This window comes from Hemitrygon akajei, unplaced genomic scaffold (assembly GCF_048418815.1).
Source record: "Hemitrygon akajei unplaced genomic scaffold, sHemAka1.3 Scf000043, whole genome shotgun sequence".
Lineage (NCBI taxonomy): Eukaryota > Metazoa > Chordata > Chondrichthyes > Myliobatiformes > Dasyatidae > Hemitrygon > Hemitrygon akajei.
In genome coordinates this window covers 3,994,092-4,066,180 of record NW_027331929.1, presented here as the reverse complement: position 1 = coordinate 4,066,180, position 72,089 = coordinate 3,994,092, and the positions used below count along the sequence as shown (strand labels likewise).

General features: G+C 46.9%; 1 protein-coding gene across 1 annotated transcript; it reads right to left on the bottom strand.

The window, feature by feature from the left end:
• Positions 1-35,454: 35,454 nt before the first annotated feature.
• On the bottom strand, positions 35,455-68,471 carry LOC140720477 (uncharacterized). Its single transcript, XM_073035328.1, has 9 exons — positions 68,389-68,471; positions 55,730-55,859; positions 54,762-54,833; positions 53,400-53,519; positions 50,138-50,254; positions 46,965-47,063; positions 40,786-40,850; positions 39,775-39,831; positions 35,455-35,679 (listed from the first exon to the last, which is right to left on the bottom strand). Exons 2-9 carry the CDS (start codon positions 55,794-55,796, stop codon positions 35,455-35,457), a joined length of 822 nt encoding a protein of 273 aa, XP_072891429.1. The 5' UTR covers positions 55,797-55,859; positions 68,389-68,471.
• Between the last annotated feature and the right edge of the window lie 3,618 nt (positions 68,472-72,089).

Here is a 72,089-nt window from a genome sequence, read left to right as displayed (position 1 = left end):
AAGGTGTTATGAGAAGTCCTTGGCGAGCAGGGTAAAATAATCCCCAAGGCATTCTTCAATTATGTAAAGAACAAAAGGATACCAGGAGTGAAGGTAGGACCGATTAGAGATAAAAGTGGGAAGATGTGCTTGGAGGCGGTGGAAATGTGCGAGGTCTTCAATGATACTTCTCTTCGGTATTCACCAGTGCGAGGGAACTTGGTGACGGTGAGGACAATATGAGTGAGGTTGATGTTCTGGAGCATGTTGATATTAAGGGAGAGGAGGTGTTGGAGTTGTTAAAATACATTAGGACAAAATAGGTCCCAGGGGCCAGACGGAATATTTCCCAGGCTGCTCCACGAGGACATTTGATAAGATACCAAACGGTAGGCTTATTCAGAATATCAGAAGGCCTGGGATCCAGGGAAGTTTGGCAAGGTGGATTCAGAATTGGTTTCCCTGCAGAAAGCAGAGTATCGTAGTGGAGGGAGTATATTCGGATTAGACATTTGTGGCTCGTGCCGTCCCCCCCAGGATCAGTTCTGGGACTCCTACTTTTCGTGATTTTTATTAACGACATGGATGTGGGGTAGAAGAATTGTTTTTCAAGTTTGCAGACGACACCAAGTTTGGTGGTGTTCTAGATAGTATAGAGGATTGTCGAAGATTGCAGAGACATTGATGAGATGCAAAACTGGGATGAAAATAGACAATAGGTGCAGGAGTAGACCGTTCGGCCTCTCGAGGCAGCACCGCTATTCAATATGATCTTGGTTGATCATTCGCAATCAATAACCTGTTCCTCCCGTCTTCCCATATCCATTGAGTCCGTTATCATTAAAAGCACCATCTAACTCTTTCTTGAAAGCATCCAGAGAATTGGCCTCCACTGCCTTTTGAGGCAAAGCATTCCGTAGAACCACAACTCGCTGGGTGTAAAACTTTTTTTTTCCTGAACTCCGTTCTAAATGGCCTACTCCTTATTCTTAAACTGTGGCCTCTGGTTCTGGAGACTCCCAACGTCGCTAATATGTTTCCTGCCTCGAATGTGTACAATCCCTTAATAATCATATATGTTTCAATCAGATCCCCTCTCATCCTTCTGAATTCCAGTGTATACAAGCCCAGTCGCTCCAATCGTTCAACACCTGACAGTCCCGCAAACCCGGGAATCAACCTCGTGAACCTGCGCTGCACTCCCACAATTGCAAGAATGTCCTTCCTCAAAGTTAGAGACCAAAACTGAAAACAATACTCTAGGTGTGGTCTCCCCAGGGGCCTGTGCAACTGCAGAAGGATCACTTTGCTCCTATACTCAACTCACTTGTTATGATGGCCACCATGCCGTTAGCTCTCTTCACTGCCTGTTGTACCTGCATGGCTACTTTCAGTGACTGACGAACAAGAACAGCTATATCTCGTATATTTCCCCGTTTCCCACCTTGACGCCATTCAGGTAGTAATCTGCCTTCCTGTTCTTGGCACCAAAGTGGATAACCTCATATTTATCCGTAATAAATTGCACCTGCCATGCAACTGCCCACTCATCCAACCTGTCAAAATCACCCTACAATCTGCTAACATCCTCCTCATATTTCACACTGCCACCTAGCTTTGTGTCTTCTGCAAATTTCCTAATGTTGCTTTTAATCCCTTCATCTAAATTATTAATATATATTGTAAATAGCTGCGATCCCAGGAACGTGCCTTGCTGTACCCCACTAGTCACTGTTTGCCATTCTGAAAAGTCCTTACTCTTTGTTTCCTTTCTGCCAAACAATTTTCTATCCATGTAAGTACCCTACCCCCAATACCATGGGTTCTCATTTTGCGCACTAATCTCATATGTAGGACCTTATCAAAAACTTTCCAATAGTCAAGGTACACTACATCCACAGGCTCTCCCTTGTCTAGTTTGTGAGTTACATCCTCAAAAAATTCCAGAACATCAGTCAAGCATGATTTCCCCTTCGTAAATCCATGCTGATCCAGACCTATGCTCTTACAGATATCCAAATGTGCCGCTATTTCATCTTTTATAAGTGATTCCAGCATTATCCCTACCACTGCCGTCAGGCTAACTGGTCTATAATTCCTTGTTTTCTCTCTCCCCTCCCGTCTTTGAAATGGGATAAACACTAGCTACCCTCCAATCCACAGGAACTAACCCTGAATCTATAGAACATTGGAAAATGATTGGCAATGCGTCCATGATTTCTAGAGCCACCTCCTTAACCCTGCAACCCTGGGATGCAGACCGTCAGGTCCTGGAATTTTTCAGCCTTCAGTCCCATCAGACTACACACCACCATTTTCTGCCTAATGTGAATGTCCTTCAGCTCCTCTGTTACCCTAGTTTCCTCTGGCCACTATTGCATCTGGGAGATTGATTGTGTCTTCCCTAGTGAAGACAGATCCAAAGTACCTGCTCAACTCGTCTGCCATTTCCTTGCTCCCCATAATAAATTCACTCGTTTCTGTCTTCAAGGGTCCAACTTTGGTCTTAACTATTTTTTTATCTTTCCTCCTCACATACCTAAAGAGGTTTTTACTATCCTCCTTTATATTCTTGGCTAGCTTACCTTCGTACCCCTTCTCTTCTCTCCGTAATCTTCTGTTGCTCTTTAACATTTTTCCAATCCTCTGGTTTCCCGCTCATATTTGCAACGTTTAAACTTCACTTTTATTTTTATACTGTCCTTGACTTCCCTTGTTAGCCACTGTCACCCCCTACTCCCCTTAGAATTATTCTTCCTGTTTGGAATGATCTGACACTGCAGCTTCTGTAATATTCCAAGAAATACCTGCCATTGTTGTACCACTGTCATCCCTGCTACGGTATCCTTCCAGTCAACTTTGGCGAGTTCCTCCCTCATGGCTACATAGTCCCCTTTGTTCAACTGTAATACTGACAACTTTCGATTTTCCCTTCTCCCTCTCAAATTGCAGATTAAAACATCATATTATCGTCACTACCTCCTAATGGCTCTTTTACCTAGAGTTCACTTATCAAATCTGGTTCATTACACAACATTAACTCCAGAATTGCTTTCTCCCCTGGTAGGCCCCAGTACAAAACTGCTCTAAAAATCCCTCTCGGAGGGCCTCCCCAAATTTCCTTCCTTCAGGTCCAGTAGCAACCTGATTTTCCCAGTCTACTGTTACGAAGGATGAACAACGCCGATGGGCAGAAGGGTACAGGGTTGCCCATATTTTTTTTCCCTCCCCTGGGATAATTACAAACCGTTACTGTTGCCATGCTGCTAATGAAGAAAAAGAGATGGAACAAAAACATACTGGGACTGGAACATTTGCTTCAGATAAGGGAGAGATAACACCGGGAGAGAGAGACTTGTTGTTTCACCATATTATGACTCTTGTAAGACTTATGGCTCCGGAGAGGGCTGTTTACTTGGGACCATTATGTTCATTAAAATTCCTCAGTGGAGAGCCGGCGTGGGCTGGTTTGATGGGCTAAGCCATTCAAAACTGATTGACACCTGAGACCACGTGAGTAGGGTTAAAAATGAGGTCTCGGAAGACACCCTTCAGGTACATCAAGGGACTCACTAGTGAGCACTGCTTAAGTGTTGGAACCTACGAGGAAGGTGTGGGGCATCGGAGATCGAACTACGGATCGGTCAATTTTAGCTCACAGTGTTTATAGCGAGGCCGGTGTGGGCTTCTATGTGTGTCCATCCTAGCCTGGGTGACGAGTCCACCATAGAAGAACGGTCTAGCTAAAGGCGAGAGGGGTCATACCTTGAATGGCCGCAACAACATATCGACGGATCAAGAACGTAAAGGAAGGTTTGACTGACAGCAGCTGTCACTGTTTGCTCGCCCTCTCTCTCTCTCTCTCTCTCTCTCTCTCTCTCTCCTCTCCTCTCTCTCTCCTCTCTCTCTCTCTCTCTCATCTCCTCTCTCTCTCTCTCTCTCTCTCTCTCTCTCTCTCTCATCTCTCTCTCTCTCTCTCCCTCCCTCCCTCCAACGGTTACAACAAAAGAACCAACAACTACCTCAGCCTACATGAACTGAACTGAACTTCATACTTTCCCATGATAATTTATTATCCCTTAGACAACGATAGAGCTTGTTTATTATTGATTATTATTATACCCACACTTTTAGGTTCGTATTGCTAACGTGTATTATCTGTATATTTGCATTGTTGATATTGATTTGTATATTTTACTAATAAACACAGTTTTGAAAATAGTACCAGACTCTACGGATACTTCTATCTTTGCTGGTAAGACACCCAGTTACTACCAACATATTGAAATCCCCCATCACAACCGTAGCATTACCTTTGCAACATGCTAATTTTGGCTCTCAATTCAACTTGCAAACCTATATCCAGGCTACTATTTGGGAGCCTGTAGATAACTCCCATTAGGGTCTTTTTTGCCCTTACAATTTCTCAGTGCTCTCCATATAGACTCTACATCTCCTGATTCTATGTCAGCCCTCGCAAGGACAGAATTTCATTTTCTCACCAGCAGAGCCACCACACCACTCTGCACACCTGTCTGTCCTTTCGATAGGACGTATACCCTTGTGAATTGATTTCCCAGTGAAAGTGGCAGATGCGTTCAACTCGGAAGTGTGAGGTGATACACTTTGGAGGACAACTGCAAGGCAGAGGAGAAAGTAAATGGAAGGTTACTTGGTAGTGTGGGAAGAGCAGAGGAATCTGGGTAATGTCCACAGATCTCTGACAGATGCTTCACAGATTGATAGGGCAGTTAAGAAAGCTTATGGAGTGCCAGCATTCATAAGTCGAGGGTCCGAGGTTTAGTATCGCGATGTAATGATGCAGCTCTATAAAACCCTGGTTCGGCCACACTTGGGAGTACTGTTTCCAGTTCTGGTGCCCTCACCAGAGGAAGGATGTGAGCATTGGAAAGGGTACAGAGTAGATTTACAGGATGCAGCCTGGTTTAGAGAGTATGCATTCTGATCATAGATTAAGGGAGATCGGGCTTTACTCTTTGCAGAGAAGCAGGATGAGAGCAGACATGATAGAGGTATACAAGATATTAAGAGGAGTACACAGAGTGGACAGCCAGCGCCTCTTCCCCCAGGGCACCACTGCTCCGTACAAGAGGACATGGCTTTAAGGTAAAGGGAGGGAAGTTCAGGGGGATAGTAGACGAAGGTTTTTCATTCAGAGAGTGGTTGGTGCATGGACTGCTCTGCTCTGAGTCACTGGTAGAGGCAGATACACTTGTGAAATTTAACAGACTACTAGACAGGTATTTGGAAGAATTTAAGGTGGGAGTTTATATGTGGGGCAGGGTTTAGGAGTCGGCTCAACATTGTGGCCGAAGGGCCTATACTGTGCTGTACCATTCAATGTTCTTGTTGTAAATTGCCATACATTTCTTATTCGTTATTTCCACCCAGAAAGCCTCACTTAGAGGAATTTTAATGCCGGTCCTGCTGTCCACTGTGGTAACATTTTTCTCAGCCTAGTAATGTCACCCCTCCTCTTCAATTCCTTCCGCTTTCTCGTGACTAAAAATAGAGAAACCCGAAATATAGTGTTCTCCTGCTTGCTCCTCCTACACCCAATTCTCAGAAATGGCTGCAATGTCATAATTCACGTATTGAATCATTCCCTGATCTCAGCCACCCGCCGTTCTTTAAAATTTCCTGCAGTGAAACATACGGAGCTGAGGACATCAGTCGCATTATGCATAAACTCTTGCTATCTGCCTTTTTATGAGGTCTTACCAATATCTGTCTCCATATCGACTCGCTATTTGCTCAGAGCTCTGAATCACATTCCCCTTCACCTCGAGTTCAACAACTCTCCAAAAAACTCTCATGCGCAGTGCTGACAAACCTTCCCGCTGGGATATCAGTTCCCTCCAGTTGAAATGTAATAGTTTTCCATCTCATCTATACAGATCCCACCTTCCTTGGAAAAAATACAATGTTTCAAATTTTGGAGCCCTCCCATCTACACGACGTGCTAAACTGTATGGTCTTCCTATGTCTGGACACACTGTGACGGGTAGTGGTCCCTGTCTTTTAATTAATAGCTAAATCCCTGACAGCACTTTGCAAAACCACCTCCCCAAACATACCCATTACATTTGTACCTATATGCTGCTCACTCACTCACTTAAGAATCATAGAGAAGGATGGTGTGTGGAGAAAGGGGAAGGAAGTCGAGGGGAGTGGGGCCACAGAAAGGGTGTTCAGATTGCAGCCGTTTGAGGCAGAAGATGTGATTTACAATTTTCTTGCTCCCTACCTCTGATCGGAGTCTGGTTAAACACCGAAATCCACTGACCCGTGACCAGAGTCACAGACAGAGCAAGAACACTCCATCAAATCCCATCGCACACTCCTGGAAATATATACTGAGTAACGCTCCCTCCGGAACGTCCCATAAAAACACTGCCGGGGTCAGCACAGAGTGCAGCCACCCTCCACATTGTCCCAACACAGACTCGGAGGTCCTTACAAGGAGTGAAGCTCCGTCCACACCGTCCCAGCACACTCTACCCAGGGTCAGAATACCCGCGAAGCTCTCTAAATATCATCCCATCTCAATCTCGGGGTCAGACATGAAAGTACCTCCCGCACCATCGCAGCACATTCTACGAGAATCAGAAGAAGTACGAAACCCCTCCTCCATTCTCCCCACTCACCAATACCCAGCTTTTCGGCTTTCCAGTAGTCTTGAATCGTGTGTGTCTCTCGGAGATGGTGTGTGTGTGTGGGTGCGGATTGTGTGCCTGCCGTTAGAGGAAGGAAGGGGAAGAGAGAGGAGGCCAGGGAAAGGGTGGTGAGACTGCAAACACTGACGCAAGTGGTGTGGAATCATATGACCGGCCTGTGCATGCAGAGTTGTGGAGAGATTCAGAACCTGGCGATCGGTAGCCATGGTCCGGGGGGAGGTGAAACACCAGCCATCATCTCTCCCTCATACTCCGCACAATTGCCTGTGTCACAGAGTGGGAGGAGAGTGGAGTGACGACCGTAGATGGGGAGCGGTTAGCACATGGAGTGTATCACCGAGACGGGGGAGGGGCGTATGGGTACGTACGGGATGTTGGAGATGGCGAACTGTGCAGGAGGGGGTTTGGGTCACGGAGACGGGGTTGCTTGTAAGCGAGCGATGGGTGACGGAGGCGGGAGTGATGTACTGGAGACAGTGTGTGACGGTGACGGGAAGTAGTGTAGGAGAGGGAGAGTTTGACAGATTTTGTGGAGGATTTTGCAGAAGGAGGGTGTTATATATTCGGAGTGAAGTGTTTTTCGATTGTTTTCGAATTACAGTGCAGGTTAACTTTCTCCAAATATGACCTCCGTATCACACCCTCGGCTTCCCGAATGACCATGAGTTCATCCAGTTACATTTCCAACTCCTCAACGAAGCTGCAACTAGAGGCACTTCAGACCGTAAGACCAATAGGACAAAGTAGCTGAAGTCTGCCATTCGGCCCATCGAACCTGCTCCGCCATTTATCATGAGCTTGATCCAATCACTCTTTTAGTCCCCCTCCCTCGCCTTCTCACTATAACCTTTGATGCCCTGGCTACTCAGATACCTATCAATCTCTGCCTTAAATACACTCAATAACTTGGCCTCCTCTGCCGCAGGTGGCAACAAATTCCATTGATTCACCACCCTGTGGCTAAAAAAAATATTCGCATCTCTGTTCTGAATGGGCGCCCTTCAATCCTTAAATCATTCCTCTAGTAATAGTCTCCCCCACCATGGGAAACAACTTTGCCACATCCACTCTGTCCATGCCTTTCAACATTCGAAATGTTTCTATGACGTCCCCCTCATTCTTCTTAATTCCAATGAGTACAGTCCAAGAGCGGTCAACCGTTCGTCATACGTTAACCCTCTCATTCCCGGAATCATTCTAGTGAATGTTCTCTGAACTCTCTCCTATGTCAGCACATCCTTTCTTAAATAAGGAGCCTAAAAATGCACACAGTACGCCAAGTGACTACTTACCAGTGCCTTGGTAGAGCTCAAAATCACATCCCTGCTCCTATACTCTGTTCCTCTAGAAACAGACAATAGTCAATAGACAACGGGTGCAGGAGTAGGCCATTCGTCCCCTTTCAAGCCAGCATCGCCATTCAATGTGATCAAGGCTGATCATCCACAATCAATAACATAAATACATAAATGATCTGGATGATGTGGTGGTAAATTGAATTAGTAAGTATGCTGATGATACTAAGGTAGGAGGTGTTGTGGATAATGAGGTGGGTTTTCAAAGCTTGCAGGGAGATTTATGCCGGTTAGAAGAATGGGCTGAACGTTGGCAGATGGAGTTTCATGCTGAGAAGGTGTGAGGTTCTACATTTTGGCAGGAATAATCAAATAGAACATACAGGGTAAATGGTAGGGCATTGAGGAATGCAGTGGAACTGAGAGATCTAGGAATAACAGTGCATAGTTCCCTGAATGTGGAGTCTCATGTAGATCGGGAGGTGAAGAAGGCTTTTGGAACGCTGGTCTTTATAAATCAGAGCATTGAGTACAGAAGTTGGGATGTAATGTTAAAATTGTACAAGGCATTGGTAAGGCCAAATTCGAATATTGTGTACGTTCTGATCACCGGAATTATAGGAAAGATATCAATAAATTAGAGAGAGTGCAGAGACGATTTACTAGGATGTTACCTGGGTTTCAGCACTTAAGTTACAGAGAAAGTTGAACAAGTTAGGTCTCTATTCATTGGAGCGTAGAAGGTTGAGGGGGGATTGATCGAGGTAATTAAAATGTTGAGAGGGATAGATAGAGTTGACGTGAATAGGCTGTTTCCATTGAGAGTAGGGGAGATTCAAACGAGAGGACATGATTTGAGAGTTAGGGGGCAAACGTTTAAGGGAAACACGAGGGGTATTTCTTTACTCAGAGAGTGATAGCTATGTGGAATGAGCTTCCTGTAGAAGTAGTAGAGGCCAGTTCAGTTGAGTCAATTAAGGTAAAATTGGATAGGTATATGACAGGAAATGGGTGGAGGGTTATGGGCTGAGTGCGGGTAGGTGGGACTAGGTGAGATTAAGAGTTCGGCACGGACTAGGAGGGCCGAATGGCCTGTTCCGTGCTGTGATTGTTATATGGTTATATTATAACCTGTTCCTCCCTTCTCCCCATATCCCATGACTCCGCTATCTTAAGAACTCTATCTAACTCTTTCTTGATAGCATCCAGAGAATTTGCCTCCACTGCCTTCTGAGCAGAACATTTTATAGATCCCCAACACTCTGGTGAAAAGGTTTTCTCCTGAACTCCATTCTAAAGGGTCTACACCTTATTCTTAAACTGTGGCCTCTGTTTCTGGACTCTACCAATATCAGGAGCATGTTTCCTGCCTCTAGCGTGTCCAATACCTTAATAATCAGATATGTTTCAATCAGATCCCCTCTCATCCTTCTAAATTCCGGTGTATACAAGCCCAGTCCCTCCATCTTTCAACATATGACTGTCCCGAAAACCCGGGTCTCAACTTCGTGAAATGGTGCTGCACTCCCTCAATAACAAGAATGAACCTTCCCCAAATTTGGAGGACCAAAACTGAACACAATACTGTAGGTGTGGTCTCACCAGCGCCCTGTGCAACTGCAGAAGATCCTCTTTGCTCCTGTACTCAACTCCCCTAGTTATGAAGGCCAACATGCCATTAGCTTTCTTCACAGCCTGCTGTACCTGCATTATTATTTTCAGTGTTTGATAAATAAGGACACCTAGATTTCGTTGTTCTTTCCTTTTTTCTAACTTGACAGCAGTCAGATAATAATCTGTCTTGCTGATCTTGCCACCAAAGTGGATAATCTCACATTTATCCACATTAAACTGCATCCGCCATGCAACTGCCCACACACCCAATCTGTCAAAGTCACCCTGCATTTTCTAACACCCTCCTCATATTCACACTGCCACCCAACTTTGTGTCATCTGCAAATACTTTTAATCCCTTCATCTGAATCGTTAATGTATATTGTAAATAGCTGCGGTCCCAGCACCGAGCCTTGCAGTACCTCTCTAGTCACTGCTTGCCATTCTGAAAATAACCCGTTAATCCCTACTCTTTGCTTCCTGTCAGCCAACCAATTTTATATCTATGTTAGTACTCTACCCCCAATACCATGTGCTCTATTTTTGGCCACTAATCTCCTATGTGGGCCTTATCAAAGGCTTTTTGAAAGTCCATGTACACTACATCCACCTTGTCCATTTCATAGTTACATGAAAAAAAAAATCCAGAAGATTTGTTTTGCGTGGTCAGACAATAGGTGCGACGCCCACCACACCACCCAACACACATACCACAGATCACAGACTCAGTAAACCGATCTCTCTCTCTCTCTCTCTCTATCTCTCTCTCTCTCCTCTCTCTCTCTCTCTCTCTCTCATCTCTCTCTCTCTCCTCTCTCTCTCTCTCTCTCTCTCGCTCTTTCTCTGTGTCTCTGACTCTATGTTTCTCTTTCTCAGTTGAGACTAGGAGCGGGGGATGGGGATTTACCTCACCATTCCTGCTGTTCAACAGTTGGCAGAAGAATTTGCTTTCGGGGATAGAGTTGTTGTGGCAAGTATTCCTGAGACAGGTGTCTGGCAAAGGTCCAGAAGGGAATTTACGACTGTCCTGAATTCAAGTGTCGAATACAACTCAAGGACATTTGGTCAATATTGGTACCGGTCCTGTTCATCTCCTGATATTGTTCCCAAAGAGTCTGCTAGACTCGATCAGAAATGATCGGAGAGTGACGAACCTCTGTCAAGAAGAAAAGAAAAGCTTATGAAAGGTTAATAGTGCTAGGTAACGTTGGAGTTCCAGAAGATTAAAAGGCTAATAGGAAGGAGCTTAAGAGGGAAATTAGGAGAACCAGAAGGGGCCATGTGAAGTCTAGGCGGGCAGGATAAGGAAAACCCCGAAGGCATTCTACAAGTGCATGAGGAGCAGGAGGATAAGACGTGAAAGAATAGGACGTATCATGTGAGGCAGTGGAAAGGTGTGACTGGAACCGGATGAAAGGCGGAGGTTCTTAATGAATACGTAGCTTCAGCATTCACTATGAAAAAGGATCTTGGTGATAGTAGTAATGACTTGCCAATAGACTGAAAAGCTTGAGCATGCAGATATTAAGAAAGAGGATGTGCTGGCGCTTTTGAAAGTTCAATTTGGATCAGTCGCCGGTACCGGGATGAGATTGTACCCCAGACTACCATGGGAAGCAAGGAGCCTCTGGCGATTATCTTTGAATCATCAGTGGGGACGGAGAGGTTCTGGATTATTGCTGTGTTGCGGATGTTTTTTCCTTTATTCAAGAAAGTGATTAGATTTTGCCCAGGAAAATATTGACCAGTGAGACTTACCTCACTTGTTAGTTAAGTTGATTTGAAGATATGAGATGCTGTATTTATGAACTTTTGAGAGGTATAATATGATTAGGAATAGTCTGAATGGTTTTGTCAAGGCAATTTGTGCCGTACGAGCCTGACTGAATTTTTTGAGGATGTGACTAATCACGTTGTAAAGGAAGAATTGTCAGTGATAGTGTATGTGACTTCCAGCAAGGCATTTGGTAAGCTACCACATGCATGGCTTATTGAGGAAGTAAAGAGGCATGGGATAACAAGGCGACATTGCCTTGTGGATCCAGAACTGCTTGCCCACAGGAGGCAAAGAGTGGGTGTGGACGTGTCATATTCTGCATGGAAGTCGGTGACAAGTGGCGTGCCTCAGGGATCTGTTCTGGGACACTTACTGTTCACGATTTTTAAAACTGACCTGGATGAGGAAGTGGAGAGCTGTGTTAGTAAGTGTGATGATGACACAAAGGTTGGAGGTGTTGTGGATAGTGTAGAGGGCTGTCAGAGGTTACAGAGGGACATTGATTGGATGCAGAACTGTTCTGAGAAGTAGCAGATGGAGTTCAACACAGATACGTGTGAAGTGATCCGTATGCAAATATATATTATTAATTGTAAGAATCTTGGCACTGTGGAGGATTAGAGTGATCTTGGGGTCCGACTGCAGAGAACGCTCAAAGCAGCTGCGAATTTTGTCTCTGTGTTAAGAAGACGTATGGTGTATTTGCCTTCATCAAAACCGGAATTCAAATTAGAGCAGAGAGGTAATGTTGCAGCTATATATTCTGGACAATCTGGAGTGGGAGGGTGAACGGGCCAGTGGTCGTGGTGCACATAGGTACCAACGATATAGGTAAAAAAACGGGATGAGGTCCTACAAGGTGAATTTTGGGAGTTAGGAGATAAACTAAAAAGTAAGACCACAAAGGTAACAATTACTGGATTACTACCAGTGCCACGTGCTAGTCAGAGTAGAAATAGGAGGATATTTCAGATGAATACGTGGCTTGAAAAATGGTGCAAGGGGGAGGGATTCAAATTTCTGGAGCATTGGAATCAGTTCTGGTGGAGGTGGGACCGGTATAAACAGGACGGTCTGCACCTGGGCTGTACTGGAACCAATGTCCTTGGGGGAGCGTTTGCTACTGCTGTTCAGGAGGATTTAAACTGTTGTGGCAGGGCAATGGGAATAAGTGCAGAGAGACAGAGTGGTGTAAAATGTGGGTAGTAGCAAAAAGTAGTAGTTGAAAAGTAAAAAGTGGCAGGCTGACAAATCCAGGGCAAATAGCAAAAAGAGCCACTTTTCAACATAATTGTATAAGGGCTAAGAGGTTTTTAAAAACAAGCTTGAAGGCTTTGTGTGTCAATGCGAGGAGCATTCGTAACAAGGTGGAAGAATTGAATATGCAGATAGTTATTAATGAATATGATATAGTTGGGATTACAGAGACATGGTTCCAGGATGACCAAGGATGGGAGCTCAACATCCAGGGATATTCAATATTCAGGAGGGAAGAACAGGAAGGAAAGGGAGGTGGGGGTAGCATTGCTGGTTAGAGAGAAGAGTAAAGCAATAGAAAGGAAGGACATTAGCCTGGAGGATGTGGAATCGATGTGGGTAGAACTGCATAACACTAAGGGGCAGAAAACGCTGGTGGGAGTTGTGTACAGGCCACTTAACAGTAGTAGTGAGGTTGCGGATGACATTAAACAGGAAATTAGAAATACGTGTAATAAAGGAGCAATCTAGTCGTGCGAGGCCCCTTGGGTAAGAGTGACCAAAATATGGTGGAATTCTTCATTAAGATGGAGAGTGACATCGTTAATTCAGAAACAAAGTTTCTGAACTTAAAGAAGGGTAACTTTGAACGTATGATACGTGAATTAGCTAAGATAGACTGGCAAATGATACTTAAAGGGTTGACGGTGGATATGCAATGGCAAGCATTTAAAGATCGCATGGATGAACTACAACAATTGTTCATCCCAGTTTGGCAAAAGAATAAACCAGGGAATTTGTGCAACCGTCGCTGACAAGGGAAATTAGGGATAGTATCAAGTCCAAAGAAGAAACATATAAATTAGCAAAAAAAAAAAAAAATGGCACACCTGAAGACTGGGAAAAATTCAGAGAGCAGCAGAGGAGGACAAAGGGCTTAATTGAATAACTAGACCAATTGAATAACTACTTTGGCTCTGACTTTACCAAGGACGACATAAATAATCTTCCGGAAATAGTAAGCGACCGAGGGTCTAGTGAGATAGAGGAAATGAGGGAAATACATGTTAGTAGGGAAGTGGTGTTAGGTAAATTGAAGGGATTAAAGGGAGCTAAATCCCCAGGCCCAGATGGTCTGCATCCCAGAGTGCTTAAGGAAGGAGCCCAAGAAATAGAGGATTCATTAGTGATAAATTTTCAAAACACCTTAGATTCTGGATTCGTTCCTGTGGATTGGAGAGTGGCAAATGTAACCCCACTTTTTAAAAAAGGAGGGAGAGAGAAACCGGGGAATTATAGACCGGTTAGTCTGACATTGGTGGTGGGGAAAATGCTAGAGTCGGTTATCCAAGATGAGATAACAGCACATTTGGAAAGAGGTGAAATCATCGGACTAAGTCAGCATGGACTTGTGAAAGGAAAATCACGTCTGACGAATCTTATAGAATTTTTTGAAGATGTAACTAGTAGAGTGGATAGGGGATAGGGGAAGTGGTATATTTAGATTTTCAAAAGGCTTTTGACAACGTCCAACACGGGAGACCAGTGTGCAAACTTAAAACACACGGTATTGGGGGTATGGTATTGATGTGGATAGAGAGTTGGTTGTGAGACAGGAAGCAAAGAGTGGGAGTAAACGGGACCTTTTCAGAATGGCAGGCAGTGACTAGTGTGGTACCGCCAGGCTCAGTGCTGGGACCCCAGTTGTTTTCAATATATATTAGTGATTTAGACGAGGGAATTAAATGCAGCATCTCCAAGTTTTCGGATGACACGAAGCTGGGCGGCGGTGTTAGCTGTGAGGAGGATGCTAAGAGGATGCAGGGTGACTTGAAAAGATTAGGTGAGTGGGCAAATTCATGGCAGATGCAATTTAACGTGGATAAATGTGAGGTTATGCACTTTGGTTGCAAATACAGGAAAACAGATTATTATCTGTTTGGTTGCCGATTAGGAAAAGGTGAGGTGCAACGAGACCTGGGTGTCATTGTACACTAGTCATTGAAGGTGGGCATGCAGGTACAGCAGGCGGTGAGAAAGGAAAATGGTATGTTGGCATTCATAGCAAAAGGATTTGAGTACAGGAGCAGGGAGGTCCTACTGCAGTTGTACAAGGCCTTGGTGAGACGGCGCCTAGAATATTGTGTGCAGTTTTGGTCCCCTAATCTGAGGAAAGACATTCTGGCCATAGAGGGAATACAGAGAAGGTTCACCAGATTGATTCCTGGGATGGCCGGACTTTCATATGAAGAAACACTGGATCGACTAGGCTTATACTCACTAGAATTTAGAAGATTGAGGGGGATCTTATTGAAACGTATAAAATTCTAAAGGGATTGGACAGGTTAGATGCAGGAAGATTGTTTCCGATGTTGGAGAAGTCCAGAACGAGGGGTCACAGTTTAAGGATAAAGTGGAAGCCTTTTAGGACCGAGATGAGGAAAAACTTCTTCACACAGAGAGTGCTGAATCTGTGGAATTCTCTGCCACAGGAAACAGTTGAGGCCGGATTATTGGTTATATTTAAGAGGAAGTTAGATATGGCCCTTGTGGCTAAAGGGATCAGGGGGTATGGAGAGAAAGCAGGTACAGGGTTCTGATTTGGATGATCAGCCAAGATCATACTGAATGCCGGATGCAGTTACGAAGGGCCAAATGGCCTACTCCTGCACCTATGTTTCTATGTTTCTATGTCCCATCACACATATTCCCGGGGTCGGATACAGATTGTATCTCCCTCCACACCGTCCCGTCACGCACATTCGCGGTGTCAGACACAGAGTGAATCTCCCTCCACACCGTTCCATCACACACTCTTGGGTTCAGACACTGAGTGAAGCTTCCTCGTCACCCATCCGATCTTTCACGTTGTTTGCCAATGATAAGCCATCTTTTCTGCGGGTGTAGAATCATAGTTTTAAGGTGCTTGGATGATGGTAGAAGGGGTTGTCGGAGAAATTTTTTTTTCACCCAGAGAGTGGTGGGTTGCTACAGAGCGAGAATGCACTTCCAGTGGTGGTGGTCGAGGCGGATTCAATTGGGTCTTTTAAGAGACCCTTAGATAGGAGTTTTGTTCTATGATGTTGTTAACGGGATTGCCCCTACGCCTATGCTCGTTCCATCGGCAAACTTTGACAAAAACCCATGTACTCCACTCAGTCATTTACAAATAGGTGCTCCTGCACTATCAGACATTCCTCTCTGCATGCCAGCGTTTGTTTGTTTTTTTTGTAACGCCATAGGATTTTATCTTGTTAAGCAAACTCATTCATGGCTCTTGACCTAAACGCCTTCTGAAAGTCCATTAAATGACATCAACTGCCTGTCCTTTCTCCAGCTGCTGGTTACTTCCTCAAATAACTCAAACAGATTCTGCCAACTGGACAGAAACCAATCTGACTGACATATTTAATTATGAGTCAACAAGTGTTTCGCAACCTCAAACTTAACCTTATTGATAGACTCCAAAACTTTTCCAATCACTGACGTTAGTCTAACTGGCTTATAAGCTCCTATAGAAAACCTACAGCAAAATACAGGCCCTTCAGCTCAGAAAGTTGTGCCAGCATGTCCCTACATCAGAAACTACTATGTTTACATACATCCATCTATCACCATGAAAGGGGATAGATAAGATAGAGGCAGGAAAGTTGTTTGCCCTATTAAAAATGACCTGGAAGAGGAATTGGAGGGATGGATTATCAAGTTTGCTGATTACACTAAGGTTGGAGATTGTTTTCGATAGTGTGTAGGACTCTCAGAGATTACCGCGGAACGTTGATAGGGTACAAAACAGGGCTGAGAAGCGGCAGATGAAGTTCAACCCAGATAAGTCTGAAGTGGTTCATTTTGGCAAGTCAAATATGATGGCAGAATATAGTATTAATGGTAAGACTTTTGGCAGTGTCCCCCAGTTATAGTTTCATTAAACAGTAAAAAACACAGAAAACATTAAAAGAAAAAAAAACCTACAGCGCAATACCGAACCTTCAGCCCAGAATGCTGTTCAGTACGTATTCCTACCTTAGAAGTTATGCAGGGTGTCAGGTAGCGCTCTATTTTTCTGAGCTCCATGTGCATGCACATGAGTCTCTGAAAGAACCCTATCGAATCCGGCTCTACTACCGCTGCCGGCAGCCCATTCCACGCATTCACTACTCTCTGTGTAAAATAGTAATTTACCTCTGTCATCTCCTCTGTACCTGCTTCATAGCACGTTAAAACTGTGCCATGTACCATCAGCCATCCCAGCCCTGGGGGAAAATAGTCTCTGAGTATCCACACGATCAATGCCTCTCATTATATTGTACACCTCTATCAGGTCACCTCTCGTCCTCCTTCGCTCCAAGGAGAAAAGGCCGAGTTCACTCAATCAATTCTCGTAAGGTATGCCCTCCAATCCAGACAACATCCTTGTAAATCTCCTCTGCACCCTTTCTATGGCTTCCACATCCTTCCTGTAGTGAGGCAACAAGAACTGAGCAGAGTACTGCAAGTGATGTCTGAACAGGGTACTATATAGTTGCAACATCACCGTCCCATCACACACATTCCCAGGGTCCGATACAGATTGTATATCCCTCCACACCGTCCCATCACACACATTCCCAGTGTCGGATACAGAGTGTATCTCCCTCCACACCGTCCCATCACACACTCCCGGGGTCAGACACAGAGTGAATCTCCCTCCACACCGTCCCATCACACACACCCAGGATCAGACACAGAGTGAATCTCCCTCCACACCGTCCCATCACACACTCCCGGGATCAGACACAGAGGGAATCTCCCTCCACACCGGCCCATCACACACTCCCGGGATCAGACACAGAGTGAATCTCCCTCCACACCGTCCCATCACACACTCCCGGGGTCAGTCACAGAGTGAATCTCCCTCCACACCGTCCCTTCACACGATCCCGGGGTCAGACACAGAGTGAATCTCCCTCCACACCGTCCCATCACACACTCCCGGGATCAGACACAGAGTGAATCTCCCTCCACACCGTCCCATCACACACTCCCGGGGTCAGTCACAGAGTGAATCTCCCTCCACACCGTCCCTTCACACGATCCCGGGGTCAGACACAGAGTGAATCTCCCTCCACACCGTCCCATCACACACTCCCGGGGTCAGACACAGAGTGAATCTCCCTCCACACCGTCCCATCACACACTCCCGAGGTCAGACGCAGAGTGAATCTCCCTCCACACCGTTCCATCACACACTCTTGAGTTCAGACACTGATTGAAGCTCACTCGACACCCTCCCGTTGTTTCACGTTGTTTGCCAATGATAATAAATCTTTTCTGGAGGTGTAGGGTCATAGTTTGAAGGTGCCTGGATGATGGTGGAAGGGGGTGTCGGAGAAATGGGTTTTTTTCACACAGAGAGTGGTGGGTTGCTACAGAGCGAGAATGCACTTCCAGTGATGGTGGTCGAGGCGGATTCAATGGGGTCTTTTAAGAGACCCTTAGATACGAATTTTGTTCTATGATGTTGTTAATGGTGTTGACCCCTACGCCTATTCCCGTTCCATCGGCAAACTTTGACAAAAACACATGTATTCCCCTCAATCATTTACAAATAGGTTCTCCTGCCTGTGGGCCATTCCTCTCTCCATGCCGGCGTTTTTTTGTGTAACGCCATAGGATTTTATCTTGTTAAGCAAACTCATTCATGGCTCTTGACCTATACGCCTTCAGAAAGTCCAGTAAATGACATCAACTGCCTGTCCTTTGTCCAGCTGCTGATTACTTCCTCAAAGGACTCAAACAGATTTGCCAGCATGATTTCAGAGAACCAATCTGAATGACGTATTTCATCATGAGTCACCAAGTGCCTCGCAACCTCAAACTCAACTTTATAAATGGACTCCAATGTTTCCCCAATCACTGACGTTAGTCTAACTGTCTTATAAGTTCCTTTAGAAATATAGCAAAACAGAAAACCTACAGCAAAATACATGCCCTGCGGCTCAGAAATTTGTGTCCGACATGTTCCTACATCAGAAACTACTAAGTTTACATAAAGCCCTCTATCACCATGGAAGGGGATAGACAAAATAGAGGCAGAAATGTTGTTTGCCCTATTAAAAATGACCTGGAAGAGGAAGTGGAGGGAGGGATTAGCAAGTTTGCTGAGGGTGGAGATTGTTTGGATAGAGTGTAGGGCACTCAGTGGTTACCGCGTGATGTTGATAGGGTACAAAACAGGGCTGAGATGTGGCAGTTGAAGCTCAACCCAAATAAGTGTAATGTGGTTAATTTTGACAGGTCAAATATGATGGCAGAATATAGTATTAATGGTAAGACATTTGGCAGTGTCCCCAAGTTACAGTTTCATTAAACAGAAAAAAACTCAGAAAACATTAAAAGCAAAAAACCTACAGCGCAATACAGGACCTTCGGCCCAGAATGCTGTTCAGAACGTATTCCTACCTTAGAAATTATGCAGGGTGACACGTAGCGCTCTATTTTGTATTCATGGTAAGACTCTTGCCAGTGTCCCGAGTTATAGTTTCATCTAATGGATAAACACAGAAATCATAGAAAAAAAAATTCCTGCAGCACAATACAGGCCCTTCTAGCCACAGGGTTTTGCCGAACATGTCCATATGCTAGAAATTACTGGTCCTAACCAGAGCCCTCTATTTTTCCGAGTTCCATGTACCGATCCAAAATTCTCAAAAAGGACCCTATTGTGTCCCCCTCCACCACATTTGCCAGCTAACCACTCCACGCAATCACCACTGTCTGAATAAAACATTTACCCCTGATATCTCCTCTGTACCTGCTCCCCAGGTCCTGTGTCCACTTGCGGCAAGCATTTCAGCTCTGTGTAAATGCCTCTGACTATCCACACGATCAATGCCTCTCATCATCTTGTACACCTCTATCGGGTCACCTCTCGTTCTCCTTCGCTCCAAGCTGTAGGGGCCGAGTTCAGTCACTCTATCCTCATAAGGCATGCTCCCCAATCCTTCTAAATCTCCTCTGCACCATTTCAATGACCTTTATATCCTTCCTGTAGTGAGGCGACCAGAACTGAGTACTCCAAGTGTGGTCTGACCAGGGTCCTATATAGCTGCCAAGAGTCTTACGATTAATACTATATTCTGCCATCATATTTGAACTATCAAAATGAAGCAATTTCTAGCATCTGCAGATTTTCTGGTGTTTGCTTTTTAAATTCACGTCACATCTACATGGATTAAACTCCACTTCTGTGCGCAGTTTTGCATTTTTACAATATCCCGCTGTAACCTCCAGCAGCTCTCTACACTATCCACAACAAATTTACGAAGGGTATGGGTCTCTGAACAGATCCCTGAGGCACTCCATTCGTGACAGACCTCCATGCAGAATTTAAACCGTCTACAACTACTCTTTGCCCACTGTGGGCAAACCAGATCTGGATCCACAAAGCTGTGTCCTCTTGGATCCAATGCATCTTAGTTTCTCAGTAAGCCTTCCATGGGGTACCTTATCAAGTGCCTTGCTGAAATCCATATACTCTACATCTACTGCTCTTTCTTCATCAATGTGTTGAGTCACATCCTCAGAAAACTCTGTCAGGCCCGGAAGGCACATCTTGCCTTTGAGAAAGGCATGCTGATTATTCTAACCATATTATGTCTCTCCAATTGTTCATAAATACTGCCTCTCAGGTTCTTCTCGGTCAATTTACCAACCGCGGAGGTAAGACTCACTGATCTATAATTTCCTGGGCTATCTCTACTCCTTTTCTTGAAAAAAGGAACGAAATCAGCAACTACCCAATCCTCCCGAACTTCCCCGCGTCCCTATTGATGATACAAAGATAATCTCCTGAGGCTCACCATTCTCCTTCCTTGCCTCGCACAGGAGTCTGTGGTGCGTTTCGTCCGGTTCCAGCGCCCTAGACAACTGAAAGTTTTCCAAAAGTTCCAGCACATCATCCGTCTTAATATCCACATGATCAAGCTTTTCGGCCTGCTGCAAATCATCACTGCAATCAGTAAGATGCTTTTCCATAGTGAAAGTTGAAGTACAGTTTTCGTTAAGTACCTCTGCTATTTCGGCCGGTTCCAAACACACTTTCCCACTGTTAAACGATTTATCCTCTTCCTCACACATACTTTGGTTTTTCATTAATCCTGTCCGCAAAGGCCTTCTCATTGCCTCTTCTCGCTCTCCTAATTTCCTCTTTACGCATCTTTCTGTTAGCTTTATAATCTTCCAGATTATAAGACCTTTTGTAAACTTTCCATTTCTTCTCGACTAGATTTATTACAGCCTTTGTGCACCACGGTTCCTCCACCCTGCCATAACTTCCCTGTCTCATTGGAACGTACCTATGCAGACTTTGCACAATATCCCCTGAATATTTGCAACATTTCATCCGTAATTTTCCACGACATTTAAGCCACCAATGCCCTGTCTGATTGCCTCATAATTTCCCTTATTCCAATTAAACGCTTCTTTTAACTTGTCTGTTCCTATCTCTCACCAATGGTATTGCAAAGAAGATAGAATTATGATCATTATCTCCAAAATTCTCTCCCTCTGACAGATCTGACACCTGACCAGGTCCATTTCCCAATAGCAAATCAAGTACAACCTTTCCTCTTGTAGGCTTATCTGCATATTGTGTCAGGAAATCTTTCTGAACACACCTAACATCCTCCACCCCATCTAAACCCCTCGCTCTAGGGAGATGTCCATCGATATTTGGGAAATTAAATTCTTCCATCACGACAACTCTGTTGTTATTATTACAGCTTTCCAGGATCTGTTCCGCTATCTGCTCTACTATTAGGCGGCCGATAAAAACACCCAGTGAAGTTAATGATCCCTTCGTTTTCCTAACCTGTACTTGCAGAGACTCCGTAAACAATCCTTCCATGGTGTCCACCATTTCTGTAGCAGTGACACTAATTCTGATCAACAGTGCCACGCCCCGACCTCTATTCAATCCTTCCCTGTCCTTTCTGAAACATCTAAAAACTGGCACTTGAATTAACAAATCCTATCCCTGGGCTATCAAAGTCTCCCTAATGGCCACTGCATCATATTTCCAAGCACTGATCCACGCTCGAAGCAGATCCGCTTTGTTCACAACACTCCTTGTGTTAAAATAGACGCATCTCAAACCTTCGGTCCGACCGCTTCCCTTCTCTATCACCCTCCCGTCGTCCCTCTCGCACTTTCTCCAAGCTTTCTCTATCTGTAAAACAACCTCACTTCACCTTAGTCACTTCAGTTCGGTTCCCACCACCCAACAAGTCTGGTTTAGTGATGGGACGGTGGGGAGGGAGATTCACTCTTGTCGAACCCTTGGTCGGTGTGATTGGACAGTCTGGAGGGAGCTTCACACTCTGTCTGATCCCGTGATTGTGTGATGAGAAGGTGTGGAGGGGGATTCACACTGTGTCTGACCCCGGGTGTGTGTGATGGGACGGTGGGCAGGGAGATTCACTCTGTGTCTGACCCCGGGAGTGTGTGAAGGGACGGTGTGGAGAGAGATTCACTCTGTGTCTGACCCCGGGACTGTGTGATGGGACGGTGTGGAGGGAGATTCACTCTGTGTATGACCCCGGGAGTGTGTGATGGGACGGTGCGGAGGGAGATTCACTCTGTGTCTGACCCCGGGAGTGTGTGATGGGACGGTATGGAGGGAGATTCACTCTGTGTCTGACCCCGGGAGTGTGTGAAGGGACGGTGCGGAAAGAGATTCACTCGGTGTCTGACCCCGGGCGTGTGTGATTGGACGGTGTAGAGAGAGATTCACTCTGTGTATGACCCCGGGGTATGTGATGGGACGGTGCGGAGGGAGATTCACTCTGTGTCTGACCCCGGGAGTGTGTGATGGGACGGTGTGGAGGGAGATTCACTCGGTGTCTGACCCCGGGAGTGTGTGATGGGACGGTGCGGAGGGAGATTCACTCTGTGTCTGACCCCGGGAGTGTGTGATGGGACGGTATGGAGGGAGATTCACTCTGTGTCTGACCCCGGGAGTGTGTGAAGGGACGGTGCGGAAAGAGATTCACTCGGTGTCTGACCCCGGGCGTGTGTGATTGGACGGTGTAGAGAGAGATTCACTCTGTGTATGACCCCGGGGTATGTGATGGGACGGTGCGGAGGGAGATTCACTCTGTGTCTGACCCCGGGAGTGTGTGATGGGACGGTGTGGAGGGAGATTCACTCGGTGTCTGACCCCGGGAGTGTGTGATGGGACGGTGCGGAGAGAGATTCACTCGGTGTCTGACCCCGGGCGTGTGTGATTGGACGGTGTAGAGAGAGATTCACTCTGTGTCTGACCCCGGGAGTGTGTGATGGGACGGTGTGGAGGGAGATTCACTCTGTGTCTGACCCCGGGAGTGTGTGATGGGACGGTGTGGAGGGAGATTCACTCGGTGTCTGACCCCGGGGTATGTGATGGAATGGTGTGTAGGGACGTTCGTTCGTGCATGACTCCGGGAGTGTGTGATGGGTCGGTGAGGAGGAAGCATCGTTCACTGTCTGACCACGGGTGTGTGTGAATGTGACGTTGTGGAAGGATTTTCACACTGTATGACCCCGGGTGTGAGTTAATGGGACGCTGTGGAGTGAGCTTCACTCTGTATGATCCAGGGAGTGTGTGATTAGACGGTGTGGATAGAAATACGCTCTGTCTCTGACACAGAAAGTGTGTGATGGGACGGTGCGGTGGGAGCTTCTCTCTGTGTCTTACCCGAGTGGTGTCTGAATGTGACGGTGCGGAGGGAGCTTCAATGTGTAAGACCCCGGGAGTGTTGGATTCGTCGGTGTGGTCGGAGCTTCACGCTGACTCTGCTCCCGTGATTGTGTTATTGCACTGTATGGAGGGAGATTCACTCGGTGTCTGACCCCAGGTTCGTGTGATGGGAGAGAATGAAGGGTGCTTCCCTCTGTGTCTGATTCGGTGAATGTGTGAAGAGACGGTGTGGCGGAAGAATGACTCTGTGTCTGACCCCGGGTGCTTGTGATGGGACGGTGTAGAGGGAGCTTCTCTCCGTGTCTTACCACGGAAGTCTGTATTGGCACGGTGGGGAGCGAGCTTCCCATTGTGTCTGGCCCCGGACGTGTTTAATAGGAGCCTGGGAGCTTATGAAGGGATCGTGTGGAGGGAGATTCACTCTGTGTCTGACCGCGGGAGTGTGTGATGGGACGGTGTGGAGGGAGATTCCCTCTGTGTCTGACCCCGGGAGTGTGTGATGGGACGGTGTTTCGGGAGATTCACCTTGTAGGGTCCCGGACAATGTCGAGTCCTCCTCACATGATCTGGCACAAAGCTCTTTCTCGATTGAATTGATTTCCAGCAGCTTTGAATAATTGTTTGAATATCCTTTCATCTCCTCTTTGTGAGGTTTTGCCAGCGTTGATATGAGATTACAAGCCCCTTTCGTGTTGATCCATCCCTGGCAACAAGTTTGTTCTGTAACTGGGGAACAAGGAACAGGAAGTGACGGTTTGAGTTTTGCTGACTAAGAAATTCTGAACCCACAGAGAGACATCATGTCATTACTGATATAGATTTTCACGGGTACCCTCACTGAATGGAGATTACCCTGCAACCATCCATTTTTCAGAGAATCGCTCACTGTAGATATCGGGCCTGAAGACACACACCCCAAGTTGAGGAACTGTTATTTCACCTCAGCCATCAGGATGCGGGTACAGGAGCCTCGCAATTCACATCATTAGGTTCAGGACCGTTTACTAACCCTTATCCATCAGGAAGGAGGTACAGGAGCCTCAGGACACACACCACCAGGTTCAGGAACAGTTATCACCCTTCAGCCATCAGCAAGGAGGTACAGGAGCTTTGGAATTCACACACCGGGTTCAGAAACAGTTATTACCCCTCACCCTTCGGGTAGAAGGTACAGGAGACACAGAGCGCTCTCCAACAGATTCAGGGACAGTTAGTTAGTAACCCGCAACCAAATAGGAAGAAGGTTCGGGAACATCAAGCTATTCACCACAGGTGCTGTAAGAGGTATTTCCCCTCAAACAGCAGGAAGGGTTTCCAGGAGATTCAGGACACATACGACCAGGTTCAGGAACTGCCTTTATCCCCCAACCATCGGGAAGGTGGAACAGGCGCCTTAGGAACCACACCACCAGGTTCAGCAACAGTTATTACCACTCAACCATCAGGAAGGAGGTACAGGAGCCTCAGCCCTCACACTGCCAGGTTCAGGGACAGTTCTTAGCCCTCAACTGACAGGAAGGAGGTACAGGCGCCTCAGGACTCACACCACAAGATTCAGGGACAGTTATTACTCCTCAACCATCTGGAAGGATGTACGGGAGACTCAGGACTCACACCACCAGGTTCAGGAACGGTTATTACCCCTCTACCGTCAGGGGGAATGTACATAAGCCTCTGGAACCACACCACCAGGTTCAGGAACGGTTATTAGCCCTCAACCTGCAGGGAAAAAGGTACAGGAGCCTCGTGACTCACACCACCAGGTTCTGGAACGGTTATGTTACTTGTCATATACTTTAATGATCTGGATGATGGGATGGTAAATTTGATTGGTAATTATACAGATGATACTACGTAGGTGGCGTTGTGGATAATAAAGTGGGTTTTCAAAGCTTGCAGAGACAGTTAGGCCAGTTAGAAGAGTGGGCTGAAAGATGGCAGATGCAGTTTAATGCTGATAGGTGTGAGGTGCTTCATTTTTGTTGGAAAAATCCAAATTGGACATAGATGGTAGATGGTAGGGCATTGAGGAATGCAGTAAAACAGAGTGATCTAGGAATAATGGTGCATAGTTCCTTGAAGGTGGAATCTAATCTGGATAGGGTGGTGAAGAAAGCTTTAGGTATGCTGGCCTTTATAAATCGGAGCATTGAGTATTGGAGTTGGGATGTAATGTTAAAATTGTACAAGGCATTGGCGAGGCCAAATATGGAGCACTGTGTACAGTTCAGGTCACCGAATTATCGGAAAGAATTCAACAAAGTAGAAAGAGCACAGAGGAGATTTACTAGAATATTTATTGGGTTTCAACACCTAAGTTACAGAGAAAGGTTGAACAGGTTAGGTCTTTATTCTTTGGAGTGTAGAAGGTTGAGGAAAGACTTGATAGAGGTATTTAAAATTATGTGGGTGATAGTACAGATGACGTGGATAGGCGTTTTTTTCCCCCACTGAAAATAGGGGAGATTCAAACAAGAAGACATGAGTTGAGAGTTAGGGGGGAAAAGTTTAGGGGTAACACGAGGAGGAACTTCTTTACTCAGAGAGTAGCAGCTGTGTGGAACGAGCTTCCTGTGGAAGTGGTAGCGGCAGGTTCGATATTGTCATTTTAAAAGAATCGGTAGGCAGATGGACTTGAAAGGAATGGAGGGTTATGGGCTGAGTGCATGTCGGTGGGACTAGGTGAGAGTAAGCGTTCGGCACGGACTAGAAGGGCCGAGTTGATCTGTATCCCTGCTGTGATTGTTATATGGTTATATGGTTATATGGGCGCAAAAAATTGCAGATCACTGATCATGTGTATGTATCAAATTGGTCATGTATAAAGATAGATCTGGTCCTCGGGTTGAAGTTCAAAACTGGAAAAAAGGCGATATTTGAAGAAATATGAATGTAAAACAGTGGATTGGGACAAGTTGATCTCTGGCAAGAATGTGATTGGTAAGTGAGAGGCCTTCAAAGGAGAAACTTTCAGTTTGTATGTTTCTGCCAGGAATAAAGACAAAGTGAATACAAATAAGGAACGCTAGTTCTCAAGAGATATTGGAACTCTGATAAAGAAGAAGTGAGAGATATATGTCATGTATAGGAAACAATGAGCAAATAAGGAGCTTGACGAGTACCAAAAGTGAAAAAGAATCCTTTAGAAAGAAATCAGGGTGGCTAAAAGAAGACACGAGGTTGCTTTGGTAGTCAAGGTGAAAGAAAATCCAAAGTACTTCTGCAGGTATATTAAGAGCAAATGGATAGTAAGGGATAAAATTGGTCCTCTAAAAGATCAGAGCTATCGGCTACGTATGAAACCAAAATAAATGGGGGAGATTTTAAATGTTATTTTTTTCCATCTGTCTTTAATAAGGAAACTGACATGGAATCAATGGAAATAAGGCAAAGAAGTAGTGAGGTTATGGATCCTACACAGATTGAAGAGGAAAAGGTGCTTGCTATCTTGAGGCAAATCAGAGTAGATAAATCCTCAGGACCTGGGTATTCTCTCGGACCTTGAAGGAGACTGCTGTTGAAATTGCAGGGACCCTGGTAGACATATTTGAAATGTCGGTATCCACGGGTGAGGTGCCAGAGGATTGGAGGAGAGCTCATGTTGTTCTGCTGTTTAAAAAAGGCTCTAGAAGTAATCCAGGAAATTATAGGCCGGTAGGTCTGTAGTAGGTAAATTATAGAAAGGAGTACTAAGAGATAGGATCTACACGTATTTGGATAGACAGGGAATTATTAGGCAGAGTCAGCGTGGCTTTGTTTGTGGTAAGGCATATTTAACAAATCTATTCGAGTTTTTCGAGGAGGTTACCAGGAAAGTGCATTAAGGGAAGGCAGTGGATGTTGTCAAGCCTTTGACAATGTCCTGCATGGGAGATAAGTTAGGAAGATTCACTCCCTATGTATACATGATGAGGTGGTAAATTGGATTGGACATTGACTCAGTGGGAGAAGCCAGAGAGTGGTAGTGGAGGATTGCTTCTCTGAGTGGAGGCCTGTGACAAGTGGTGTGCCACAGGGATCAGTGCTGGGTCCATTATTATTTGTCATCTACATCAATCATCTGGATGATAATGTGGTAAATTGAAATCAGCAGATTTGCTGATGATGCAAAGATTGGAGATATGGTGGACTCGGGAAAAGTTTCCAAAGCTTGCAGAGGTATTTCGAGCAGATGGACAAATGGCAGATGGAGTTTAATAGACAAGTGTGAGGTATTGTACTTTGGAGGGACAAACCAAGTTAGAACACACAAGGTAAATGGTAGGGCACTGAGGAGTGCAGTAGAACAGAGGGATCTGGGAATACAGACACAAAATTCCTTAGAAGTTGTTTCACATGTCGAGTTTTGGTACATTGGCCTATACAAATCAAAGTATTGAGTATAAGAGTTGGAATGTTATGGGGAGGTTGTATAAGGCATTGGTGAGGCGGAATTTGTAGTATTGTGTACAGCTTTGGTCATCAACGTACTGGAAACATGTTAATAAGGTTGAAAGAACGCAGAGAAGGTTTACAAGGATGGTGCAGGGACTTGGGAAACTGAGTTACAGAGAGAGGTTGAGTAGGTTAGGACTTTATTCCCTGGAGCGTGGAAGAATGAGGTAGATTTGATAGAGGTATATAAAATTATGATGGGGATAGATAGAGTGAATGCAAGCAGGCTTTTTCCACTGAGGCCAGGGGAGAATAAAAAACCAGAGGACATGGGTTAAGGGTGAAGGGGGAAAAGTTTAATGGGAACATTGGGGGAGGGGCTTCTTCACAAAGAGAGCGGTGGAATTGTGGAATGAGCTGCCAGATGAAGTGGTAAATGCGGGCTCACTTTGAAATTTTTAAGAAAAACGTGGACAGGTACATGGATGTGAGGGGTATGCAGGGATATGGTCCAGGTGCAGGTCAGTGAGACTACGCAGAAAATTGTTTCGGCACAGCCAGGAAGAGCCTAAAGGCCTGTTTCTCAGCTGTAATGTCCTATGGTTCTATAGTTCTAACAGACTGCGATCTCCTTATAGACCTGTTCCTCCTCATCGAGCAGACTGTTCGCCGGTCAGAAAATGTAGCTCCAAAGTCATGCCGATATATTTCTTATTCCTCATTTCCTCATTCCCATTGACGAAGGAAGAGCAGTAGATGTAGTGTATATGGATTTCAGCAAGACATTTATTAAAGTACCCCATTCAAGGTTTATTGAGAAAGTAAGGAGGCATGGGATCCAAGTGGACTTACTTTGTGGATCCAGAATCGGCTTGCCCATAGAAGTGGTTGCCCATCGTGGGTGTAGACGGGTCATATTCTGCATGGAGGTCGGAGATCAGTGACGTGCCTCAGGGATCTGTTCTGGGATCTTCACTCTTCCTGATATTTATAAATGACCTGGGTGAGAAAATGAAGGGATGGGCTATTAAGATTGCTGATGACACAGAAGTTAGAGGTATTGTGGATAGAGTGGCGGGCTGTTAGAAGTTACGCCGGGACATTGACAGAATGCAACACTGGGCTGAGAATCAGCAGATGGAGTTCGACCCAGATAAGAGTGAAGTGGTTCATTTTGGTAAGTCAAATATGATGGCAGAATATAATATTAATGGCAAGACTCTTGGCAGTGTGGAGGATCAAAGGGATTTTGTGGCCCGAGTCCATAGGAAGCTCAAAGCTGTTGCGTAGGTTGACTCTGTGGTTAAGAGGGCATACGATGTATTGGCCTTCAAAAACCGTGGAATATAATTTACTAGCCCAGAGGTAATGTTTCAGCCTCATGGGACCATGGTCAGACCCAACCTGGGGTAATGTGTTCAGTTCTGGTCGCCTCACTACAGGAAGTATATAGGAAGTTGCCTGGACTGCGGAGAATTTCTTATGAAAACAGATTGAGGGAACTCGCCCTTTTCTCCTTGCAGCGACGGTGGATGAGAGGTGACCTGACAGAGGTGTATAAGATGAACAGAGACATTGATAGTGTGGATAGTCAGAGGCTTTTTATTTCCAGGGCTGAAATTGTTCCCACAAGGGACACAGGTTTAAGGTGCTGAGGACTAGGTACACAGAAGGTGTCAGGGGTAAGTGTTATACGCAGAGAGTGGCGAGTGTGTGGAATGGGCTGCCGGCAACGGTGGTGGAGGCGGATGCAATAGGCTTTTTTAAGAGACTTTTATATAGGTACATGGAGCTTCGAAAAATAGAGGACTATGTGTAAGCCTAGTAATTTCTAAGGTAGGGACATGTTGGGCGCAAATCTGTGGGCCGAAGGGCATGTGTTGTGCTGTAAGTTTTCTATGTTTCTATATTTCCACCCATAAAGCCTCACTTAGACAAGTTGTCTTGTCTGTTCTGACTGTGTTTTGCGGTGACATTTTCACAGCCCTGTAATGTCACCCCTCCTCCTGTAATTCTTCCGCTTTCTGACGTCTAAAATATTGAAACCCGAAAAATCGTGCTGTCCTGCTTGCTCCTCCTACACCCCATTCTCAATAATGGCTGCAATATCATATTCACTGTGTTGATTCATGCCCTGAGCTCAACTACATTTCGCAGAAGCTTCCTGTATTGAAATATACGGAGCTCAGGGCACCAGTCGCTTGATGCACAAACTTTTGATTCCTGCCTTTTTCTGAGGTCTTAACAATATTTATCTCCATATCGACTCCGCTGACTGTTCTGGAACTCTGAATCCCATCCCCCTGCAAATCGAGTTCAACTACTCCCCCAGAAACTCTGATGTACAGTACTGACAAACCTTCCTGCTAGGATATCAGTTCCCCTCCAGTTTATATGTAAACCGTCTTCCATCTCTTCTGTACAGATCCCACGTTCCTTGGAATAAACACAATGAATTCTGAAACCCTCCCATCTGCACCGTAGCTTGAGCCACGTGCTAAACTGTATGGTCTTCCTAGGTCTGGGCACACTGGGACGGGTGGTGGTCCTGTCCTTTAATTTAATAGCTAAATCCCTGACCTCACTGTGCAGAACCACCTCCCCATACATAACGATTTCATTGGTACGTATATGGACCAGGGAGTCGAGCTGCTCACTCACCTACTTAAGACTCATAGAATCGTTTTGCAATTGCAGTTGAGCCTCTTTCTATTGCACTTAAGTCAACTAAATTATTTCAAGGTGTTAGGAGAGGGGTCAGAGAACATTACCATTGAAATGCTCTCAATTCACATGTGACCCTGTCGTGCTCTCCACCCTCAAAAATATTAATCAATTTCGCTGCCACTATACGTTCACATCAGTTCAGTTTTGGGTCCCATTCATAGAAACCATCTATTTCTTCCCTCCACACTCGATTTAGATTTTAGACAATGGGGTTTGAACGGTCTTATGCGCAATAAGGATTTGTGCACTGATAATGTATTTAATTGTTTTGATAACCTGTGCAGTAACTATGGCCATCCGCATTATCATTTTTTTTCCAATACGTGCAGATTCACCACTTTGTTAAGGAAAAAATTCCTTCTTATCCTGATCTACCAGCTGCGATGTTGTGGGACGAACTCACTCTTCGCTTTAATAAAGAAGGGCTGATCTCTGTACTATACTGTCAGCTGATGTCTTTGGGAGTTGAAGATCTAAACAAAAGTACAACTAGCTGGGAGGATGACCTTGGTGTGGATCTGGCTGAGGGATATTGGGCAAAAGCACTGAATAGGGTTCATTCCTTGTCATCATGTGCTAGACTCGGGCTCATACAATTTAAAGTTTTACACTGTACATTTAAGTAAAGCCAGGAGTGCTGAGATATATCCCGGGACAGACACTGGCTGTGCAGGTATTCTTTCTCTCCGGCTGGTTTAGTGCATGCATTTTGGTCTTGCCTTCGGCTTGATGTCCACTGGGCACTGGTTTTTAAAATTATCAGTGAGGTTTTGGGAGTGACACTGAGACCTTGCCCGCTTACGTCTGTATTTGGTGTGGCAGGTGATGTTTTAGGTTTAAATGCAAACTAGTCGGATATCATTTCACTTACATCGGTTTTGGCGCGTAGGAGAATCTTGCTGGTCTGGAAATCTGCCACTCCCCCATCTGCTGCTGCTTGGTTAGAGGGCGTAATGTTTTTTTTCTGAAATTAGAAAAGATTAAATTCACTCTGAGGGCGTCTGTGAGAAAGTTCTATTCGAAACGGGGGCCCTTCTTGTCATATTTTGGGAGTCTTAAGGAATTACCTACTAGCTGAGGTCATTTGATTGTACTTGGGAAGTTGCTTCCCTTTTAACACGCACATGGTTTACCTCACAGGGTGGTTGAGGAATTGTAATATGAGTGTATTCCGGATCATCTGAGATGTTGTAGATGTGTGTGGGACTTCGTCTTGAAGTAGTGTGGGGGTATGGCTGTGAAATGCCCGTACTTGTATTTGTGAAGTGTTGTCTTGTAAATACATTAGCAGTCATTGTATGTTCGGGGAGGGCGGGTGAGGGGAGGTTTGTTCAGGGGTAAGATACAAAAGCAAAATGGAGGAAAATGTAATCCATTATGTATTCTATATTATGCCGTTCCTTCACTAAAATCAATTATAAAAATCAAGAATCATAGAGAAGGAATGGTGTGCTGTGAAAAGAGGAAGGAAGGGGAGGAGTGCTCAGTTTGCAACCGTTGGAGCATTTTGTGAGGAACCATTTTTTTTTGTTCTCTATGTCTAATTGGAGTCTGTTTAAACGCCAAAATCCACTGACCCATGACCAGGAGTCACAGACACAGCGAAAATACCTCCATACAATCCCATCACACATTCCTGGAAACAAACACTGAGTAACGCTCCCTACGCAACGATCCATCACACACCCCCGAGATCATACAAAGAATGCAACTCCTTCCATATTGTTTCAACACACACTCCGGTGTAAAAAAAAGAGTGAAGCTCCGTCCACACCGTCCCAGCACACTCTTCCAGGGTCAGATAACCAGCAAGGCTCCCTAAATATTATCCTATCACACTCCCGGGGTCAGACATATGAAGTACCTCCCGCACCATCGCAGCACACCCTACCGGAGTCAGCAAAAGTACGAAACCCTCTCCCTCCTCCGGTCTCCCCACTCACCAATACCCAGCATTTCGGCTTTCCTGTAGTCTTGAATTGTGTGTGTCTCTCGGAGATGGTGCGTGTGTGTGAGCGGACTGTGTGCTGCCGTTAGAGGAAGGAAGGGGAGGAGAGAGGAGGCCAGGGAAAGGGTGGCAAGGTTGCAGCCACTGATGCAAGCGGTGTGGAATCACGTGACCGGCATCTGCATGCAGAGTTGTGGAGCGATTCAGATCCTGGCGATCGATAGCCATGGTACGGGGGGAGGTGAAACACCAGCCATCATCTCTCCCTCATACTCCCCACAATTGCCTGTGTCACAGAGTGGGAGGAGAGTGGAGGGACGACGTAGATGGGGAGCGTTTAGCGGGTGGAGTGTATCACGCAGACGGGGCGGGAGATGATGGAGACGGCAAAGTGTGCGGGGAAGTGGGTGGGTGACGGAGACGGCAGTGGTGTACTGCAGTCTGTGTGACGGCGAATGCGAATACTGTAGGAGTAGGGTGACGTTGTCGGGGAGGTGTTTTCGAGAGGGAGGGTGTTATGCATACGGGGAGGACTGCATTCGAGTTACAGTGCAGGGCCTGACTCTGTATTGTTATCGTTGAGTGGTGAGATCCTGCTGTGGTGCAGAGCCTGTCAGTGTGTCAGTGTCACGATGAGGGGCGTGTTCATGTCAGATGTGGTTTGTGGCACTGACACCGAAACACTTTCAGTGTCCCATTGAAGAACGTCTCCGTGTCACAGTGAGGGTTGTGTGTCTGGTTCATAGCTTATGCAAACGGTACTGTCCCGCCTGCAATCAAGTCTCACTAATATCTGCCGTTTCAGGCTTAGAGGCGTTGACCCCTGACCTGAGCACATCTGCCCTTCAAACAATACTTCCTGCATTGAAACGTACGCCGCTCAAAACATGAGTCCCAGCAGGCTCAACCTTTTCCTCCTTGACTTTTTCAGAAGTCTTAGCAACATCTGCCTCAACAACCACTCAGCTATCTGTAATGGCGTTCTTGTTTACATGTCCCTGCAATGCTAGTTTATACCACCACTCTCCCCTACTAATGGCAAACCCTACCGCTGGGATATTAGCTCCGATCCAGTTCAGCTGTAAACTGACAGAGTTGCTCATGGCAGAGGAAATGAAGGATCTGAGCGAGCAGGAGTCTATACTGACCCCCAGTGTTCGTTCAGCAGAAGACAATCTCTGCTGTGAACAACTGAAGATTACGGTGGCATTTAGTGTATCCAGGGGCCTCAGGCTGCAAAGGTGTGTGTGTGTGTGTGTGTGTGTGTGTGTGTGTGTGTGTGTGTGTGTGTGTGTGTGTGTGTGTGTGTGTGTGAGTGTCTGTGTGTGTGTGTGTGTGTGTGTGTGTGCGTGTGTGTGTGTGTGTGTGAGTGTCTGTGTGTGTGTGTGTGTGTGTGTTTGTGTGTGTGCGTGTGTGTGTGTGTGTGTGAGTGTCTGTGTGTGTGTGTGTGTGTGTGAGTGTCTGTGTGTGTGGTGTGTGTGTGTGTGTGTGTGTGTGTGTGTGTGTGTGTGTGTGTGTGAGTGTCTGTGTGTGTGTGTGTGTGTGTGTGTGTGTGTGAGTGTCTGTGTGTGTGTGTGTGTGTGCGTGTGTGTGTGTGTGTGTGTGTGTGTGTACATAATGCGTGAAAGTACTTACTGATATCCTACATATACTTGCTATCTTTATCTTTCATACATATTCTGTACGCTTCAACCCAAACTCTTTAGCCACATTTTAAACTGAATGTTCTGTCTAATTTTGGCCACACCTGCACATACATATGTTTGGAGAACCGTCTTCCTTTTCCTACTGATACACTGGTGACGATAACGACAGCATACCATCGAGGAATCTCGTTCTCGTCCGCAGTACCTCTTTTCCGTTTCCCTAACATAAACAACCCTATCGATATATCTCGCCACATTTCACCCCTTATTCCCTGCTGAGCCACAGAACCAGAGTCAGTGCCAGAGACCTGACCGGTGAGACTTTCCCCTGCTTGGACATTTGTACCTCTCTCCTTCCATGCAGAAGTATCCAAAGTGTTATTGAGCGGGTTGGCCACAAGGGGTCACTGCACTGGCGCTGGCTGATTAACTCTTTTCACCTTCCTGTCTGTCACCCAGATTCCTGTACCCTACACCCAGGGTGTAAATACCTCACTACGAGTCTTCCCTGTCACCCCTCAGCTTCCCGAATGATCCCGAGTTCATCCTGTTCCAGTTCCAACGCTGTTACGCAGAGTGTCACGGCGAGATGCGTGTGGGTGTCACGGTTTGGGGTCGCTTAGCGTCCGGTCGGGGTTGAGTCCATGTCATGGTGAGGGGTGTGTAGGTGTCACAGTGACAGCTGTGTGGCTTGCTCATTGCCTATGCTGTCTGTGAAGTGGTTGTTCTCTGTGTTTCGCAATCTATCGTCAAAGTCCCTGATAAACCCCACCCACTTCTCTGCTCACTCGATGAGTTTAAATCTGTCTTTTTGCCCTTCCTGCAGAGCAGTGAACGTAAATCACCGAACAGAACAGACTCTTCGGTCCACAATGTTGTGATATACCAATTGAGCTAAATCACTTCTAACTGCACAACAACCCTGAATTTCCTGCACATTAACGTCCCAGTCAAAGAGGCACATGAACCCCTCTCTCCATGTTTGTGAATGAATCTCATGTGACTGGTAACACCGCCCCTCAACTTTGAATACTTCCCGCTTCATCACGACTAATACAACCGAAACCGGAAATGTTGAACTGACGCTCCTGCCCGCCCTGCAATGGCGTCTCACTGATGTCTACAATATCATAATTCCAGCCGTTTGAACCCCGCCCTGAGCTCATCGGTCTCTCGTACAATACCTCCCGCATTGAAATGGAGGCAGCTCAGAACATGAGTCCCAGCAGCCTCAGCCTTTTGTTTCCTCACTTTGTCTGTGGGCTTAACAACATCTGTCCCAACAACCACTCTGCTATCTGTTTTGCATTCTGCTTTTCATCCCCCTGCATCTGTAGTTCAATCCCCACCCCTCCTCCTCTTTAATGGCAGAACTTCCAGCTGGGATATTAGTTCATGTCCAGTCCCGGTGGAAACGGTGAGAATTGCTCATTGCCGAAAAAAATGGAAGATGCCACTCCTGTTCAGGTGAAAACTGAGAGATTACTCGGTTGGAGAGACAGTGAAGTGGTTGTGCAACGTGGGGTGGGTGACGCGGCCTCCAGGCGGAGGTATGTGCTGCCCTCTAGTGTTCACCGACTGCTGAAAGCTGTAACTGGATGCACTTCTCACAGGTGACGTCGTCTTTATGATTGGAGATCTCTCTGCCGTCCCATGTCCTGCAATGAGAGCATTCAACTCTCCTGCCAGGCATCCGTACTGCTCTAACTGTGCAATTATAAAGAAGTAAACAATAGATTAACTGAAAACAAACCAATCAACGGTCTAACCCTGTCATATCGTTCTTGCCTTTGCCAATGAATCGGCTTCGTCGATTGCTTGCTTAAAAAAAAAAACGCGAGGGCTGTTTTATAATGCTCTGTCAGTGAAACCTGCCCTAATGCAAGATATTTATGAGTAGATGACTCCGACAGTCATGCACAGAGCGACGCCCTCTCCAAGACATCACAGCACGCACTTACGGGGACAGACATAGAGTGCAGCTCTCTGCAGACCAACCTATTACAGATTCCCGGGGACAGACACAGAGTGAAGCTCCCTCCACAAGATACCATCACACACTTCCATGGTCAGACACAGATTAAGGTTTCCTCAACACATTCCCATCATGTACTCCCGGGGTCAGACACAAACTGATGTTCCTTCACATCTTCCCATCACACTCACACTCCCGGAGTTAGAAACAGAATGAAGATCTCTTCCACCATCACGTTACACACTCCCGGGGTCAGACAAAGACTGAAGCCCTCCACGGCGCCCCATCACACAATGGCGGGTCGGACAGAGAGTAAATCTCCGTTAACAACTACCCTTCCCATACTCCCGACGTCAGACACGGTGACGCCCCCCTCCACACCGTCCCATTAAACACTCCCGGGGTCAGACACAGAGTGGATCTCCCTCCACACCGTCCCATCACACACACCCGGGGTCAGACACAGAGTGAAGCTCCCTCCACACCGTCCCATCACACACTCCCGGGGTCAGACACAGAGTGGATCTCTCTCCACACCGTCCGATTAAACACTCCCGGGGTCAGACACAGAGTGGATCTCCCTCCACACCGTCCCATCACACACTCCCGGGGTCAGACACAGAGTGAATCTCCCTCCACACCGTCCCATCACATATTCCCTGTGTCAGACAAAGAGTGAATCTGCCTCCACACCGTCCCATCACACACTTCCGGGATCAGGCACAGAGTGAATGTCCTTCCACAGTGTCTCGTCACAATCTCGCTGTTACAGGTACAGCGTGAAGCTTCTGTCCCATCACACAGTCATGTTTCAGATATTATGTTTAATTTCCTTCCAGCAAGTCATTTGAAGAGGACTAGGACGTGAACGCAACGATATAATTCTAAGGCTTAATAAGGAACTGTGAGGCCACATTTGGAGGATTGTGAGCAGGTGGAACAAAGTATTTGCTTATATTGGAAAGGGTTCAAAGGAGGTTCACGGAAATGATCCAGAATTGAGTGGCATGTCACATGAAGACGGCTTGATTGCTCCGGGACTGTAAACGCGGGAATTCAGAATAATGAAGGCTGACATTGAACTTTTTCGGATTGTGAAAGGTCATGATAGAGTTGATGTTCAGAGAATGTTTCCTATTGAAGGTGAATCTAGGATCAGAAGACACAGCCTGAGAATAGACAGATATCTTTTAGAAAGGCGATGAGTAATTTCCTTCGCCAGAGCGTGGTGAATCTACGTAATTCAAAGGCACAATCAGCCGTGGAATACCAACCATTCGTTATATATAAGACATAGTTTAAAAATTCTTCACTATTGAAGACATGAAGTTATGCCGGGGGAAGCCGAGAGATTGGAGCTGAAAGGACAATGGACCTTCGATGAAGTGGCCAGCAGAATCGATGTCCTAATTCTGCTCCTGTGTCGTGTGTGTTTAATTGTAGTTCATCGGTTACTGTGTGTCAGCAACTCAGAGGATCTATAGTGGCCCAACACGTTCATGCAAACACTAAGAAGGTGTCATGTGCCCGACTGAACAGGACAGGGATCCACGTTTCCTCACGTCCATTTCCCGGAGTACGGTTCACTCTCACTTTTCTTCTAAGATACAGAGATGTAATTGTTTTATTCATGAAAAGTCTATCGTTAAAGGACTCTAGCTGAGCACTCAGTGCTCAACCGTAAGAGTTCCGACTGCAGTATAACTACTTGTGACGTCTTCTTTGGTTTGGGTTGGTGCCGTCTTGTTTACTTCGAGTCTGAATCTGAATTAATTCCAGACCTGTCTCTACATTTGGGTTCAACACCATCCACAGCTGTCTCGTGTCAGAAGGGATCACAGCTTTAGGAGTTTGAGGGGATGTGCTCTCTCAGTGAAGATGAGGAAAATTCTATGGATGTTCGGTGGGGAACTTTCTGACTAGCCGCATCGCCGCCTGGTGTGGATGCTGCAACGCACAGAATAGTAACGGGCTACAGAGGGTTCCAGCCTCAGCCGCCACTCTGACGGTCACCCCCTCCCCACCATCGAGGACATTGTCAAGAGGCGATGCCTCGGGAAAGCGGCATCCATCACTGAGTACTCTCCCCACTCGGGAGAAGCTCTCTGCTCGTTACTACCATCAGGGAGGAGTCGCAGGAGCCTGAACACCCACACACAACGATTCAGGAACATCTTCTCACCCCGCGCCGTCACGTCTCTGAACGCACGAGCACTAACCCGACATTTTTGCGGTGTTTATTAATGTTTGTAATTTACATTAACTATACATCTTTTTTGCAGTTCTGATGCAGCAGAAGAACACATTCCAAGCCGACTAAATTTCAGATAAAAAAATAAAAATAAGATAGCGATTCTGCTTACAAATATTCGATAAGACAGGACACTTGTCACGCTGGCCTTCACCAGTCAGGGCACCGAGCACAGGAGTCAGGAGATCACGTTGCAGTGGTACAAGACGTCGGTGAGGCTTTCTGCTTTAGGAAACAAATGCCACTGACCTGGAAAGAGTGTACAGGGAGTTGTACGGGGATATTGCAGGAAATCGAGGGTTATGTAGAGAGGGAAAGAAGTTTGTGACTTTATTCCCTGGGTCAGTGTTGCAAACGTACAGAGTTGCATAAACCCAAGAGCGGCACAGACAGAGGGAATGCGCACAGACTTTCACCCAGGGTTGGGTTATCGAGAACCAGATGACACAGGATTGTGGTGAGAGCGGGTGGGAAGGAAAGAGAGAGAGAGAGAGAGAGAGAGAGAGAGAGGAGAGAGAGAGAGAGAGAGAGAGAGAGAGAGAGAGAGAGAGAGAGAGAGAGAGAGAGAGAGAGAGAGAGAGAGAGAGAGAGAGAGGAGAGAGAGAGAGAGAGAGAGAGAGAGAGAGAGAGAGACAGAGAGACAGAGAGAGAGAGAGAGAGAGAGAGAGGAGAGAGAGAGAGAGAGAGAGAGAGAGAGAGACAGAGAGACAGAGAGAGAGAGATAATTGAGACGGAGGGTTCAGAGAGAACGGAGAGGGAAAGGGTTAGATAGGGAGCAGAGAGTGTGAGAGAGTTGGCTGAGAGAGAGGGGAGAAAGAGCGGGCAGAGAAAGGGCGAGGCAATAGGGGGTGGAGAAGAACGGGACGGGTTGGAAATGACCACAAAGCAGTGGGTCAATGGGGACAGAGTTTTGCCGGTGTGTAGTTTGGAGAATGGGGACGCCTCAGCAGTTGGAGAATGGGGTAGGAGGAAGGGACAGAGAGGGCGTGGAGGGAGTATGAGAGAATGGAGGGTTGATAGTTGACAGTGGGGAAATAGAGGGGTAGGCAGTGGACTCAAATCGGCTGCACTGCCACAGACGGCACAGGATTGAGGGGGAGAGTGGGTGGAAAGGAGAGAGAGAGAAATATCGGGGAGATGGAGAGAACGGTGAGGGAAGAGAGTGGTGTAGAGAGGCGTACGAATGTGGGAGAGAGAGGTGATAGAGTTGGGTAGAGGGAGCAGAAGAAAGCGGGCGGAGGAAGTACGAGGTAATAATAAGATAGGTAGAGGGAGCGGGACGGGGGAATGGAGGGAAAGAAGGGGATGGACGGGCAGAGAGGTTTGTCGGTGTGTGGTGGGGGAGAATATGGTTGCGATAAGAGGAGGAATTGGAGTAGGAGGGAGGTGCAGAGAGGGTGGACAGGGAATCTGAAAGGATCGGGGTGTGAGAGTGAAGGGGAGACTGGAGTTAGTTATTTGATTCACGTCGCCTCCACTGGCTGTTGACAGAGACCCCGCATCTTTTCAGGAATATCCGGCAACAACGACTTCTCGCAGATGAAATGCTGATCACGATTGCAAGGATAAATCCTACTGACTGCAGTAGGGCGTCCCCGAAGACCCCTTGTACAGGAGACGGAAGCTCGCATTCCTATACAAGAGGGTTAAACAATTTCAACAGAGACAAAACAGCTCCAGCAGAGAACTCGAGTTCGGACCGTCCCCAAGCTAATCCCAGGAAATCGCTCTCTCCTAACAGCCTCTGTCAGTCCCCAAACTCATCTCACTCAAACGCTCTCCCCCACCGCCCCGTGCCGGTGCCCAGACAGATACCACGGTCCCAATGTCTCCCCACAATCCTGGGTCAGTTCCCCAACTGATTGCACTGGACCCATTGTTTCCCCAGAGCCCCGTGTCCCCCAATCTAATCCCACCGAACCGCTTCCTCTCCACAGTCCTCCAGTTCCCCATCCGAATCGAACAGGCCCTTCCTCTCCCTTCTGATCTGTTTCAGTCCCCGCAACAACCCCAATCTGCCACCGTCTAATCCCGCTGCCCAGCTCATTTCCCTCAGATCTATGTCATTCAGCAAACGAATCGCACTGTTCCTCCGCCGCCTCGCAGCCCGGCGACTAGCTCCGAAACTAATCACATTAACCCACTGTGTTGCCATCTCCCTGTACTGGTCTCCAAACTAATCCAGTTGTCCTACTCTCGCCACTAAAATCTAAGTCATTCACCAAACTAATCCCGCTGTTGCTCCCTCTCCTCACAGCCCGGCGACTATCTCCAAAATGATCTCACTGCACCGCGCTCTCCTGACCGACAATCGTCAGTACCAAAATAAACCTTGTGTGCTGATCTCTACCTACTGCCCCATGCCAGTTTCCGAAATATTCCCACTGTCCTGTCCTTCCCCGCAGACATGTGTCGGCCCCAAAATGTTCCTACTGTACCACCCTACCCCCTAACAAACAAATCCCAATACCCCTCACTTTTTCCACAAAACTACTTCAGACCGTAAACGAATTCCATTTTCTCCCGTCAGGTCTATCACAATACCCAAATACCCAACTCTCACCGGACAGATCAGTCCAAATCTCACCTGTTTTCGCATTTTCCAATCCAGTATATAGAGGTTCCAGACACAAGGTTGCGGGATACAAAGTTCTGGGAAATTTAAATTTACTGTATTAATGCCATGAATCGAAAACTATGATACGGAGCTTCTCTCAGTGGATTACAAAAGGAATCTCTTCCGGGACTCTGTGAAGGTAGCTTCATTGTGTGTCAGACCTCTGGAGTGTGTGATGGGACGGTGTGGCGGGAGATTCACTCTGCGTCTGACACAGGGAGTGTGTGATGGGACGGTGTGGCGGGAGATTCACTCTGCGTCTGACACAGGGAGTGTGTGATGGGACGGTGTGGAGGGAGATTCACTCTGTGTCTGACCCCGGGAGTGTGTGACAGGACGGTGTGGAGGGAGCTTCACTATGTGTTTGACCCCGGGAGTGTGTGATGGGACGGTGTGGAGGGAGATTCACTCTGTGTCTGACCCCGGGAGTGTGTAATGGGACGGTGTGGAGGGAGATTCACTCTCTGTCTGACCCCAGGAGTGTGTGACGGGACAGTGTGAGGGGTTTCACTTTGCGTCTGACCCCAGGAGTGTGTGATGGGACGGTGTGGAGGGAGATTCAGTCTGTGTCTGACCCCGTGAGTGTGTGACGGGACTGTGTAGAGATAGATTAACTCTGTATTTGACCCCGGGAGTGTGCGATCGGTTGGTGTGGAGGGAGATTCACTCTGTGTCTGACCCCAGGAGTGTGTGATGGGACGGTGTGGAGGGCGATTCACTCTGTGTCTGACCCCGGGAGTGTGTGATGGGGACGGTGTGGAGGGAGATTCACTCTGTGTCTGACCCCGGGACTGTGTGACGGGACGGTGTGGAGGGAGATTCACTCTGTATCTGACCCCGGGGGTGTTTGGTGATTCCTGTGTTTCTGTGGGATCTTCTCGTGCTGTGACACATACCGCTTCATCCCTTGAATTGATGAATCAATAGCTGAATCACGGTTTGAACATTCTTGAATCGCTTTGTATAAAGATGTTTCAAACGTGGAAATGTAGTAACACCGGTCTTTATTTGTGACCCAATTCTCGGAACAGGTTTGCTCTGGAAATCACGAACAAGGAACAGTGAGACACAGAGTGAATCTCCCTGCACACTTATCCATCACACACACCCGCGGAGACGCACAGAGTGAATTTCACGCCGTGCGGTCCCATCTCGTTCACCTGAGGTCTGGCACAAAGAGACTTTCCCCGCCTCCAAAATCGTCCCATCGCACATTAACAGGATCAGGCACAGTGAATATCCCTCCACACCATCCATCATACACTCCCGAAGGAAAATACCTCAGCACACACGTCAAATAGACACAGATATAGAACATAGATTAGTACAGGACAGGACAGGCCCTTCGGCCCCCCATGTTGTACCGACTCTTAAACCCTGCCTCCCATATATCCCCCAACTTAAATTCCTCCATATTCCTATAGAATAGTTTCTTAAATTTCACTGGTGTATCTGCCTCCACCACTGACTCAGGCAGTGCATTCCACGCACCAACCACTCTCTGAGTAAAAAACCTTCCTCTAATATCCCCCTTGAACTTCCCTCCCCTTACCTTAAAACCATGACCTCTTGTACTGAGCAGTGGTGCCCTGGGGAAGAGGCGCTGGCTGATCACTCTATCTATTCCTCTTAATATCTTATACACCTCTATCATGTCTCCTTTCATCCTCCTTCTTCTCAAAGCGTAAAGCCCTAGTTCCCTTAATCTCTGATCATAATCCATACTCTCTAAAACAAGCAGCATCTTGGTAAATCTCCTCTGTACCCTTTCCAATGCTTCCACATCCTTCCTATAGTGAGGCGACCAGAACTGGACACAGTACTCCAAGTGTGGCCTAACCAGAGTTTTATAGAGCTGCATCATTACATCTTGTCTCTTAAACTCTGTCCCTCGACTTATGAAAGCCAACACTCCATAAGCTTTCTTAACCACCCTATCTACCTGTGAGGCAACTTTCAGGGATCTGTGGACATGTACCCCCAGATCCCTCTGCTCATTCACACTGCCAAGTATCCTATCATTTACTTTGAACTCTGCCTTGGAGTTTGTCCTTCCAAAGTGTACCACCTCACACTTCTCCGGGTTGAACTCTATCTGCCACTTCTCAGCCCACTTCTGCATCCTAACAATGTCTATCTGCAATTTTCGACAATCCTTTACGCTATCTACAACACCGCCAACTTTTGTGTCGTCTGCAAACTTGCCAAACCACCCTTCTACCCCAACATCCAGGTTAATAAAATTCACAAAAAGTAGAGGTCCCAGAACAGATCCTTGTGGGACACCACTAGTCACAACCATCCAATCTGAATGTACTCCCTCCACCGCGTCCCTCTGCCTTCTGCAGGCAAGCCAATTCTGAATCCCCCTGGCCAAACTTCCCTGGATCCCATGCCTTCTGACGTTCTGAATAAGCCTACCGTTTGGAACCTTTTAAATGCCTTATTCAAAGCTATGTAGATCACATCCCCTGCACTACCCTCATCTATTTGCCTCGTCACCTCCTCAAAGAACTCTATCAGGCTTGTTAGGCAGGATCTGCCCTTCACAAAGCCATGCTAACTGTCCCTGATCAGACTATGATTCTCCAAATGCCTGTAGATCCTATCTCTAAGAATCTTTTCCAACATCTTTCCCACCGCAGACGTAAGGCCTTTAATTACCTGGAATATACCTACTACCTTTTTTGAACAAGAACACAGCATTCGCCTCCCTCCAATCCACCGGTGCCATTCCAGTGGACAACGAGTACAGAAAGATCCGAGCTAGTCTCAGCAATCTCTTCCCTTGCCTCGTGGAACAGCCTGGGGACTATTCCGTCAGGCCCCGGGGACTAATCCATCCTATTGTACTTCAACAAATCCAGCACCTCCTCTCCCTTAATATTAGCAATGCTCCTGAGCTTCACCCTCGCTCATATTGTCCTCACTGTCATCAGGTTCCCTCTCATTGGTGAATACCGAAGAGAAGTATTCAGTGAGGAGCTTGCTCACTTCCACAACCACCAGGCACAACTTACCACCTTTATCTCTATTCGGTGCTACCTTCACACCTGTCATCCTTTTGTTCTTCATATAATTGACGAATTCCTTGGGGCTTTCCCTTACCCTACTCGCCAAGGCCTTCTCATGCCCCCTTCTTGCTCTCATCAGCCCCTTCTTAAGCTCATTTCTTGCTACCCTATATTCTTCAATAGCCCCATCTGATCCTTGCTTCCTAAACCCCATGTATGCTGCCTTCTTCCACCTGACTAGATTCTCCACCTCACTTACCACCCATGATTCCTTCACACTACCATTCTTTATCTTCGTCACCAGGACAAATTTATCCCTAAAATCCTGCAAGAGATCCCTAAACACCAAACACACATCCATAGTACATTTCCCTGCAAATACGTCGTCCCAATCCCCACCCGCAAGTTCAAGCTTTACAGCCTTATGTTTCCCCAATTAAAAATGTCCCGTCCTCTCAGATTCTATCATTCCCCATGATACTACTAAAGGCCAGGGAGTGTTGGTCACTGTCCCCCGGATGCTCACCCACAATGAGATCTGTGGCCTGAACCGGTTTGTTACCTAATACTAGATCCAATATGGCATTCACACTAGTCGGCCTATCAACATACTGTGACAGGAATCCGTCCTGGACACACTTAACCAACTCTGCAACGTCTAAACCATTGGAACTAATCAGGTGCCAATCAATATTAGGGAAGTTAAAGTTATCCACGATAATAACCCTGTTATTTTTACACCTTTCCTAAATATGCCACACAGTCTGTTCCTGGATGCCTCTGCCGCTACAAGATGTCGATAGAATACCACCAGTAGAGTAACTGCTCCCTTCCTGCTCCTGACATCCACCCATACTGACTCAAAGGAGGATCATGCTGCATTAACCACCCTTTCTGTAGCCGTAGTGTTGTTGCAGACCATTAACGCCACCCCTTCTCCCCCTTTCCCCTCTCTATCCCTTTTAAACCACTGAAATCCAGGAATATTGAGAATCCAATCCTGCCCTGGTGCCAGCCGTCTCTGTAATCGCCACTACATCGTAATCCCATGTACGTATCCAAGCTCTCAATTCATCCCCTTTGTTCCTGTCACTTCTGGCATTGAAGAAACGCACTGTAGCCCTTCTAACTTACTACCTTTACAACCTTATTTCTGCTTCACTGTCCTCAAAGCCTCTTTATATGTTAAATCTGGCTTTGCTCCATGCACTAGCAGTCCTCTCATTACCTTTATCCTCCTCCACCTCACTATTTGCTCTATCACTCTGGTTCCGCTCCCCCTGCAAATCTAGTTTAAATTCACCGCAGCAGCGCTAGCAAACCTTCCCGCAAGGATTTTAGTCCCCCTATTGTACAGGAGCAACCCGTCCCATCGTAACAGGCCCCACCTTCCGTGGAACAAGACCCAATTGTCCAAGAGCATGAAGCCCTCCCTCCTGCACCAACTCCTTAGCCACGTATTTAGCTGCATTATCTTCCTATTTCTAGCCTCACTGGCACGTGGCTCTGGTAGCAATCCTGACATTCCAACCCTGGAGTCCCGTCATTCAATTTTGCCCCAAGCTCCCTAAACTCTCTGTGCAGAACCTCCTCCTTCTTCCCATCCACGTCATTGATCCCTACATGGTCCACGGCATCTGAGTGCTCAACCTCCCTCTAGAGAATGCTCAGATCTCGTTCAGAGACGTCACGGTCCCGGGCACCAGGGAGGCAACAGACCATCCGAGATTCTCAATCTCTCCCACAGAACCTCTTATCTGCCCCCTTACTACTGAATACCCTATCTCTACTGCTCTCCTCTTTTCCCTCCTTCCTTTCTGAGCTCAGGGCCTTGTTTCGTTCCAGAGACGTGACCAATGCAACGTGTCCTTGGCTGGTTGTCCCCACCAACAGTTTCCAAAACGGTGTACTTATTGTTGATGGGAACAGCCACAGGGATGTTCTGCGGTCGCCCAGCAACCTGTCTCCTGACTCTTAGGGGTGACTATCTCCCAGAAACTCCTGTCTACTTCTGTTCCTGCTTCACGAATGACCCGAAGTTCATCTAGCCCCAGCTCCAGTTCCCTAACTCGGTTTGTCAAGAGCTGCAGCCGGATGCACCTTTTACAGGTGTAGTCATCGGGGACAATTTGGCTCGCCCTGACTTCCCAGGTCCTTCAAACGGAGCGCTCGGCTGCCCTAACTGCTGCCTCCATTACCTATTTCTAAGCGAATTAGATTAATTAAAGTAGCTTATCAAGCCTTATCTCACTGGGAGCAAGCTCGTCCTCAGTCTCTGCTCGCCGAAGCCGCTCGAGCCAAACCCTTCCTACTCTGTCTCCCACTACTCCGGTGCCCGCTCCGTTAATCTGTTCGTTTTTTAAACCCTCTCGCTGCTTCAGAGGCCGACTTTCACGCGCTTGCGTAGTCGTGCCCCGTTTAAACTGCCGAAGAAATGACATCCACCTCTCAATCTGCTCGCTTTTTAAATTCTCCCGTTCTCTCAGAGGAAGAGTGATTCTCCCTCTACAGCTTCTCAACAGACCACACAGCAAAGTGTCAGACACAGAGAGAAGCTAGCTCCACACGGTCCCATCACACATTCACGAGTTCAACACAGTGTGAACCTCTCTGCTTACGTCCCATGACACACTCCCGGGGTGAGACACAGACTGAAGCTCCCTCCACACTGTCCCATCACACACCCCCGGGGTCAGACACAGACTGAAGCTCCCTCCACACCGTCCCATCACACACTCCCGGGGTCAGACACAGAGTGAATCTCCCTCCACACCGTCCCATCACACACTCCCGGGGTCAGACACAGAGTGAATCTCCCTCCCCACCGTCCCATCACACAATCCCGGGGTCAGACACAGAGTGAATCTCGCTCCACACTGTCCCATCACACACTCCCGGGGTCAGACACAGAGTGAATCTCCCTCCACACCGTCCCATCACTCTCTCCTGGATTCAGAGATAGAGAGAAACTTCCTCCATGCAGCCCCATCACACACTCACCGGGTCAAACACAGAAAGAATCACCCTCCATACCATCTCTTCACACACTCCCGATGTCAAGCACAGAGTGACGCTTCCTCTCTCCATGCCTGCCCCGTGACGAGGAGCGGGTGAAAGAGGGGGATGATGCCTCACCTCTTCTGCTGTTCAACAATTCACAGATTTGAGCCTTGCTTTCGTTGACAGATCTGTACTTCGTTTCCATCTCAGTGAACTTGTAACGGATCTGTGATACTGAGAGAGATGGTGAAGGATGTTTAGCCTTTACGTGAGTCAGAGATCACGCTACCGAACCGTTCACAGAGAGTGTTTTGTTGGTGTCACGGTGAAGGCTGTCACAGTGAAGCATATCCTTTGGGCACAGTGAGAGGTGTCGGCGCCACCTTGGGGGGAAAATCAATGTTCCAGTGAAGGTTTTGTTGGTACTATGGGGGTCTGCGTCAGTATCGTGCGGGGCATGTCCGAGTTGCTGTGAGGAACGTGTCGGTGTCACTGTGATAGGAGTTTCTGTGCCCCGGCGGGAGGTGTACCGGGTCACAATGACGTGTCACGGTATCCTGGCGTGGTGTGTGCTGGTCGCAAAGAGAATGCTATGTCTGTGCCACGATGAGAGACATGTCATGGACACGCTGTGTGTGAGAGTGACACGCTGAGGTGTGTGTCGGTGTAACGGAGAGTTCAATGACGATGTCATTGTGTCATTCTAAATTTCGGGTGTCGGTATCTGTTAAGAGGTTTACCGGTGTCAGGGTGAGGTGAGGGTAATTGCCTCAGTGAGCGGTACATCGGTCTTATGTTGTGGAGTGATACTGTCGCGGTAAGGGGTCTTACAGTGACGTGTGAGTCTTTGTCACGATGCGGTGCAGAGCGGATGACGTCACGGCGTACGGTACCTCAGTGTCACGGTGTACGTTACCTCAGTGTCACCGTGGACGGAACCGCAGTGTCACGGTGTAAGGTACCTCAGTGTCACTGTGTACGGTACCTCAGTGTCACGGTGATGAGCGTGTCGGTGTCACTGTGAGGTGTCCTGTCGTTGTCGCTTGAGCAGTTTATCAGTAACACGGTCAGGGGCCTGTCGATGTTACAGACACGTGTGTGTCACGGCGATGGTCGTGTCAGTGTCGCGTTCAGGAGAGTATCTGCGTCTTGCTGAAGGTCGTGACCGTGCTACGGTAACAGGAGTGTTGATGTGATGGTGAATGGCGTGTCTGTGTCAGCATGAGTCTTGATTATGTTACGGTATAGGCCGTGTTTTATCACGGTTTGTGGTGTGTCCGTGCTATGGAACATAGAATAGTACAGCACAGTTCTGGCCCTTCGTCTCACACTGTTGTGCCGACCCCTTAAACGCTGCCTCCCGTATAACCCACCACCTCAAACTCTTCCATATAACTGTCTAGTAGTCTCTTAAATTTCACTAGTGAATCTGCCTCCACCACTGACTCAGGAAGTGCATTCCACGCACCAACCACTCTCTGAGTAAAAAAACCTTCCCCTAATATCTACCTTGCACATCCCACCCCTTACATTAAAGTCATGTCCTCTGGTATTGATCAGCGTTGCCCTAGGGAAGAGGCGCTGGCTGTCCAATTTAGATATTCCTCTTCATATCTTGCATACCTCTATCATACCTACTCTCATCCTCCTTCTCTCCAAAGGGTAAAGCCCTATCTTCCTTAATCTCTGATCATAATGCATACTCTCTAAACCAGGCAGCATACTGGTAAATTTCCTCTGTACCCTTTCCAATGCTTCCACATCCTTCCTATAGTGAGGCGACCAGATCTGGACACAGTATTCCACGTGTGGCCGAACCATAGTTTTATGGAGCTGCATCATTACATCGCGTCTCTTAAATTCTATCCCTCGACTTATGAAAGCTAACAACCATAAGCGTTCTTAACTACACTATCTACCTGTGAGGTGTCTTTCAGTGATCTGTGGACATGTACCCGCAGCTCCCTCTGCTCCTGCACACTACCAAGTATCCTGCATTTATTTTGTACTCTGCCTTGGAGTTTGTCCTTCCAAAGTGTATCACCTCACGCTTCTCCGGGTTGAACTCCATCTGCCACTGCTCAGCCCACTTCTGCATCCTTTCAATGTCTCTCTGCAATCTTCGACAATCCTCTACACTATCTACAACACCACCAACCATTGTGTCGTCTGCAAACTTGTCAACCCACCCTTCTACCCCCACATCGATGTCGTTAATAAAATCACGAAAATTAGAGGTACTAGAACCGATCCTTGTGGAACACCACTAGTCACGGCCCTCCAATCAGAATGTCCTCCCTCCACCACGACACTCTCCAGGGAAGCCGATTCCTACTCCACATGGCCAAGCGTCGCTGGACCCCATGCCTTCTGACTTTCTAAATAAGCTCTACCTCCTGGAACCTTGTCAAATGACGGACTAAATTCCATGTAGATCACATCCACTGCACTACCCTCATCTATATACCTGGTCACCTCCTCAAAAATTCTATCGGGCTTGTTAGACACGATCGGCCCTTCACAAAGCCATGCTGACTGTTCTTGTTCAGACCGTGATTCTCTAAATGCCCATTGATTTTATCACTAAGAATCTTTTCCAACAGCTTTCTCAAAACAGACGTAAGTCTCATTGGTCTATAATTACCCGGACTATCCCTCTAACGTTTATGAACATGGGGCAGCATTCGCCTCCCTCCAATCCTCCCGTACCATTCCCGTGGACAACGAGGACATAACGATCCTAGCCAGTGTCTCAGCAATCTCTTCTCTCTCCTCGTGAAGCAGCCTGAGGAATATTCCGTCAGGCCCCAGTGACTTATCCGTCCTTATGTATTTAACAAGTACAACAGCTCCTCTCCCCTAATATCAACATGCTCCAGAACATTAAATTCTCTCACATTGTCCTCACCGTCATCAAGTCCCCTCTCAGTGGTGAATTCCGAAGAGAAGTACTCATCGAGGACCTCGCTAACTTCCACAGTCTCCAGGCACATATTCCCACCATTATCTCTAATCAGTCCTACCTTCACTCCTGTCATTCTTTTGTTCTTCACCATAATTGAAGAATGCCTTGGGGTTTTCCTTTACCCTACTCACCAAGGCCTTCCCTTGCTTCATTCTCTCTTTCCACAGCCCCTCTTCATCTCTTTTCTTGCTACCCTATGTCTCTCAATAGACCCATCCATGCTTTCTAAACTTCATGAATGCTGCCTTCTTCCATCGGTGTTAGTTTCACGGTTGTGTTTTACAATCTCAATATATTCCACCCGCTCTCCGGTCTGACTCCACACGGAGACGGTTCCACTCACCATGGATCGAGAGACCGGCCACAGTCACGATGAAGGCGAACGTAACTAGGCAGAGTAGGCAGATCAGACGGTACGGCCTATTTCCGATGTTCACTTTCGACTCCCGTTCTTGCGCAGCTGTGGAGAGACCATACGACCATAAGATCACAATATATATTTAATAAGAAAATAGGAGCTGCTTAATTAATACCTTACTTCATTATCTTAGTGATTGTAGTGATGACTTGCAGCAGACGGAAAAGCCTGAGAATGTAAATGTTACGATAGAGATGTAATGGAGCTTTTGGAAAGCATCAAATCGGATAAGCCGCCGGTACTGGACGAAATATACCCCAGGCTACTGTGGGAGGCGAAGGAAGAGATTGCTGAGGCTCTGGCGATGATCTTTGCATCATCAATGAAGACGTGAGAGGGTCCGGAGGATTGTAAGGTTGCGGATGTTGTTCCTTTATTCAAGAAAGTCAGAAAAGATATCCCAGGAAATTATCAACTAGTGAGTCTTACCTCAGCGGTTGGTAAGCGGTTGGAGAAGATCCTGAGAGGCTGGATTTATGAACATCTGGAGAGGTAAAACTTGTTTAGGAGTTGTCAGCATGGCTTTGGAAAGGGCAGATCGTGCCTTACGAGACTTATTGATTTTTTGTGGGGATGTGACTAAACACATTGATAAGGAAGAGCAGTTGATGTAGTGTATATGGATTTCAGCAAAGCATTTTATAAGGTACCCTATGTAAGGCTTACTGAGAAAGTAAGGCGGAATGGGATCCAAGGAGATATTGCATTGTGGATCCACAATTGGCTTGCCCACAGAATGCAAAGAGTGGTTGTAGACGGGTCATATTCTGAATGGAAATCAGTGCTCTGTGGAGTGCATCAGGGATCTCTTCTGGGTCCCTTATTCTTCGTGACTGTTAGAAATGAACTGGATGAAGATGTGGAGGGATGGGTTCGTAAGCTTGCTGTTGACACACTGTTTGTGGATAGTGTGGAGGGCTGTCAGAGGTTACAGCGCGACATTGATAGGATGCAAAACCGGGCTGAGAAGTGGCAGATGGAGTTCAACCACCCTAAGTGTGAAGTGGTTCATTTTGATAGGTCAAATACGATGGCAGAATATAGAATTAATGGTCAGACTCTTGGCACAGTGGAGAACCAGAGGATTCTTGGGGTCCGAGCTCAAAGCAGCTGCGCAGGTTGACTCTGTGGTTAAGAAGACGTATGGTGTATTGGCCTTCATCAATCGTGGAATTGAATCAGGGAATCGTGGAGCCGGGTTGTAATGTTGCAGCTATACAGGAACCTGTTCAGACCCTGCATGGAGTACTGTGCTCAGTTCTGGATGCATCACTATAGGAAAGACGTGGAATCCATACAAAGGGTGCAGAGGAGATTTACAAGAATGTTTACTGGATTTGAGTGCGTGCCTTATGAGAACAGGTTGAGTGAACTCAAACTTTTCTTGCTGGAGGGACGAAGGATGAGAGATGACCTGATAGAGGTGTACAAGATAATGGGAGGCATTGATTGTGTGGATAGACAGATCTTTTTCCCAGGACTGAAATCGCTTGGACGAGAGGACATGCGTTTAGATAGATAGATAGATAGATAGATAGATAGATAGATAGATAGATAGATAGATAGATAGATAGATAGATAGATAGATAGATAGATAGATAGATAGATAGATAGATACTTTATTCATCCCCATGGGGAAATTCAACATTTTTTCCAATGTCCCATACACTTATTGTAGCAAAGCTAATTAAGGTGCTTGGAAGTGTGTACAGAGGAGATGTCCGGGGTAAGTTTTTTTTTGAATAGGCTGCAGGAGGCAGTGGTGGAGGCGGAACCGATAGGGTCTTCTCCTATCATTTCGCATTTCCCCCTTCCCATACTACTTCCAAATCTCTTACTATCTTTCCTTTCGGTTAGTCCTGACGAAGGGTCTCGGCCCGAAACGTCGACAACGCTTCTCCCTATAGATGCTGCCTCGCCTGCTGTGTTCTACCAGCATTTTGTGTGTTGTTGTTTCAATTTCCAACATCTGCAGATTTCCTCCTGTTTGCACAATACTCTTGGTGGGTAGAACCTCCAGGGAGCAGTAGAACCTCCCTGCTCCTGTACTCAAATCCTTTTGCTACGAATGCCAACATACCATTTGCCTTTTTCACCGCCTGCTGTACCTGCATGCCCACGTTCAATGATTGGTGTACAATAACACCCGGGTCTCGTTGCACCTCCCCTTTACCTAATCAGCCACCGTTCAGATAATAATCTGTTTTCCTGTTCTTGCAACCAAAGTGGATAACCTCACATTTATCGACATTAAATTGCATCTGCCATGAATTTGCCCACTCAACTAACCTATCCAAGTCACCCTGCATCCTCTTAGCATCCTCCTCACAGCTAACACCGCCGCCCAACTTCGTGTCATCCGCAAACTTGGAGATGCTGCATTTAATTCCCTCGTCTAAATCATTAATATATATATTGTAAACAACTGGTGTTCCCCGCACTGAGCCTTGCGGTACCCAACTAGTCACTGCCTGCCATTCTGAAAGAGCGTGATAGATAGGACTTCAATGAGCTATTGTGGGTCTGTATAAGATGGTGGGGCCGGGGGAGATTAGACTGACCGATTTGATTGCAGAGGACGTGTTTGTCCTGATTAGTAGATACCATGTACACTGACTTTATCAAATACTGTCACAAGATCCCAGATGTTAGATCACTCTTGGAGATGGAAGAAAGGAAGGGAGGGAGAGACGGAGTAATAAAGGAGTAGTGAGAGAAAGTGCGGTTGAAGGTCGGGAGGGTGGCAGATGGAGGAGGGAGAGAGATATTGGATGGACTGAGACCCAGGAATATTTGTCGGGCTAATTTGCACGGGAAGGACAGATCAAGCACGGGGAGTAGATATAATCTATCTACACATTAACAAGGTCACTGATGGTACAGTGTTGTGGAAGATGATGGTACAGGAGGCGGGAGGTCAAATTACAGATGTACAGTGACGCCGCTGTTGTTCAGTGTTGGTCGCCCGGATATAGGAAAGGCCACTGTGCCGGAAGGTTTACGAGGATGTTGGACTCGGGGAAGTGAGGCATGGAGAGGGGTCGGGTAGGTCGAGATTTTATTCCTTGGTCAGTCTATGGGATGAACTGACAGAGGAAGTTGTCGAGAAAGATGCATTAGGAACTTGGACACTTGGGAGTATGAGACGTGACCTTTCCAAATTGACGTCTTCGCTGTGAACTCTGACCTGTTTTTGCAGTAGCTGACAGCCCGCTGGACCCCGAGGCAATGGGAGAATCTTCGTGCTCATCGATGAGGGGTTCCTCTTTCCTAAAGTTCAGTTCTGAGTAGGTGGAGTTCAGAGCGTCTGGGAGAGGGAGAGAGAGCAGAAAAGAAAGAGAGTGTGAGCGGTCGCGAATGGAGGAGGGTGTTGGGAAGAGAGAGAAGAGAGAGGGGTGAGAGAAGGGAGAGAGACAAGTGACGGAGAGAGCAGGGGTGAGAATTCGAGAGAGAGGGTGAGTGAGAGGCGTAGAGAGAGGAGAGACAGGGGGCAGCAGAGGAGAGCGATCGACATAGAGAAGGAGGTAGCGACAGGTGCGATGGGCGGGATGATGCAGAGAAGGAATGGGGTGGGAGAACGGGGTGAAAGAGCCGGAGACAGAGGGGGTGGGACAGTGCAGAGAGTCGGGAGCAGTGAGAGGCCAGGGAGAGGTGTGAGAGGGGGAAAGAGAGGGGGATAGAGAAGGGAGTGTGTGGGGAGGAGAAAAGTGGGAGGCGATGGAGAAGAGATAAAAGAGAATTTGAGAGAGATGGGAGAAGAGCGGGGGGGGGGGTGTGGGGTAGAACGACGGGGAAAGGAAGAGAGCCGTGGATAGAGAGGAGGAGAGCGCGGTGACGGGAATTGAGGGGCAAATATAGGGACAGAGCGAGGCTGGAAGTCCGTGATGGGCGTACGGGGAAGGATGAGATGGAGCGGAGAGAGAAGAAGACCGCGAAGGTGAAACTGAGAGTGGTAGAGACGGTGACTGTGATAGGGGAGAGACGGAGGGAGAGGAGACAATAGGAGAGAGAGCGAAGAGAACGGGACAGTGGTAGAGAGTGGGGGAAACGGGGAGAGGGCAAAGGGGAGAGACGAAAGGCGACAGGGTGTGAGGAGGTGAGGAAGTGGAGAGAAGTGAAAAGAAGGAAAAGAGAGTGGGGTTCAGAAAAGTGACAGAGTGGTTATGGATTTATACCGCGTTCCCACCTGACTACACCCACACGGCGCTCACTCATCTCGGCAACCCAATCCCACAGCGCTCGCTCATGATCGCCCCTTCCTCGTCACGGCACATCCCATGCTCTCTCTCCTCACCGACCCTTCTCACAGCCCACTCTCCTCAAACCATCCCACCGCTCGCCTTCTGCACCGCCCCTCCAAGGGAGCTCACTCATCACAGCACCCTCCACACCGTCCCTCCCACAAAGTTTACCACACCATCATCTCTCCCACGCGATCCCTGCGTCTTATGCTCAAACAGGCAATCATTAGGCACGTTTGCCCGGATATCTCTCGACAGGTTTGGAAACGTCACCTGAACAGGTTCAAACCAACAAAGATGAAACTGACCTCGATCTGCCCGGACGCGGGGTGCCGAGGAGCGTTTGAAATTAACTTCCGCGTACGATACATCAGGTTCAGCTGGGGACAGAACAGCGAGAGTCAGACACAGAGTGAATCTCCCTCCACACCGTCCCATCACACACTCCTGGGGTCAGACACAGAGTGAATCTCCCTCCACACCGTCCCATCACACACTCCCGGGGTCAGACATAGAGTGAATCTCCCTCCACACCGTCCCATCACACACTCCCGGGGTCAGACATAGAGTGAATCTCCCTCCACACCGTCCCATCACACACTCCCGGGGTCAGACATAGAGTGAATCTCCCTCCACACCTTCCCATCACACACTCCCGGGGTCAGACAAAGAGTGAATCTCCCTTCACACCGTCCCATCACACACTCCCGGGGTCAGACATACAGTGAATCTCCCTCCACACTGTCCCATCACACACTCCCGGGGTCAGACATAGAGTGAATCTCCCTCCCTCCACACTGTCCCATCACACACTCCCGGGGTCAGACACAGAGTGAATCTCCCTCCAAACCGTCCCATCACACACTCCCCGAGTCAGACACAGAGTGAATCTCCCTCCACACCGTCCCATCACACACTCCCGGGGTCAGACATAGAGTGAATCTCCCTCCACACGGTCCCCTCACACACTCCCGGGGTCAGGCACAGTGTGAATCTCACTCCACACCGTCCCATAACACACTTCCGGGATCAGACTCAGAGTGAATCTCCCTCCACGCCGTCACATCACACTCTCCCGGGGTCAGGCACAGAGCGAAACTCCCTCCGCGCCGTCCCATCACACACTCCCGGTGTCAGTCACAGAGTGAAGTTCCCTCCACACTCACTCATTACACACTCCCGAGCAGTCATAATGTGAAACTCACTCCACCCGTCCGATCACACACACCAGGATAAGCTGCAGAACAGATCAGTAGCCTGTATCTGCCGCACCCACCTCGGGAAGGAGACCGTGAGTCCTTTCTTCCCATATTCACAGTCATGTAGCTCACGCTCCGGTCCATCCTGCCGAGGATTCTCTGCGTCTCTGAGCTCAGACAGGGGAATCAACCGTTGTCAGAGGAAGCCTGTGTTAACAAGTGGGTTAGACCGGTACCAACCAACGCGGGATGAAGAGCTGATGAATAGAGGAACCGAGAGCAGGGGGAGGAAGTGCGGGGAGCAGAGAGATTGTGGGTGTTGCAGAGGGTGGTCGTGAGAAATGAGAGTGGTTGAGCGAAGAGTAATGAGAGTGGGGAGAAAGCGGGGAGTATTCGGGTTCGGATAGAGATAGAGATGGGGGTGACAATGGACAGACTGGGGCGAAGGGAGAGAGAAGGGGCATCTGGAGAGAGCAGGGAGGAAGGAGTGATGGACATGGGGAAAAGTGAGCGGAGAGGGTGAGACGGAGAAATAAAGCGGGAGAGTTGGAGAGTGATTGGTCAGAGTGGGCCGGTGAACGGAGATAAGGGAGTGAGGTCAGGAGGGAACAAGTCAGCAGACAGGAGGAGAGGAAGAATGGAGAGGGCGGTGGAGATGGGGGAGGGATTCTGTGATCTTCCCCCACTCTCCCCTTTTCATTCTCCTTTTTCCCTCCCCTATTCTCTCTCTCTTTCTATCCCATCTTCCTCCCCTCCTCAACCATTGCTCTTTTCTCTACGTCCTCTCGCCCACCTTTGCCCCACTGACTCTTCTTCTCCATTATCTTATTCCACACCCTCCCCCATCTTCCCCTCTCTTTTCCTTCTCTCCACGACCAACACCCCTGTCGCCCTGACACGCAGAAGTGCTTATACACTCACATATGCTTTCTGTATTCCCCCTCCCTTCCCAATGTCCGCCTTCATCTCCTTCATCCCATCTCACCGGTCCCTCCACCCTTCCTGCCATCCTACCTCCGAGCTTCCCGTTCTCTCCCACCACACCCTCCTCCTTCCCTCTCCCGCTCTTCCTCTTCCGTTCGTTTCCCTCAATCAATCTCTTCCTTCTCCCACCCTCGCATGGCACTGGTTCGTACTGTCCCACTCACCTTCCCCCACCTCAACGTCTTCTCTATCACGCACCTTCCCGCTCCACTTCCTCTCTCCTCTACACCTTCTTTCTTTATCCGACCTGAACTGGTTTATTTCCTCCTCTTCCCACATATTTCCTCATCCATCTCATTTATTCCTTCACTTCTCCTTCCTCCCTGGATCCCATGCTTCCTTACTTTCTCAATAATCATTCCAGGGATACCTTATCAAATGTCCAGTGAAATTCATAGACACCACATCTACTGCTCTTCCTTCATCAATGTGTTTAGTCACATCCTCAAAAAAATGATCAGGCTCGTAAGGCACGACCTACATTTGACAGAACCATGCTGACTATTCCCAATCATCTCTCCAAATGTTCATAAATCCTGCCTCTCAGGATCTTCTCCATCCACGTACTAACCACTGAGTTATGACTCAATGGTCTATAATTCCCTGAGCTATCTCGATACCTTTCTGGAATAAAGGAGCAACATCCGCAACCCTCCAATCGTCTGGAACCTCTCCCGTCCCCCTTGATGTTGCAAAGATAATCGCCGGAGGCTCAGTAATCTCCTCCCTCGCATCCACAGTAGCCTGGGGTACATCTCATCCGGTCCCGGCGTCTTACCAACTTGATGCTTTCCAAAAGCTCCAGCTCACCCTCTTTCTGAATATCAACATGCTGCAAGTGATCGCTACTATCACCCAGATCCTTTTCCACAGTGAATATTGAAGCAAAATATTCGTTAAGCTTCTGCTACTTCCTCCGGTTCCATACACGCTTTCCGACTGTCACACTTGATTGGTCCTATTCTTTCGCGTCTTATCCTCTTAATCTTCACATACTTGAGGAAAGCCTCGGGGTTTTTCCTGTATCCTGCCCGCCAAGAATTTCACATGGCCCCTTCGGGCTCTCCTAATTTCCTTCTTAAGCTCATTCCTGTTAGCCTTATAATCTTCCAGATCTGTAACATTACCTATCTCTCTCAAACATTTGTAAGCTTTTCTTTTCTTCTTTTTTTAAACACTTTTTATTGTGTTTTCAAATAGTTACAGAATAAAACTGTGTGAAAAAGAAAATATGTGTTACCCATCCCCCCTCCCCTTAACCCCTCCCCCCAACATCCCTATAGAAAGAAAGAAAGAAAGAAAGAAAGAAAGAAAGAAAGAAAGAAAGAAAGAAAGAAAAAAAGAAAGAAAGAAAGAAAGAAAGAAAGAAAGAAAGAAAGAAAGAAAGAAAGAAGAAAAAGGAATGCCTGGATATTGGAGGATCCCCACATGCTCCATGGAGTTCGCAATAACTTTAGTATATATATTTATTTCTTTCCCCAAGTAACCAATTATTTCATCTTCGGAGCACCTATATATTTAATCCTATCTTTTGTAAATCAGGGCGACAAATTTTCAAAAATGTTTCATATTTATCTCTTAAATTATAAGTAATTTTTTCAAGTTGAATACAGCCATAAATTTCTTTCTTCCAACGATCTATACTTAAATATGTATCCGATTTCCAAGTAACTGCAATAGCTTTTTTGGCTACTGCCAATGCAATTTTTATAAATTCTTTCTGATATTTATTCAATTTGGATATCGGTTTTATCCCTTCAGTATCACCTAGTAAAAGTAATATTGGATTATGTGGAAGTTGTATTGCAATAATTTGTTCCAATAAAACTCTTAAATTTGTCCAAAAATGTTGAATTTTAGAACAGGACCAAGTAGAATGTAAAAAAGTGCCAATTTCTTGGTGACATCGGAAACACTGATCAGATAAATTTGGGTTTAATTTATTAATTTTTCTTCTTGACTAGATTTTGCACCGCCTTTGTACACCATGGTTCCTGTACCCTACCATAACTTCCTTGTCACATTGGAACGTACCTGTGCAGAACTCCACACAAATATCCTCTGAATATTTGCATCATTTCTGCCGACTTTTCTCGGAGAACATCTGTTTTCAATTTAAACTTGCAGCTTCCTGCCTGATAGCCTGATAATTCCCCTTACTCCAACGAAAAACCTTTCTGACATGTCTGTTCCCCTCTCTCTCCAATGCTATTGTAAAGGAGATAGGATTATGATCACTATCTCCAAGAATCTCTCCGACTGAGAGTTGTGACAGCTGACCAGGTTTATTTCCCAATACCCAATGAATTGCAACCTCTCCTTTTGTGGGTTTATCTACATATTGTGTCAAGAAACCTTCCTGAACACACCTAACAATCTCCACCTCATTTAAACTCCTTGCTCTGGGGAGATGCCAATTGATATTTGTGTAAATAAAATCTCCAATCACGGCATCTTTGTTATCACAACACCTTTCCAGGATCTGTTTCTTTATCTGCTCCTCGATATCCCTGTTACTATTGGGCGGCCTAAAAAAAAACACCCGGTAAAGTTATTGACCCCTTCCTGTTCCTAACCTGCACCCATAGAGACTCCGTAGAAAATCCTTCCATCGGGTCCACCTTTTCTGCAGCCTGACAGTATCACTGATCCACAGTGCCACGCCCCCAGCTCTTTTTGCCTCCCTCCCTGTCCTTTCTGACATATCTGAACCCCGGCACCTGAAGAAACCATTCCTGTCCCTGAGTCATCGAAGTCTGTAATAGCCACAACATCATATCTCCAAAGGAGATATTAATCACACACTACCTCCTTTATCATAGCATTGGAGAAGGATGGGGACAGATAAGTCAGCAAAGCTTTTAACTGGAGTAAGGCAAAATATGAGGCTATCAGGCAGGAGGTTGGAAGCATAAATTGACAATAGACAATAAGTGCAGGAGTAAGCCATTCAGCCCTTCGAGCCAGCAACGCCATTCACTGTGGTTGTGGCTCAATTGTGATCAATTGCTCTCAGAAATGTTCGAAAGAAATGTGGCAAATTTTAAGAAGATATTTGCTTGCAATTCTGCATAGGTATGTTCCCATGAGAAAGGGAAAAGCTGGTAGGATACAGGACCCGTGGTGTACAAAGGCTGTTGTAAATCTAGTCAAGAATAAAAGAAGGCCTTACGAAAGGCTCAAAAGACTAGTTGATGACAGAGATCTAGAACATTATAATGCTAGCAGTGGGAGCCTAAGAAAGAAATTAGGAGAGCCAGAATGGGCCATAAGAAGGCCTCGCAGGACAGGATTAAGGTAAACTGCAGGGCACTCTGTAGGTATGTGCAGAACAAGTGGATAAGACTAGAGAGTTTAGGACGAATCAAGTGTGACAGTGCAAAAGTGCGTACGGAACAGGAAGAGAGAGCAGAAGTACATATTGAATGCTTTGCTTCAGTATTCACTTGGATAAAGGATTCTGGCGATTTTAAGGATGACTTAGAGCGGACTGAAATGCTTGAGCATGTAGATATTAACAACGATGATATGTTGGAGCATTTAGAAAGCATCAATCTGCAAAAATCATCGGGAAAGGAAGACCAAACTATTGTGCGAACCGACAGAGGAGATTGCTGATCCTCTGGCGATGATGTTTGTATCATCAATAAGGATGGGAGAGATTCCGGAGGAATGGAAGCTTGTGGATGTTGTTCCCTTATTCAAGAAAGGGAGTAGAGATAGACCAGAATATTGTAGACCATTGAGTCTTACTGTAGTGGTTGGTAAGTTGATGAAGATCCTGAGAGGCAGGATTTATGAACATTTGAAGAGGCATAATATGATTAATCATAGTCAGCATGGATTTGTCAAAGTAAGGTCGTGACTGACGAGCCTGATTTTTTTTCGAGAATGGAACTGAACGAATTGATGAAGGTAGCGCAGTAGTTGTAGTGCATTTTGATTTCACCGAGCATTTGATAATGTATCCCGTGTAAGGAGACACGTGGCCCACGGAGACATTGCTTTGTGGATCCAGAACTGGTTTGCCCACAGAAGGCAAAGAGAGGTTGTAGTCGTGTCATATTCTGCATGGGAGCCGGTGAACAGTGGAGTTCCTCAGCGATCTGTTCTTGGACCTCAACTTTACGTGATTGCATGAATGATTTGGATGGGGATCTGGAGTTGTGATTCTTAAATTTGCGGATGATACAATGGTTCGGGGTGTTGTAGATACCCCCAATTATGAGGTCTGTCAGAGCATACAGCGAGGCATCCATAGGATGCAAATCTGAGCTGAGAAGTGGCAGATGGAATTCAACGCAGGTAAGGGAGAGCTGTTGTTTTTGGTAGGTAAAATGTGATGGCAGAATATAGGATGAATGGTAAGACTCCGGGCAGTGTGGAGGATCAGAGTGATCTTGGGGTTCGAGTCCATAGGACACTCATAGCAGTGCACAGGTTGTCTCTGTGGTTAAGAAAGCACACAGTGTATTGACCTTCAAAAATCGTGAGACTGAGTTTATAAGCACAGAGGCAATGTTGCAAATTTATAGGACCCAGTCAGATGCTACCGATAGGAAGAAAAGAAAAGAAAACTCTCTGCAAAGAGAGTTTAGGGAGTTAGGTGTAATATTGAAGGACAGGACCTCCAGGGTTGCAATCTCAGGATCGCTATCTCTGCCACATGCTAGTGAAGCCAGAAATAGGAAAATAATGCAGATTTATACGCAACTAAGGTGTTGGTGCAGGAAGGAAGGCTTCGTGTTTCTGGACAACTGGGTCTTGTTCCGGGGATGTTTGGACTTGTTCCGACGGGACGGGTTTACCTGAACTGGTGTGGGACTAACATCTTTGCGGGAAGGTTTGCTAGATCTGCTCTGGGGGGTTTAAACTAGATTTTCAGGGGGAGGAGAACCAGAGTGTTAGAGCAGATAGTGAGGTGGAGAAGGATAAATGTCATGCGAGAGCTGGAATTACAGTGCATGGATTAAAGCCAGATCTAGAATAAAGAGATTTTGAGGGAAGAGAAGTAGAATAACGGGTGCAAAGGTTGTACGTTAGAACGGCTCAAGTGCGTGTACTTCAATGCAAGAAGCATCAGGAACAAAGGTGATGAACTGGGAGCTTGGATAAATACCTGGAATTATTATGTAGTGGCCATCACAGAGACTTGGCTGGCACCAGGGCAGGAATGGTTTCTCAATATTCCTGCATTTCAGTGCTTTAAACGGTACAGAGAGGCGGGGTGTGGGCGGTAGGGGAGGAGGGAGGTATTACCAGTTAGGGATCCTATTACAGCTACAGAAAGGGTGGGTAATGAAGCAGGATCCTCTTTTGAGTTAGTATGGGTGGTCAGGATCAGGAAGGGAGCAGTTACTCTATTGTGGGTATTCTATAGGCCCCCTGGTAGCTGCAGAGAAACCAAGGAGCAGATTGGGAGGCAAATTTTGGAACGGTACAAAAATAACAGTGTTGTTATCATGGGTGACATTAACTTCCATGATATTGATTGCCACCTGATTAGTTCCAATGGTTCAGAGGGGGCAGAGTTTGTCAAGTGCGTCCAGAACGTATTCCTATCACAGTATATTGACAGGACGATTAGGAGGAATTTTGTGCTGAATCTAGTATTGGTTAAAGAACCGGGTCAGGTCAGAGATCTCTCAGTGGGTGGGCATCTGTAGGACAGTGACACCTCTCCCTGGCCTGTAACATTATCATGGAAAAGGACAGAATCAGAGAGGACAGGACTTTTTTTTTAATTGGGGAAGGGCAAATTATGAGGCTATAAGGCTAGAACTTGAGGGTGTGAATTGGGATGATGCTTTTACTGGGAAATTTACTATGGGCATGTGCTCGATGTTTAGAGATCTCTTGCAGCATGTTAGTGATACATTTGTCCCGGTCAGGAAGATAGAGAATGGTAGGGTAAAGGAACGATGGGTGACAAGTGAGGTGGAGAATCTGATCAGATGGAAGAAGGCAGCATACGTGAGGTTTAGGAAGCAAGGATCAGATGAGTCTATTGAGGGTAGCAAGAAAGGAGCTTAAAAAGGGGCTGAGGAGAGCAAGAATGAGGTATGAGAAGTCCTTGGCGAGGAGGGTAAAATAATCCCCAAGGCATTCTTCAATGATGTAAAGAACAAAAGGATACCAGGAGTGAAGGTAGGACCGATTAAAGATAAAAGTGGGAAGATGTGTTTGGAGGCGGTGAAAATGAGCGAGGTCCTCAATGAATACTTCTCTTCGGTCTTCACCGATGAGAGGGAACTTCATGGCAGTGAGGAAAATATGAGTGAGGTTGATGTTCTGTAGCATGTTGATATTAAGTGGGAGGAGGTGTTGAAGTTGTTAAAATACGGTAAGACAAATAGGTCCGAGGGGCCTGACGAGTGAGGAAAACTCGCTCCCTCCAAAGGGTTTCCTTGCCTTCCACGTCCTCTATATCTCCGTTCCCTATACTATGACATTATGTCTGTCACTCTCCCTCGCTCTAACTCTCTCTTGCTCTCTCGTTCTCCTTCTTCCACCGTCCCCCTTTCCTCCTTTCTCCCCTTTTCCCTCCATCACTCTTACAGTACCCTATCTCCCTTCCTCTCCTACCACCACACCCACCACACTCTGGCCTTTACAATCGACCTTCCAACTCTCTTCCCTCCCCCACTCCCACTTTACCACTCCCCCCACCTCTCCCTATCGCCATCAACTTCCCCATTACTGTATCGTAACCCACTCTGTCCCACAGCACACTGTTCTCCCTTCAATTTCCCCGTCCCTTACCACTTTTAGTGGGGAAGGGGTCAGTGGCTCCTTGGATTGGGACACCTAGCCGTCACTCACATTTTCCCATTGTTCATTACCCGCCTTCCCCCTCGCTCACCTCATCTCCCTTCATCCTTTCCCTACCTCTACAGCGTTTAACTCTTCCACTTTTACCCCACCCCCACTCTGTTCCTCATACCTGCTCCCATGGCTCCTCCCTCCATGCCACCTTCCATCCATCCCTCTCCTCTCGTGTCCCTCACTCCCCACTCTCACACCGCACCTGCTCCTTCTCTCTCCCTCTCACCATTCCTCCCTCCCCACTAACTTGCTACCTCGAGCCGTTTTCGAATTCTTGGCTTGTGTGTCTGCCTCAGAGATTCTGTGTGTGTGTGTGTGTGTGTGTGTGTGTGTGTGTGTGTGTGTGTGTGTGTGTGTGTGTGTGTGTGTGTGTGTGTGTGTGTGTGTGTGTGTGTGTGTGTGTGTGTGTGTGTGTGTGTGTGTAAGAGAGAGAGAGGGGCAGGGAAGAGAGAGAGACTCCCCTTTCCCAGCCAGCTTCCAACACTCTGCCTTCCCCTCTCTCCGATGTCCCTCTCTCTCCCCCATCTGCCTGCACTACTCTCTTTTACATCTCCAACACCCCTGTCGCCAGGACCAAGAGATATTTCCTGCACATTTACAACATCCCTTCCGACTTTCCGAAGGTGGAAAAGGGGATGGAAGCTTTTTCGCTCGGGACACCAAACGCATTTCACTGTCTCTCATTTCCCTTTCATTCACCCCAAGGCCCCTCGCCCCATCTCCCTGGTTCGTTTCTCTGTCGCTTCCGTCCTCACGCTCCCTCGCACCAAATTTCTCCCACCACACTTTTCATCTTATTCTTTTCCCTGCCTACATCCTCCCTGAAACTCTTCGCAACAGCCCTCTCCCTCACTTCAGACCCTCACTCCTCCTTCTGTCCCGCTCCCTCCCTCATTCCCCACTCTCACCCCTCACCCGCTCTTTTCCTGTCCCTCTCACCATTCATCCCCTTCCCACCACTTCCCTACCTTTAGCCGTTACAGAAGTCTTGAATTGCGTGTCTGCCTCAGAGTTTGTGTGTGTGTTTCCGTCTGAGAACCGTTGTGCTGTGGAGGGAAGAGGAAGGAACGGGAGGCGATGACTGGGCGGGGACGGGGTGGAGAGATTACAAAAGACTGGAACCACATGACAGGCCAATCCACAAAGAACTGTGGAGAAGCTCAGAACCGTGGAAGCTCTTTCGCTCGGAACAACCAGCGTCTCTTTCATTCTCCCTTTCCCCCATACCACTGTGGTAAACTACGTATACCTGTCTGGACTCGGCCCTCTGCTGACTGCTCCTGTGGCTCCTCCCACGTGGTAAACTACGTATACCAGTCTGGACACGCCCCTCTGCTGACTGTTCCTGTAGCTTCTCCCTCAGACCCCCGTATAAATGCGATTGGAGGCACGGCTCCTCCTTCAGTCTCCAGGATGTTGTGCCGTGGTCTCCTGCTGCTAATCGTGGTCTCTTGATGCTAATAAAAGCTTATCGTTCGCCTCCCGTCTCCGAGAGTTATTGATGGTGCATCACCCACCCTCCCCCTGGCCTCATCTCCCTCATTCCTTTCTCTGCACTTCCTTCCTCACGCTCCCTCTCACCCCTTCTATCCCACCACACTTTTCATCCTTCCCTTTCCCCTGCCTACTCCCTCCCTGGCACTCTTCGCTACAGCCCACTCCCTCACTCCGCACCCTCACCCCTCCTTCTCTCCAGCTCCCTCCGTGTACCGCACTCTCCACTCTCACCCCTCAGCCGCTCCTTCTCTCTTCCTAGAACTGTAGAACCATAGAATATTACAGCACAGTAACAGGCCTTCTGACCTTTCACCCTTAACCCATGTCCTCTTTTTTTTCTCCCCTAGTCTCACAGGAAAAAGCCTGCTTGCATTCACTCTATCTACTCCCATCATAATTTCATATACGTCCGCCAAATCTACCCTCATTATTCAAAGCTCCAGAGAATAACGTCCTAACCTATTCAACCTTTCTCTGAAACTCAGTTTCCCAAGTCCCGGCAACATCCTTGTAAACCTTCTCTGCACACTTTCGGCTTTATTAATATCCATCCTGTAATTCGGTGACCAAAACTGCACACAATATTACAAATTCGGCCTCACCAAAGCCTTATACAACCTCATCATAACATTCCAGCTCTTATAATAAATACTTTGATTTCTAAAGGCCAATATTCCAAATACTCTCTTTACAACCCTATCTACCTGTGAAATCACATTTAGGGAATTTTCTATCGGAATTCCCAGATCCCACTGTTCTACTCCACTCGTCTGTGCCCTACCATTTACCTTGTATGCTCTACCTTGTTTTTTTCCTTCCAAAGAGCAATACCTCACACTTGTCTGTATTAAACTCCATCTGCCATTTTACAGCCTATTTTTTCCAGCTTATGCAAATCCCTCTGAAAGCTTTGAAAATCTTTCTCACAGTCCACTACAACTCCAGTCTTGGTATCATCAAAAATTTTGCTGATCGTATTTCCCACATTATCATCCAGATTATTGATATAAATGACAAATAACAGGGGACCCAGTACCGATCCCTGTGGTACACCACTAGTCACAGGCCTCCACTCAGAAAAGCAATCCTCCACTACCACTCTCTGACCTCTCACATTGAGCCAATGTCTAAAACAATTTAACTAACCACCCATGCGGGACCTTATCAATGACCTCACTGAAGTCCATGTAGACAGCATCCACTGCCTTCCCTTCATCGACTTTCCTGGTAACCTCCTCAAGAATCTCTAATAGATTTGTTAAACATGACCTACCACGCACAAAGCCGTGTTGACTCTCCCTAATAAGTCTCTGTCTATCTAAGTACTTGTAGATTCTACCTCTTAGTTTTCCTTTCAATAATTTACCTACTATCGACGTCAAGCATACCGGTCTATAATTTCGCGGATTACTTTTAGAGCCGTTATTTAAATAACGGAACAACATGAGCTATCCTCCAATCCTCGGGCACCTCACCCGTAGATACCGACATTTCAAAAATATCTGCCAGGGCCCCTGCAATTTCAACACTGCTCCTTCAATATCCGAGGGAATACCTTGTCAGGTCTTGGGGATTTAACTACTCTGAGTTGCCTCAAGATAGCAAGCACCTCCTCCTCTTCAATCTGTAAAGTTTCCATGAAATCACTACTTGTTTGCCTTATTTCCATTGACTCCATATCAGTTTCCTTAGTAAATAGAGACGCAAAAAAAAAACCATTTAAGATCTCCCCCATTTCTTTTGTTTCCATACATAGCCGACCACTCGGATGTTCAAGAGGGCAAATTTTATTCCTCACTATCCTTTTGCTCTTAATATACCTGTAGAAACTCTTTGGATCATCCTTCACCTGGACTGCCAAAGCTCCCTCATGTCTTCTTTCAGACCTCCTGATTTTTCTCTTCAGTTTTTTTGCACATTTTATAATCCTCAAGTACCGTATTTGTTCTCTGTTTCCTATGAATGTCATGCATTTCTCTCATCTTATTTATCAGAGTTCCAATATCGATAGAGAACCAAAGTTCCTTATTCTTATTCACTTTGCCTTTAATCCTGACAGGAACATACAAACTCTGCACTCACAAAATGTCTCCTTTGAAGGCCTCCCACTTGCCAATCACATCCTTGCCAGAGAACAATCTGTCGCAATCCACTCTTTTTAGATCCTTCCTCAATTCTTCAAATTCGGCCTTGTGTCAGTTTAGAACCTCAACCCGAGGACCAGATCTATCTTTATCCATGATCGATTATAATGGTGTTATAATCACTGGAACCAATGTGTTCCCCAATACACACTTCCGTCACCTGTCCTAACTCCTTTCCTAATAGGAGATCTAATATAGCATCCTCTGTAGTCGGTACCTCTGTATATTGATTTAGAAAACGTTCCTGAACACATTTTGCAAACTCTAACCCGTATGGACATTCAACAGTATGGGAGTCCCAATCAATACGTGGAAAAGTAACATCCCCAGCTGTCACAACTTCATGTTTGCTGCAGTAGTCTGCTCTCTCTCTGCAGATTTGCTACCCCAATTCTCGCGGACTATTCTCTCAACATTCTATCTCTCTCACAATTCCTCCCTTCCCCACCACCACCCAGGATCTAGACGTTCCAGAAGCCTTGATTTGCATGTCTGCCTCAGAGGGAGAGAGAGAGAGAGAGAGGGAGAGAGAGAGAGAGAGAGAGAGAGAGAGAGAGAGAGAGAGAGAGAGAGAGAGAGAGAGAGAGAGAGAGAGAGAGAGAGAGAGAGAGAGAGAGAGAGAGAAGAGAGGAGAAGGAGAGAGAGAGAGAGAGAGAGAGAGAGTCTGTGTGTATGTGCCGTTGTGGAAGAGGAAGGAAGTGGAGGCGAGCAGTGGGCGGTGACGGACTGGTGCGATTGCAGACAACAACCTCTCCCCATTCCCACCCACCTTCCAACACTCTCTATCCTCCTCTCTCCCACGCCGTCTCTCCCCCATCTGCCTACCCTACTCTTTTTTTACCTCTCCAGCACCCCTATCGCCGTGAGCAAGAGATATTCCCCCCAGAGACTCATCCATTTTGTCTGGAGGTTTCACACGTCCCTTCCGACTTTCCGACGGCGGTGAAGGGGGTGGATGCTTTTTGGCTCGGGACACACAGCGTCTCTCACATTCTCCCTTTCCCCCATTCCCTACCCTCCTCCTCGCCCCATTCCCCTCATTCCTCTCTCTGCTCCTTCCTTCCTGACACCCTCGCACCACTTCTCTCCTAGCACTTCTTTTCAACTTTCTCCCTTCGCCTGCTTACTTCCTCCCCGGCCCTCTTCGATACCGTCCTCTCCCTCAACTCCGACCCTCAGCCTCCTTCTCTCCCGCTCCCTCCCTGTACCTCACTCCCCACTCTCACCCCTCTCCCGCTCCTTTTCTCTGTCTCTTACCATTCCTCCCTTCCCCACCATCTCCCTACCTTTAGTCGTTCCAGAAGTCTTCAATTGCGTGTCTGCCTCAGAGACTGTTGTCTGTCTGTGTGAGAACCGTTGTGCTGTGGAGGGAAGAGGAAGGAAGGGGAGGCGAGGAGTGGGCGGGGTCGGGGTGGAGAGTTTGCACACGACAGGGACCACATGACAGGCCTATCCACACAGAACTGTGGAGAGGCTCAGAACAGAGGGTATGATAGCCGGAGGGAAAAGGAGTAAAGCCAGGCGTCAACTTTTCCCCATTCTCCTCATAAATCCCGGTGAACACAGAGGGGGAGATTTGTGGAGCAGAGTCTTGGGTTGGGGCCAGAGATGTGAAGGGCTGTTGGTGATGGAGCCGTCCACGCAAGCATGTAGTAGTGCAGGGGAGTTTGGGGGTGAGGTAGAAGGGTGCAGTGGAGCAAAGAGGTGACTGAGTTGAGAGGAGTTTTGGGGTGGGAGGGTGTGGCGGAGACGGGAAGTATTGTGAGGTAGGAAGGGGTTGTCGGTGACGGGAAGTCGGTGTAAGGGATGGTGGAGTGGATGTATACGGCAGAGGAGTCAGGTGGTCATGGAGATGGTCAGTGGCGAAAGGGAGGGGCGGGGTGACTAGACACCCCGTACTCTATTTTGGGCACAACGTCAGAACATTAGTCAGGTGTCAGTCTCGTATGATGACCTGGTAGGGATCTGCAGACCTGTGCCCACCAACAGACTGGGTCTAAAGGGAGAGAAAATTAAAATATCTTTGGTACAATGGGATTTGTGATTCCTCGTGTAGGATTCTTTCAGAGTAACTTCCAGGTTGTGACGGTGATGAAGAAGGAAAATGTGATGATGCATTCATTTGGGAAGGTCTGGAATATGTAAATATGGATGAATATGTTGAAACTTTATAATGCATTGGTGAGGCCTCTTTCGGAACGTTGTGTGCAGTTTCCGGCCCCTTGTCCAGGACATATTGCATCGAATGCCCGCCTCTATTCTGAGTCTGTATCCTCTGGTCTTTAACCCTCCCAGTACAGGACAAATCCTCTCCACATCCACTGTAGCAAGGGTTTTCAACATTCGAGAGGTTTCAATGAGGTCACCCCTCATTCTTCTGAATTCCTTTGAATACCGGCCCAGAGAAGTCATATGCTATTCATACGACAAGCCTTTTAATCCCGGAATAACTTTCGTCAACCTCCTTTAAATCCTCTCCGGTTTCCGCTCAGCCTTTGTAAGATAAGCGGCCCAGAACTTCCTGATCATAGCCTGAACATGGAAGTGAACCTTTAGGGAATCGTGCACTAGGGCTCCTAAGTCCCTGTCAGTGTCAGCCTCAGCTACGCTTCCATTTCTTCCATCAAAGTGCGTGGTCTTTCGATTCCCGACTCTGTATTCCATTAGGCTTTACAATTCTACCGCCAGGACTTAAGAACTTTTTAAAAGCTATTATTAATGCTTTTTGAGATAGTGATTTAGATGCATATCATATTTTTTACTGAGTTAAGTATTGTATGTAATTAGTTTTGCTACAACAAGTGTATGGGACATTGGAAAAAAGTTGAATTTCCCCATTGGGATGAATAAAGTATCTATCTATTTATCTATCTATTCATCCGCCATTCCTTTGCACATTCTCCAGGTATGGTCAAGTCCTTCTCTACACTCTCCACTTCCTCAAAACTGCCTACCCCTCCACCTATCTTCATATCTCTTGCAAACTTTGTCAAAAGGTTACCTATTCTCTTCCGAAATTCTTGACATATAATGTAAAACGTATCGGTCCAAACATAGACCCCTGTAGAACACGATCTGTCATTTGCAGCCAAAAAAAAAAAAGAATCATCCTTTCTTCCCACTCTTTATCATGCCAATCCGCTCCTGCCAATCAGCCACTGCTTTAACCATTCTAGCATCTTCCCTGCAATACCAGCAGCTCGTAGCTTGTTAAGCAGCCTCGTGTGTAGTCTTCTGACTACCAAAGAACACGTCATCAACCGATTCTCTTTTGTCCATCTGCGTACCATTTCATCAAAACATTTTAACAGATTAGCCAGACCAGATTTTCCCACAAAGAAACTCTGGGCTATTTTATCGTGGACCTCCACATGTGCCCTGCGACCTCATCCTTACTAATTTACTCCACCATCTTCCCAGCCAGTGAGGTCAGGCTAACTGGACCAGAGTTTTCTTTCGCAGCCTGTCTCCGTTCTTGAAGAAAGGAGTGTCATTTACAATTTTATTCTGCTGGAAGCATTCCACAAACTAGTGATTCTTGAAGGATAATTACTAACGCCTCCACGATCTCTTCTGCCACCTCTTTCAGAGCCCAGGCGTGTAGACCATCATGTCCAGCCGGCTCACTTAGCATCAGAACTTTCAGTATCCCAGGAAACTTCTGTCCAGTGATGGCAACTTCTCACACTTCAGACACCCTCACACCTGTAATTTCCATCCTACTGGTAGTGTCTTACACACCGATCTGCCATTCCTTTCTCCCCATTACTAACTGTCCAGCATCATTTTTCAGCGGTCCAATATACACTGTCGCATCTCTTTCCGCTTCATCTAACTGAAAGAACTTCAGACATCCTCTTTAATAACATTATTAGGTTAATTTCATATTCCATTTTCAACTCATTAGTTACGTTTTAAATTGCCTTAGGTTTGTTTTAAACACTCCTCAATCGTCCACTCCTCAATCGTTGCTCTATTTTATGCCCTCTCTTTATTTTTCATGTGGTCTTTGAATTCGCCTGTCAGCCACGATTGCGTCAGATTTCCTTTAGAATAGATCGTCCACTTTGGGAATGTAGATATCCTGCTTCTACCGAATTACTTCCAGAAATTCCGGCCATAGCTGTTCTGCGTCATCCGTGCCTGGTGTTCTTCACTGTTCAATTCTGGCCAACTATACCCTCATGCCTCTGTAATTCCTCCCCCAGTCCCCGTAATATTCAAGTCAAGTCAAGTCGTCAAGAAACTTTTATAGTCATTTGACCATAATTGTTGGTAAAGTACATATTAAAAAATGAGACAACGTGTATCAGGACCATGGTGTTACATGGCACAGTACAAAATCTAAACTGAACTACCTAAAAAAAAACAACACAGAGAGAAAAAATAAAACAACTACACTAGACTATTGGCCTACCCAGGACTGCATAAAGTGCACAATAAATAAGCATTTCAATAAATGATAAACAGGGCTATACGGCAGTAAGGTGTGAGTCCAGGCTCAGGGATGCACCTACTCAAGATGCTCTCAATACAACCTCTTTAACTAGTGATTCTTGAAGGATAATTACTAATGCCTCCACGATCTTTTCTCCCACCTCTTTCAGAGCCCAGGCGTGTAGACCATCATGTCCAGCCGGCTCACTTACCATCAGAACTTTCAGTATCAGAAACAACACAATGTTATGTTTTACACCGTACTACCACACCAGAAACAACACAATGTTATGTTTTACACCGTACTACCACACCAGAAACAACACAATGTTATGTTTTACACCGTACTACCACACCAGAAACAACACAATGTTATGTTTTACACCGTACTATCACACCAGAAACAACACAATGTTATGTTTTACACCGTATTACCACACCAGAAACAACACAATGTTATGTTTTACACCGTACTATCACACCAGAAACAACACAATGTTATGTTTTACACCGTATTACCACACCAGAAACAACACAATGTTATGTTTTA

Coding starts and splice junctions, on each gene's coding strand:
- LOC140720477 (XM_073035328.1), bottom strand. CDS start 55,796: ATGGACCGGAGCGTGAGCTACATGACTGTGAATATGGGAAGAAAGGAC. Junction 50,255..53,399: donor GTCAGCTACTGCAAAAACAG/GTCAGAGTTCAC, acceptor GTCTCTCCACAG/CTGCGCAAGAACGGGAGTCG. Junction 35,680..39,774: donor GGGACGCCCTACTGCAGTCA/GTAGGATTTATC, acceptor ATAATTGCACAG/TTAGAGCAGTACGGATGCCT.